Source organism: Camellia sinensis, chromosome 8 (assembly GCF_055761805.1).
Source record: "Camellia sinensis isolate YWXY chromosome 8, ASM5576180v1, whole genome shotgun sequence".
NCBI classification, from domain to species: Eukaryota; Viridiplantae; Streptophyta; class Magnoliopsida; order Ericales; family Theaceae; genus Camellia; species Camellia sinensis.
Window position 1 is genome coordinate 136,252,142 of NC_138968.1, and position 72,089 is coordinate 136,324,230.

A 72,089-nucleotide genomic window follows, 5' to 3' on the forward strand; every position below is an offset into this window, starting at 1 on the left:
TCTGACAATCATAAAAAATAAAAAAAACTAAAAAATAAAATTTAATTTGCCAACCGGTAGCCTTGGATCTTCCGTGGAATGAAGATAGGGAAAGTGGTAATGTTTAGTGGATAAAATTAACTTAAATTGGTAGTTTTTGTATTTTGTCTCATATATCATTTTCATTCATACATTTTTAATTGATTTGATTTAAAATTTTATATTAATTTGATTCAAGTAATAACGTCAATTAGTGCTTTTGAAGTAAAATCGTTAATCATATGATTGAGATTGACTCACTTACTTAAGAAAGTGATAAATATCATTTTGGGTTTATCCATAATTTTATTTGCAATAAAAAATTTTAATTTATCCGTGTCCTGAACCAGGTTTTGGGACATGGATTCTGTCTATATCGGCCTATCTACACAAAATTTGAATTCACAAACAAACACAGAGATTGGTGCAACTCAATTAATCAAAATTTGAATTCACAAACAAACACAAATGCATATAATAACCAAAATTTGAATTCCCAAAACCATAGCCCTAATTACAAATATGAAGAGAATCATATCAAATTGGACAATTAATCATATAAAAAAGTTCAACAACACGAACTTGTAATTTTTATTTCTAATAAAGATTGGCTCCCAACCTATCAATTGAAAATATATAAAAATAAAACTAAATTAACCCAATTACATCTAGTTGCTCTAGTTTATGCAACTGATTTAATCTCTAATATGTACTTCCTATTCTCCTTAAACTAGATTTGCATACTAAATTTCAACATAAAAATAACTTTTCTCTTAATGAAAATCCCATCTAAAACAAGATTAAATAAAAAATAAAAAATATCTTAAACATAAAATTGAAGGGCTCATTAAATTTCTCAATGCTGATGATCCATTGCATTGACCAACTATTAGATTTATTAATGAATTTTTTTCTAAACAAAATCAAATTAAACCTTGTGTTCTAATCAAGGGTCAGGAGTTTGATTTTTTTTTTTAATTTTTTTATTCAACTATATCAAAAACATATACTCAATTAAATTAAAATGCGCTGCATCCTTATTTGTAAACCCTAGCCTTAATTTGTGAAATCAAATTCAATTCAAAACCCTAATCTACCCACAATTTCAATTCATAGAACACTAATCTACCCACATTGGTATGAATTTGAATTCACAAAACTATTCTTGAATTCACAAAACCCCCACATTCAATTCACAAACTATTCTATATACCCACATTCACATTTTCACAAACAAAATCAACATAAAAAAAATTCTAACTGAGAGAGAGAGAGAGAGAGCAGAGATCAACAGAACTGGTTCGGGCTTTGGGAAAAAAAATTAAGTGTATAAAAAGCGTGGTTGCAAATGAGGGGGGGGGGGGTGAGCCATTTTATATGGCTTTTAAAAGCATGGTTACGAACCATGCTTTCTTGTAAAAGCAAATTTTCTTTAAAAGCATGGTTACAAATGCTTTCTATTGAAAGCGTGTTTGCGGCTTTCACTTAAAGATGAAAACGCTAATATAAACAGCGTTTTCTTAATTAAAAATGTGTTTTGTCATCACACTTTTATGATTTTATTCACTTTGTCCGCTTGGGCCAGAAACATGCTGAAAGCGTGTTTTGTAAACACGCTTCAGCTTATTCTGAGAAATTCGGCCAAACTAGGCTTAGTTTTGGAAATAACTTAATAGGTAGGCCTACTTTGGGAAAAGCCTCATCAGAATGAGAGTGTCTTAGCTATGACTTCGCCTTTTATTTACCTTGATCATTATTTTATTTATTTATGTATTATTATTATTATTATTTTCATGGAGTTGGTTATAATTCTTTTATCATCAGATTATTTAGTATAGTTTTTTATTAGAGAAAGTTGTTGAAAAATGCAATTTAAGAAGGCTATAAAGTATCAAGTTCCGTAGATATTTTTTATTGGTGAAAGGTCTATCATTTGTGAAATAGTTTGGTGAGATGTCATTTTGTTAGTTTTGAAAGACATTTTGTTTTTAATTTTACCTATTAATTTATTTGTATACTTTTTTTATCTGTTGACTTACATTGAATATCTATTCAAAAAAATTTCTATTTGTTCAATTTTTTCCCCCTTATCTGTTCAAATATTTGTCCAAATTTTATTATCTATTTAATTTTTTCACTTATTTGTTCAATTTTTTATCTATTTAATTTTAAATTTTTTATCTGTTCAAATTTTTAACATATTTTATGATTATCTGTTTCTTTCATCCTTATCTGATCAACACAAAAATAAAAAATTATCTCTTTCATTTTGATCATCATAGTCATAGTCATCATTATCATCATCATCATCAATAACAGCAACACAACCACAACCACCCTATCTGTTGCAATACTTAGCCAATCCAAACCCTACTTGTCGAATTTTTCTTTATTTGTTAAAATCTCTTTATCTCTCTCCATATCTGTTACAATTTATTTCATCATCATCTTTGTCAATAACTACAAAAAAACAAATAAATAAATAAATAAACATCAAAGATCTGTTTAATGGTATTACAGATCTGTTTCAACATCACCAACAATATTCATCAACAACAACAATAACAAAAGATCAATAACTATCAAAAAAAAAAATGTAAATAGAAAGAGAGAGAGAGAGAGAGAGAGAGAAAGAGAGAGACAATGCCATCTAGAGGCTCACAAGCAACCTAAGAGCCCAATAATGGCTTCACTCGGCTTTTTGCCGACTTCTTCACTTTCCCTCAATGTTCAACACGTCTGACCACTATATTAACAGTTTGCTGGCAGATACAACCAACGAGCCGACGAAGGAGAGCTAGTCGGCGACGTTAGCCTAGATAGAGGTGAGCATGAAGATACTGCCAAAGCTCGAATGTAGATCTACAAAGCAAAAGTGCAGATCTGGAGACGCTGTTCTAAGCGAAGCTAAGGCTGACGATCTGGTGCCGAGACATCGATGACAGTGGTGAAGCCAAAGGAGGCATAAATGACAGCGAAGAAGAATGTCTTTGGTGGTTGTGGTGGTCGTTGAAGCCATCGTCATTAGCTGCAACAACGTCGAACTCTTGGCGGTTAAGATAGGCGTAGAGGTAAAGTCGAGAGAGAAAAGAGGCGAGAGGAGAGAGAAAGGTTTGGGGGAAACATAGATAGAGAGAGAAAGATGAGGAGTGAGAGAGAAAGAGGGGTTTGAAGTAAGGATGAGTAGCAGATATTCCGATCCACCCAAACCGACCGAACCGAACCAATTCGCAGCATTTTAGACAGATACTTGATATCGAGTAGACAGTTGCAGATTGATTTTTTTTCAATCAGCTTAGTTTTGGACAGATGGCGAATTTGAGGTTCTTTTGGACGCAACCGAACCGCCAAACCGCGAGCACCTCTAGTAATTTGTAAAACTTTATGTTTTCAATTTGTTTAGATATTCTGTTTATATTTTCAATTGAAAAAGAGTTTAGATATTCTGTTGTATTTTCAATTTAGAAATCCTTTTATCAAATGGCAAGTGTTGATATTTGGTATTTTTGTGTGGAAAATATAAGGCTTAATTTTGTCATTTTTAAAAAAAAAAACAAATTAAATAGTTTTTGAATAAAAAAAAGTAATGAAATAGTTTTGATAATGCATGGTTTTCTTATATGTATTTATTATTGGTATTTGACAATTTACTTGATAATGTTTTGCTTATGTTGAGTTGGATTGTTATCCCAAAAAAAATAAGTTGTATTATATTCAAAATTTGTAAAAGTTTAATCTACCAAACCGATTCGCATCCATCTGCTCAATTCGCATCCATCAATCCGGTAGACGGATGTGGATTGATTTTTTCTAACCGGCCAATCAGGTGGACGGATGGCGAATTAGAGGTTTTTCGGCCGCAATTGAACTACCCCTAGTTTGAGGTAGAACAAAAGGCGTGGTTTTAAATGTACGGGTAGTTTGGTAATCTTGTCCTTATGGACATAGTGTTTTAGGGGTAATTTTATTTTCACACACTAATTCCATTCAATTCATACACTTAATGAAAATTTTCATTAATATAATTTTGTCCTAGATTAAAAATGTCATAATTCCATCGTCTTCTTCTACTCAAACCCTATTTTTAAAATGCCACAACCATCCTCTATCGCCAACGCCACCTTTCTCATCCGTAATCCCCTCCCGTCGCCTCTTTTCTTATCTACCTGTGATCATTTCTCGTCATGCACCATACACTCCCACAAGTCTCTCCCCACGAATCACTCAATGTTACTGTGGATGTCTAGGATGAAAGGGGATGAGCTAGAAGTGGCGATGGTTGTGGCGATGGATAGTTGAAAGTGGCAGCAACGATAGTAAAAGATAAATGGATGCATGAAAAAAATATATATATATATATATATGTATATATTAGACTCTGTTTGGTATAGTTTTAAAATATGTTTTCAAAATTAAATAAATAAATCAAAAAAACTTTTTATTTCAATATGGTTTCATCTTTTTCAATAATGCTAGGGATCATGAAAAATATATCATGAAATTCATCATGAAGATTTTTCATCCCTTGATTAGTGTGTGATTAGTGTGTAGTGTTTTATTGTATGGGTAATCTAAAGGTCGAGAATCTTTCATAATCATCTTCATGATATTTTCTTCATGATCCCTAACATTATTGCATCTTTTTAGGGGCAAAAAAATTTAAAAATTAAAAAAAAAAATTGGTATTTATTTTTGTCAAATTAATTTATATTTTTCTCATAAAAATTTCAAAAAGTTGATTCAAAAATTTAAACCAAACATAGCCTTAGGTTTTAAAATTGAAAATGAGAGTGATATTAAAATATAAAGATGTGTACTGGGAATTTATATTTTTATAATGTGTGTATTAAAAAAGTATTCATTAAGTGTGTGTACTGAGAGAAATTAATGTGTGAAAATAGAATTACCTTATATTTTTTTAAATTTATTTTACATTTTTTACACATTGATTTAATAAAAATAATTAAGATAATATTGAATATATACTATATATACTTATAAGATTATCAACAATTTTATTGATGGCTTAGTTATTAAAGTGTTTACTTCTTATGTGATTGATTCCATGTTTACACCCTCTCCACAAACTTATTTTTGTCTAGCAATAGAGGAATCAATCACTAGCGATAATATTACATAAACGCAACACTCCTGATTGTAAACAGTATCATATTGCAGGACTTGAAAGGAGAATACCATGAAAAATAATTTAACATGCCAAAATCCAATTTAGAACCAAAAAGTGCATTGGGCTTAGATTCGCCTAATCTAAGTCGAACACGTTTGCCAATTTCTCCAAATAAAAATCATTGCTTCATTTTCGTACCAAAGAAAATCCTTTGCAGATACAAAATGGAAACACTTTCGGACAGTTCCTAGAATGTAAAGGAAAACACATCGAGGCCAAAGAAATATACAGTGGACAGCAAAATGAAGGTAGAATCAGAGTAGGGCACAACACTCACTAATCACAGAAAGCATCTTTTACAAAGATTAGGATCTGGGACAGAGCACATGATGTTGTAGTGTCTATGTTCTTCCGTCATCATCTCTTGTAAGCACTGTGATTTGCCGATTTGCATTTGAATAACAAATCTCAACAGGAAATAACAAAGTTAACCCGCTGAAATTAGAGATGCATCCATGGTAAATCAGCAATTTTGGAGCTTGCACTTCCGGTTGTAGCGTGCAACCAAAAGGATATCTTCAAATAATGCAATTTCACAACTTTGTATTAGGCTTTCATCAACAAATCTGTAATTATAACCAGAAAATAAATAAATAAATCCTTATCCACACTCCCAAACGTTGCCAGGGTACAGTTCTAACAAAAAAGCTCACAATTTTTCACATTGAAGAAACAAGACAAATGATTGCAATTCGTAATGTTTTGAGATTTTAAGCAACTTCCAAATTTCAACTAGTGGTTTCTGTTTCAATCAATTGAGTTTGCAGAAAGGACCAATTTTACAGAGAAGAAAAAAAGCAGAGCATTGTAATCTCAGCTATGGTATTCATTAACAGAAAAGAGACGACATACTAGACAACAACTCTCCTCTACCCCTTTTCTTATATCTTCCATAATCTCCGTCTCCCGCCATTTACAAGAATCAGTGAGGGCATAAACTGTCTTTGTAACTAATACATGATGCTTGAACCGATACAAATGTACCATGTGGCTTATTTATTCTAGCTCAGCACTTAAGCCAAATTATCAGCCACATGTTTTTTTTCCCATTTCAAAATTGCAACGATCCTTGACCTGTATCAGGCAAGGACCTCCAAACTGAATAAAAATCTCACCAGCCTACATATAATTTTGCCAAAATCTATATAATTTTTCTTTGGCCCCTCCAAAATCAAGATAATTTTAGAACCACCCTCCCAAACTTCATAAAAATCTCCTTAACCCCATACAGTTTTTAGTATTTATAAAATAAAGTAGCAATTTGGTCTCCAAAATCTATAATATTCTTATTTTGGCACATCCAAAATCTAAATGATTTTATATTGGCATTCCCCTTTGCAAAAGTTATGAGTTCACCACACTGTGTTGTGTGTGTGAGAGAGAGAGAGAGAAACTTCTTGTGTATTCCTTACATCCTATGAGTTACAACATACAGACAGAATAGTATCACTTAAATTTGGCCAGACTTTCACCTTACCTTCAATTACGAACCCACAAGGTCCCAAAAACACAGGCTTCTCATTTCGTGTATGTACTGGTGGAGTGCCCAGAGGCGGTGCATGCACAGTTATTGGAAGCACCCACTCGCACTTGTCTCTTCCATCCATCAGAAGAGGATGCTCAAATCTGGCATGAAAGAACAAAAAGGAGTTGAGGACAAGAATTGAGTGACAGAATACTCAACTACAGCTAAAACAGTGAGTGCTTACCTATATACCAATCACAAAATAGCATTTCAAATTTTAAAGAAACTCACAATGGTTGAAGTTTTATAAACACTTCGGCTCCGTTTGGCACAACTCTCAAATTATAGTTCCACCCATTGATTTGAGTGTGTTGTTTGTTTTGAGCTTTCAAATTATAATTCTACACCCATTTCTCAAAACTCAATTCAAAACATAATCATTACTTTTCAAAACTCATAACCAAACACATAATTCAAAACTCTTTTCAAAACTCAATTCAAATAAATATTTTAATTTTTTAAATATTTTAAATATTTAAATATTTTAAAAATATTCTAATTTTGTTAAGATTTTAAATATTTTAATATTTAAATATGTTACGATTTTTTTAATTTTTTAATTTTTTGAATATTTTTAAATATTTTAATTTCAAAATATTACGATTTTAATTTTTTAAATTTTAAAATATTTTATAAAAATAAATTCAAACTCTATTTTATAAAAATATTTTTAAATATTTTAATTTTTTTGTTATGTATTTGGTTACGATTTGAGTGTAGAGTTGTGAAAGTAGTATGGAGTTTCGAGTTTGGTTAATGTTATTTCCGTTAATAATAATTTTTTTTAATTGAATTTTAAAAAAAGTTTGGTTATACTCATAAGTTATGAGTGTTGATCAGAATTTTCAATAGTGTGAAAGTAGTGTGTTTTGTTATGAGTTATAACAATTTGAATTAAATTTTGAAAACTCTTTCCAAAACTCGTAACCAAACAAATTTTCTTACTTTACATGTCAAATCAAACTTTCAAAACTCAATTCCACACTCAATTCAACACTCTATTCAAAAATCATAACCAAACAAATTTTCTACACTCAAATCATAATTCCACAACTCACAAACTCAAAATACAACTTATACTCCCAAATCATATTTACAAAACTCTACCAAACGCAACCCTTCATTTTTTTTCTTTTTGAAATTTTGGTAATTCTTACTGGATTACCCAGCTACTAGTGTTCAGGGAACTGGACTAGTTGAGTAGGACAATTTGGATCAGGATCAAACATGTTTGTCCCTGAGAAAGCTTTTGATACTAGGTGAACCATGCAAAAATAAAGAACTTGTGAGTGGAATGTAGTGATGACAAGGTTGATCTTCTGAGTTCAACCCAGTACACAGGAGCTTCATTGGCAAGACTGATCTGTTAGTAGTAGCTCAGCAACCAACCCAAATGCCACAAAAGGGGCATGATTAGACTGTTAGCATATTATATTAGCCGAAAGTGTTTGGCATATTATATTAGCCGAAAGTGAGTAGGGTCTGTAATCATGTTATACCCTCAGGGATCATCTTGTAATTGTTTTCTTTGTAAACCCTAATCTTCATTTATAAATAAGGGGTGATCTTCTATCATACCCTAAGCTGGTTACCCAAGCTTCATGGTATCAGAGCTTCACCTCTAGGGTTAGGGTTCAAAAACGTACCTAGTTGGATCATCTACTGGGTCGATCTTCAGTCACTGTTGTCACGCTGCTTCGTCTTCATCAACCGGTTGGACCATCTGCTTCGTCTTCGTTCTTCGTCTTCGTTCTTCTCCTCTGCTCGTCGATCTCCTCAGCTCCTCAGCTCGTCGTCGTCTTCCTCAGCTCCTCAGCCCCTCTGCTCGTCACTCGTCCAGCTCCTCCAGACGTTCGTCACTCGTCTTCCTCACCCCTCATCGTCGTCGTCACTCGTCGTCCTCACTGTGGTATGATCTCAGACCTAGTGTATATATAAATATATATATATATATTAATATATATATAAAACTAGCCTGATATATATATATATATATTTATATTTATATATAAATCCATGTATATATCCTGATATCAATTTATATATAAAAACAAAAAAAAAGGAAAAAAAAAAAAAACAAAAAAACCGAAAAACAAAAAAAAAAAAAAAAAAAAAAAATGGTTTCTTAAATTTTGTTATATCTTTATAGTGGTCATTGTGCCTGTTATATCATCACCACCTTCCAGGTTTGTGATTGCTACTAGTTTTGTTGCGGGTTCGGTAGCATTGTATCCATGACAGATTCCACCAGTGTGTCCCCTTCTTCTCAAACACCAAAGAGTGAAAGTCCCATTCTACCTACTACCATGACTGAGAACCCCAACCCTAGTCTGAAAATCACCACCTCTCTATTTAATGGTCAAAACTACCTAGCGTTGTCTCAAAGCTTGACTATGTTTTTGAAGAGCAGAGGGAAGATGGGATATGTTGATGGCAGGATACAGGCACCTAGTACCACTGACTCAGGTTATGACCAATGGGAGATTACCAACTCTTTAATTATGAGTTGGCTTATCCATTCGATGGTTCCAGAACTTGGTGAGGGCTACTTATCTATGGAGACTGCCCAGGACGTTTGGGAGGCTGTGGCTGCTACCTATTCCCGCAAAGGGAATTTTTCACAGGCATTTGAGTTGCGCCGCTCTATTGAGAGCTCACTTCAGGGGGAGCAGACTGTTCTTCAGTACTTCATTTTCCTCACCAACGGCTGGAAACGCCTTGACCACCTGGAAGACTATAAGCCCGTTTGCCTTACTGATTCTGTCGGGTACAAGAAGTTCATCTCACGGGAACGGGTCTTTAAATTTTTGGCCGGCCTAAATGTAGAGTATGATCCAGTTAGGGGTCGAGTTCTGAGTATGGATACTCTTCCTTCACTTCAGGAGGCATTTTCTTATGTACAAAATGAGGAGAGTCGCCGGTCTGCTATGATGTCCCCTGTCTCTACTGACCGTTCCGCATTACTGTCTACTCCTCGAGATGGCCTCAGCCTGCCTCATCCGTCTGCTGCTAAAGAGTCTGTATTCTGTGATTATTGCAAGAAGCCGCAGCATACTCGTGAGACGTGTTGGAAGCTTCATGGGACTCCATCTGGGGGTCGCGGTGATCGGTCTGGTTCTCGAGGAGGTCGGTCAGGTCAATCTAGGGGCCGTAGTTCCTATTCCCGGGCTCATCAGTCTAGTGCCGTTGATACCCTTGATTCTAATTCTACTTCTGTTACCCAAGCTTCTGATACTGAGCTGGAGGATGCTTTGCGCCAATTGTTGGACCGCCGATCTTCTACTGCTCTCAGTACCGCTTCCTCGTCCTTTGCCCGCTCAGGTAACTTAGCATCTTCTCCTTGTGCTTTCCTGTGTCATCCATCTTTGCCGTGGATTATTGATTCTGGTGCCTCAGATCATATGTCTGGCTCCTCTGATCTTTTCTCTGTCTATAAGCCCTCTTCAGGTCAGGACAAAGTTAGGATTGCCGATGGAACTGTTTCTTCCATTTCTGGAACAGGTTTAGTCCAAGTCACTCCTACCATACATCTATCTTCTGTTCTCCATGTTCCCAAGTTTTCTGTCAATCTGTTATCCTTAAGTCGTCTTACCCAGGATTTGAATTGTCGTGTGACGTTTTTTCCTGATCATTGTCTTTTTCAGGACCTTGTCACGGGGAGGACGATTGGCAGTGGTAGTGCAGAAAATGGTCTCTACTTCCTAGATCAACCGGACAAACTTGCTTATTCTACCACCACGTCTTCTACTACCTCCGCTGATGTATGGCTATGGCATCGGCGTCTTGGGCATCCCTCATTTCATTTACTTAAGCATTTATTTCCTTCTAGTTTCGCAAATCATCATGTGTCTGACTTTCTTTGTGAGTCTTGTCAACTTGGAAAACAACATAGAGCTTCTTTTGCTCCCAGTTTGAATAAAAGCTTAGTTCCTTTTTCATTAATACATTCTGATGTTTGGGGTCCCTCTCGTGTTCTGTCTGTGAAAGGTCATCGCTGGTTTGTTACATTTATTGATGATTTTTCTCGTGCTACTTGGGTGTATCTCATGAAAGATAAGAGTGAGGTTTTCTCTGTGTTTCGCACTTTTCATAAGATGATTTGTACTCAGTTTGGGGCCACTATCAAAATATTTCGTTCTGATAATGGCGGGGAATACATAGCTTCTGGGTTAGGACAATATTTCTCTACTCATGGCATTATCCATCAGACCTCTTGCACCAATACCCCCCAACAAAATGGGGTAGCCGAACGCAAGAATCGGCATCTTCTTGACATGGCTCAGTGCATGTGTTTTTTTATGAATGTGCCTCGACTCTATTGGGGCGACGCTGTTCTCACCGCTGCCCATCTTATTAATCGTCTCCCTACCCAGGTCTTGGACAAACAGGCTCCGCTTCACGTCCTCCTCGGTTCTCAGTCCTTGTTTTCTATTCCTCCCAAAATATTTGGTTGTGTCTGTTTTGTCCATAATCACTCTCCCTCTCGTGGTAAGTTGGACCCTCGCTCCCTCAAGTGTGTTTTCCTTGGTTACTCTCCTACTCAAAAGGGGTATAAATGTTACCACCCTTCTTCTTGTAAGTGGTTTGTGTCCATGGATGTCACTTTCTTTGAATCCCAGTCCTATTTCTTGTCCTCTCCGGTGTCACCGTCCTCATTTCCGGGGGAGCCTTGGTGTGAAGTGAGCCCTGTGCCTCCTATAGAAGAACCAGTTACTCTTGCACCACCCTCTACTACTGTGCTTCCTATGGTGGAACCAGTTGTTCTTGCACCCCCCTCTACTGGAACTATAGAACCCACTGTCACCAAGAATAAGGACGAGAATGTTTATGTCCGGGACATAGACAGAAAACAAGTTAACTGGATACACGGGACCGTTTCTGCTACTCCACTGCCATCTCCTGCTTCTGATGAGAGTCTAGGTAACTTTGAATCTCGTGAGACCATTGATCTTGATGTTCCTATTGCCAAGAGGAAGGGTGTGAGATCTTGTACTCAACATCCTATCTCACAATTTGTATCATACTCTCATTTGTCATCCTCATATAGAGCGTTTGTGTCCAATATTTCCTCTGTTAGCATTCCTAACCATTTTCAGGATGCTCTTGCTACCTCTGAGTGGAAACTAGCCATGATTGAGGAAATGAAAGCACTTAGGAAGAATGGCACTTGGGAATTGACTGAGTTACCTACGGGCAAACGACCTGTGGGATGTAAATGGGTATATACTGTGAAACACAAAGCAGATGGGTCTATTGAGCGTTACAAGGCAAGACTTGTGGCAAAAGGGTTTACTCAGACATATGGCATTGATTATCAGGAGACCTTCGCACCCGTGGCTAAAATGAATTCAGTCAGAGTACTTCTCTCTCTAGCAGCTAATCAGATTGGCCGCTTTATCAGTTTGATGTCAAGAATGCTTTTCTCCATGGTGACCTCGAAGAAGAAGTATATATGGATATTCCTCCGGGTTTTGAGGATCATCAAACAGAAGGCAAAGTATGCAAACTTCGGAAGTCATTATATGGTCTCAAACAGTCTCCAAGGGCTTGGTTTGAGAGATTCACTCAGGCTATGTTGAAATTTGGCTTCAAACAAAGTCAGGCAGATCACACATTGTTTGTGAAACATTCCTCACGTGGTAAGACTACAGCACTTATTGTTTATGTAGATGACATAGTTCTTACAGGCAATGATAGTGGGGAAATACCTCTGTTGAAGAAATATTTAGCCAACGAGTTTGAAATCAAAGACTTGGGAAGCTTGAAGTATTTTCTGGGAATTGAAGTTGCTCGCTCTAAAGATGGGATATTTATCTCACAGAGAAAATATGTGCTTGACCTGTTGAAGGAAACTGGGATGCTTGGCTGCAAGGCATGTGCCACTCCACTGGAACCAAATCAGAAATTGGGGGATGATGAAGGAGGAGAAGTTGTGGATAGGGGGAGCTATCAACGATTAGTGGGTAAGCTCATTTACCTATCTCACTCCCATCCTGATATTGCTGTTACTGTCAGTGTAGTTAGTCAGTTTATGCATGCTCCTCATCAGATTCACTTTGAGGCTGTCATGAGAATCTTGAGGTATTTGAAGTCTGCTCCTGGTAAGGGTCTGTATTTTTCAAAGTATGATCATCTTCGTGTAGAGGCCTATACAGATGCTGACTGGGCTGGGTCAGTAACTGATAGAAGATCAACTTCAGGGTATTGCACATTTGTTGGCGGCAACCTAGTTACTTGGAGGAGTAAGAAACAGAATGTGGTTGCCAGGTCAAGTGCAGAAGCTGAGTTTAGAGCTATGGCACAAGGTGTGTGTGAACTTTTATGGATCAAATTATTGTTAAGTGATCTAGGTATTGATCAGACGGACTCCATGCGGTTATACTGTGATAATAAGGCCGCCATCAACATCGCTCACAATCCCGTTCAACATGACAGGACAAAACATGTTGAGATTGATCGCCACTTCATTAAGGAGAAACTCACTAGTGGTACCATTTGTACTCCTTTTGTCCAGTCTGGTGAACAACTTGCTGACATTCTCACCAAGGGAATTGGGAATAAACCATTTCATGACATATTAGGCAAGCTGGGCATGAGAGATATCTTCACACCAACTTGAGGGGGAGTGTTAGCATATTATATTAGCCGAAAGTGTTTGGCATATTATATTAGCCGAAAGTGAGTAGGGTCTGTAATCATGTTATACCCTCAGGGATCATCTTGTAATTGTTTTCTTTGTAAACCCTAATCTTCATTTATAAATAAGGGGTGATCTTCTATCATACCCTAAGCTGGTTACCCAAGCTTCATAGACCCTAGGTAGAACCATTTTTTTGGTACATCAGAGGCCGTGGCCGGGGGAGGGGGAAGTCGTGCCTATGATAAAACTCAAACCCTCAACCTCCTAGTAAGGTGCAAGGGTTTTTTGGCTAACTGGGCTAGCCCTAGTTGGTTTAGATAGAAGAAGCTTTAATGTCCTGTATAGTTTTTTTTTTTTTTTTTCTTCCCCCTAAACTTTCCTTGAGGCATTCGGAAGGATGTCTTTTCATTTCTTTGTACTCCTTTATCTCTTAATAGTCGCATTCATATAAATGAACAAAACAAATAATTTTGTCCAATTACCAGAAAACACTAATACCTTAGTGAATTACGTATTGGTATGGATGTTTTGAAACATGGTATACTTTCGTTCCAAAATGGTAAATTTAATGATCCGAATCGATCTCAAAAGTTTTTTTTTAAATATATTTCTTTAAATGTTACCTTAGGAGAAAAAAATCAAATATATGAACTAAAATCTATGGTGAGTTAAGTTTTGACAAGACAAAAATATAAAAAAATGGGTCATAATTTCCATAGAAGTGATTTGCTACATGAAAATAAAAAAATAAAAAAACAATTATTAGACACCTAATAGTTAAAAAAAAATTACTCTAGAAGTGTCTTAAATTCTTAAGTGTAATATATGTAAGTCTACTCCTATCATACCACATTTTAAAGCATGTGGCGTACCACGTTCCCATCCCCATTCCATGTACCAGAACGATTCACGTTTTAGGTAACATAGGTTCAAAAAAAGAAGACAAATGAGAGATTTGACATTTCTCAAACCTCACACAAGGCAAGAGACATCTTAGAGATATTTATGCCCATTTGTATGATCATGCACACATAGTTATAAATCTCATAAGCAGAGGTTTTTCACTTAAGAGCAGGTTCATAGTTTTTTGACTATCAATGGTGTCTTCCGGGCTTAACCCATATCTGTAGATTCTAAATAATTGCAGGTTCATAGTTTTTTGACTATCAATGGTGTCTTAGAAGGCAGAGAAAGAGGAAAGGGGGAGAATAATGACCTGTATGCTGAATCATAACACAAGTTTTATACCATAAAATACATTGTATGTGAATCAGTCAAATATTGGCAATGTAGGACCAAATTGGTCTTCAATACACATTTATTTACAGTTGTTCGGTGTAACTTGTTTGCACCATCCAACCCAAACATCTTAGTTCATAAACTTCTGGCCAGGGGTGTGTTAATATTCTTCAGAGTAAAAACAATTACTAAGAAACTGAACCAACAACAATCGGGCAAAATAAAAGAGAAGTAAAAAGATGAAAAACTAGGAGCTCAACATCTGATATATATATATATATATTTTATAGGAGTAACGATACCAACTAACAGTTAAAGGATAATTCCCCTAATACAAATGCCATCAACATGCAATTATAATCCAAAACATATGAATCTTTGCAACAAATTAATCCTAAAGTGATCTTATTAAATTGCCTTACCTAGTCCAATCCAATTCTTTGGAGTGGTAGAGAATTCTCTTCCCACTGGACAGAGATATGGGGAGTGGAAAATGACATAGACCCATCCATGGGAATTGGAAAAGAGAAAACTCGACTGCACCAAATCTGCAACAACCTCATGGTGGTCGCTATGAACCTACATAATCCTCAAACATGGCACTACACATTATTTACTATATGGATAACACAAAAGAAACTAGCAAGACATACAAAAGAATGGCAGCAATGTATCTGTTGCTGTTCAGAAATATCACAGTAGTTTTGGCATAATTATACTACCATGGAAGCTCACAAGAATACATCTGTCAAGTATTTCACAACTATTTAAATTCCAAACCTACATTCCCAATTTACTTCTAGAAATTGATGAAGGACATGATTCTGATTAAAATACTGGCAAGAAAAGGGTAAATTGGCCGACTACGTGTTGGTTTGAGTTGTTAGATTCATTATCTTTTGGAAAAATCTGATTGATCTTGTGTCTCCTGATTTTCCCAAACATAAAAATAAGAAATTGACAATGCCTATGATCCCCCCATGACGTAAAACATCCTTCTGTCAGCACCTTGAGAACCACTCAAAGCTAGGGATTACAATGGAGCAGGTTTGGACCCAGTCAACTTTTTGTGACCCTTCACTGGGACAAAGACATTGCTTCCTGGACCTTTTTTTCCCCTTTTAATTTCCCATAGATGACACTATTTTCCAGATTTGACTCAAACTCATGAGAGGCCTAAGGCAGGGGAACATGAATCTAAACAGCGTGGAGTGGGTTTGGTTTCCCAACAGGTCATGAAATAGTTATAATTAAACAGTGACATTGCACAGGTAGCATCCTAATGCGTCATAGTCCCCGCTCATAAATACTTGATTTTTTACCTCCTATGCACAATGGTCTGTCATCATAATATGCTTAATATGAGGGCTAATTGTTGCTTTCAGAAAGAAGTTGGCTCCCCACCATAATTTTCAATAACAAAGTTTTGATTAAAATCAGAATTAAATTATATTATGCATAACCAGATAATGTATGAAATGAAATCATTTCATAATAACAGTAACCATCACAGATTTGAGTCAAAAAGTGTACACCATATTAATGGTTGGGGAATGTCTCCGAGAAGGGTGGACAAAACGACAACTTATAGTCTCAGACATTTCGAGGGTTATTGAAAGCTGAAAAACACCACTAATTCTAGTATAATCAATGAGACATCAATAACAATAAACAATGCATTAATAATTGTTAATGATTTCTTCATCATCTAATACATGCAATTACCTCAAGGCATCTCCTAAACCCTTCTTCATGAAAGAAAGTGAGAGTGCCACCTATCTGTTACAAAAAGTAATAAAGAAGAAACTTACATTGAAGAAATAAATGACAGGCACAAAACAGACGGAGTGTTTTTACTGTATCTTTTTTTATTTTATTTATAATTTCGATTGGTACAGAGCGTAATTAGTAATTACCATCTCACTGAAGTAATAAGATGAGTCACAGTTTTTTGGTGAAAATCTAAGCAGAACCTCATCATCCAATCTGATATTGTAAGATCTTCCTCGAACAAAGCTTTCTGCTGCAGGAAATCTTAGCAGCAAATTAGTTTTCAAGGACTAATATATTAACAAGAGTTCATAACAAATCGGACCTAAAAAGAATATATAGAACAACAATTTACATGCTACTGGTTTGACAGTTACAGGGGCAGTTGGTACCCTCAAATCATCCTCCGTTGAAAGCAATTTTGAATGTTTTAGCTGATGACTTGGAGAGACCATGGCTGAAAACTTCCAGGATGACGAAACATCTGTTCACACAAAGATTTCCATCACTAACAAGAGTAGCTTCATTATTCAAAACAGATAAACTTACAAGGTTTTGATCATGCTATGGGACATGTGAAGAAACTACAATGAAAAGTATCCTACCAACCTAATACAAGGGGAAAAGGCAATCACAATTACTATTTCTAAAGTGGAAAAAGTAAAATAAATTCGCTACAACAAAGGAATTTTCTATGCTCCAAGAATAGCTTACCCCCACCAGAATCATATAAGACCTCAGCAGCCAGAGACAGCTGGGAAAGTGGTACGTATGGATATATGCTAGTGTGTTCTTTGAGATAAGAAGCATCTTGATTTGAAGATCTTCCAACAGATGACTGCAAGGATAACGAACTTCCGGAGGCTCTGTGTATATTTTCCTTGGCAGGGTTGTAGGAAGACACAGATGAGATTTCATCTCTTGAGCTATCATAGCCTTCCTCAACTCCATCGTATGATTCATTAGCTCTAGCCTGTAAGGAGGTAGCACAACTTTATCACATACAAGTTCATGCATCCACTTTTCAAATTAGTACAGACAATTTGGTTAGTGAAATATACTATTAGACAGGGCGTTCATATATTGAAATGGACATGTATTCTTAGCAGCTTACCCAATCAGTGTCTCCATCCATCTCTTTCCAGTAGACATCCAAAAGGACAGTTGAAGCAGGAACAATTCCTGGAAATATAGCTTACAAGTTACGCTCATTTAATGTGCATAGAAAAAGATTATATCCATGAGTTACAAGCAAACTTAAACCACATAAAAGTTCAACATGAGTACTTCCACAGGGGCAAGTTCACAACTTCACAGTACAATCTCATAATGTAAATGTAAACAGATACTCAGTATAAGTCATTTATAGTGCCCTAGATTCCAGCTATAAACCTGCTAGTTCAGAGTTTTTTCAAGTTTACAAAGCTAAATAATATTGAACTAAGGCCGCCAAGCTCTAATTCCTACTTTCTGGAGTCTGCTTCAACAATTACATTGTAATCCATCAAGGTTTTACATTATTTTGCTTTCAGCTTTGGCCTGGCATCAACCCTTCATGAATTGTTGCAAATTTCAAAGAGGATAATTGGTGTGGAAAGAGGGTACCTGTCATGTACCTTGAGCAACACTAGTATGTGAGCTGGAGAACCTAGCACATCAGTTAATTTAAATTCAAGCAACTAAGGATAGCCTTACATGATTTCCCATGATTAGGAAAGACTCAGCAAAACTAAGGAATCTGCGCACTCATATTTTCATTGCTGTCAATGGTTTCGTAACAGTTCTAAGATAATAAATTTTCAAAACCATGCGTCAACAATGTTAGTTCCAATCCAAAATAAAAAGCAAGTTTCAAGATGGAAGTTAAACAATTTTACAGTTGACGAAAAAGCAGAACCAAAGGAAAAACTCATCGTCGCTCCAACCTTCAACTGGAACCATTGGTTTTCTGAGTGACCCATATTTGCAATGGAATTCGGGATTCCTACAGAAATTGAACTTCATAAAACTTATATTGAAAACAAAGTTCATGAAACCAAAAAAAAAAATAGCATATGAAAAAAAGAGAAAGCTAGTCTCCAAACATGTGTCATACACCTTACCATTGATCCATGTTCAATGTTAAAGGGAATTTTAGAGAATAGGAGAGGAAAAGAATTAATCTTCCTGTGGGAGAACCGAGTTAGACTCATCCCACCCCAAGAAGCATGAACACAGACACGGACATGCAACATGACACAGACACGCTGACATGCTAATTTTCAAAAAATGCAGAACACGACATGTGGAGGACATGCATAAAATATATAATTTTATATATTTGTTACATGTTATATATATTAATATATCATTCAAAGATAATAAAAAAATACAGTATGACACAATTTCCTATAAATTTATATAGTTTTTGTTTTATTATTATATCTTAAGTTATTTTGTTTAAACTTATAATTGGTTTCACTTGTGTCTAATCGTGTGTTTAAGCAATAGACATGTGTGTCCTCTAAGTGTCCAGAGAGTGTCCAAATCTTTAAAAAATAGAATACGTTTTGAAGAGTGTCAGACACGTGTCGGGAAAGTGTCCAAAGAGTGTTGGTGTCCGACACGGACACAACACAGATGCGTCACCTTGTTGGCACATAAATTTTAACTAAATTTATGACACGTATAGAGCCTATAATAAGAAGGCTGTAGGTAATCACTTCCTAAAAAAGATCAATATGATCCGTTGAAGTACATAAGTAAAACGACGTTGTTTCTCAACAACGTTATTCAAGATGCTCAAATGACACGTGGAGCCTACGAAAGATGACACCTGTAGAGCCTACAGCAAGGACACCACACAGGATGAAACCATCAATCTGGTTATTAAGATATACGATTAATCAGATAGCGCTATTATTCAAAATTCAAATGGCGCTATCATTCAATTTGAAATTCAAATTGAAGATGAAGCATTCCTATCACCTGATGGCCCTCCATAAATATGAGGACCATCACACAAGACGGGGGATCAAAAAATCAGAAGGGAAAGATCAGAGAGAGAGAGAAAGAAATTGAGAGCTAAAGAAGTCGTTACAAAAAAAAAGAAGAGAAGCCTAGAGAACTGAAAAGCCTACACTAATGGCGATGAATAGGTAAAGGGTTCCAAACCCAAGAATTGTATTTTTGTATTCGAAGGTTCAAAACCCATAATAATTTCAATAAAATATTTCTTTTTTTTTAAATTGTCTTTTGTTGTTTATTTTGTTCTTCATTAATCGGAGGTTTCATTTGTATAAAATGTGTAATTAACGATCTGAAATACAGATCGGAAATAAGAACCTGCTATTCAAATAATCAACACTGTTTAGTCAAAAAACTAAACAGTGGACATTTGTAACATAAAATTTTGAAATGTGTTAAAACACTTCATGTTTTAAAATTTGTGTCAACAAATTCTGGCACGCCCAGTGGGACCTTATTTCTCCTCCCATCTTTTGAAGAACAAAAAAAATATATATATATATAGTTGAAACTTACTGACGTATTCTTTTGTTATAGGAATGCTGAAGCAACTGTTAGGAGACAAACCTACACTCCAGTGGTTCTGAAATCACCAAGGTTGGAGATAACACCCATCACCCAAAGGGCTCCGGAGCGAATGCTCTTGGCTGTCCCAAAGGTAGAGCCAACGAAATCCAGGAAAGATGCACTTCTTTCCCCTGCCACCCAAGGGGCTCCGGAGCGAAAGCTCTTGGCTGTCCCGAAGGTAACTAGTGTGACGAAGAAAGTCACACTTCTCCAGAAAGCTGAAAGTTTGAGAAAGATTACTGAAGATTATGTGAAAGCGTCAAAGCAGTACGCAATTGTGAGGGCCACAGCCCGAACGAAGAACTTTCTAATTCAGGCAAAGGAGGCTAATCAGTTTGCAACTACGACTTTTGTTGCAACTTCAACGGGGGCAACAAAAAATGTTGTGGCCCAACTACTCACAAAGGTAGAAGACTCTATTAAAATGGTGTAGTCTGCCCAGAAGAAAGTTTCTGTTGAAAACATGGCCATCATTAGGGCCATTGGGAGGAGGGTAATGACCCAAACTCCTGTTGATGGAAAAAAGACCCCTGTTGTTGAAAAAACAGTTGCTGCCTACGAACCGATAGTTCTGTTCAGAGCACAAAATCGGTCAAACCAAATCTTAGTCAACTCTCAAGAGCCAAAGGAACACTCGTTGGCTCGACAAGGTTTGAATAAGGAACACCCGTTGGCTCGACAGGGTTTAAATAAGGAACACCCGTTGGCCCAACAGAATAAGGAACACTCGTTGGCTCGACAGGGTTCGAATGAGAAACACCCGTTGGCCCGACAGAATAAGGAACACCCGTTGGCCCGACAAGGTTCGAATAAGGAACACCTGTTGGCCCAACGGGATTTGAATCAACATCAATTGACCCGCTCTAAAAATGTAGGGACTGTTTTGAAAATTCATGAGGAATTTACAAAGGCACAAACGGTTCCTTCTATGCCCTTAGGGGCTCGACTTGATATGTCATCCGGTCCAGTTTCGAAAAGACAAAGGCGAAGAAGAAATAAGGCCTTAAAGAAACTGGAACTAAGAACAGTGGCAACAAATGTTATATGAGCTATTGAAAGGGCTCTCTCGAAAGATGAACCCCAAAAACAAATTGAAAGTCCTGTCTTTGTTGGAAAATCTAAGGTGGAGGAGGGTAAGCAACCCTTGGGAAATATTTATACTTTGGTTGAACTATCTATGGAGGGAATAAGAAAAGGGCCTGTAACAAGGTCCATAACCCGTCAGGCTCAAAACAAAGCATCGCAGTCAGATGCTTCAAATATGAGTAATGTTGTGGGGGTTGATAATCCTTTATACGAACAAGATGATTCTATCTCATTTGTTTCAACGAATATTGGAAACAATGAATTGAAAGATATCAACGAAGTCGCAGTTATGATGACTGAGGTTGAGAAAGAAGGTGAAAATTCACAGGTCCAACAAGACCAAGGTCTCAAGGAAAAAGTGGTGGCCCTACAAGAACAACTTGAGAGAAGAGAACAGGAAATGGCTGCTATGTTGGAGCAAATGCAACAGTTACAGGCCCAAATGACAGGACCAGGAAGTGCACCCAAACAAATGACACAACCTGTTGTGGGGACATCCGTAGGCATACAAAGCACACTAGTCCCAGGGGGCAATGGTCCTTGTTACTCCGATCTAACCAGTGGTGGTATGAATCCATTGCTCATGGCCATGATTGATGATATGGTGAGGAGACAAGTAAAGAAAGTCAAAGAAAAAGATGATGAGAACTTTCGAATAATTACAAAACCTTACCCAGCATGGGTAGATGCTGTTCCATTCCCTTCTAGTTTTTCCCAACCAGATTTCAAAATGTTTGATGGAACAGGAGATCCAAGACAACATGTGGCTCATTTTCTTTCAAGGTGCGGGCCAATAGCCCAGAATGAGGCCCAGTGTCTGCAGCTATTTGTTCAATCACTTGAAAGTTCTGCGTTTACTTGGTATGCTAACCTTCCTGAGGGATCAATCCTAAATTGGGATTCCATGGTGAAGGAGTTCCTTAAACAGTTCTGCAACACACAAAGGCGAGTTGGAGTACCAGAACTGATTGAGACCAAGCAACGTGACAATGAGTCTGTTACAAATTTCATTGCAAGATGGCGCGCTTTGACATTTGCTTGTCCTCAAAAGTTTACACAATTAGAGTTAATTCGAATGTGCCTTAACAACTTCCAACATGAGCTCTCTACAGCTCTTATGGCTCAAACTTTTGAAGGATTCAATGATCTATGCACTAAAGCTCATGATATGGAGCTGCATCTAGCTAAACGAAGGAGGCCTAGGGCCGTTGAAAGGGTTGAGTCCTCGACTGCAGCTACAATCGAAACCAGAAAGAAGGGTCCCGTTGTAGTAGGGGCTAAAAAGCCTAAGGAATTTAAAAAGGTGACTATGAAAGAGAGGTTGGAGAAGAAGTATTCTTTCATGGATGATCTGGTCGAAGACTTATTTGAAGATCTGTTGGAGCAAAAGTTGATTGCTCTCCCTGAGGTGAAAAGACCACATGAGGTAGGAAAGACCAATGATCCAAAGTATTGCCCCTACCATCGTTTGATTAGCCATCCGATAAAAGAGTGCTTTGTTCTGAAAGATAAAATTCAAGAACTTTTGGACTCTAAAATTATCGAACTCCCTCCTCAAGAGAAAGCATCTGCTAACCCAATCACTATCGACAATGATAATGAAGGTGAATGGGTTGTTTATCAGTCAAAAAGCATAAAGAAAAAACAAAATGCCACAGTGAAAGCTAAAAGTGTGGTTGATTCAACAATACAAGGGCCAAAAGTTTCCAAAAACAAAAACCAAAAGTTTCCAGGAAACAGAAAAAAAGCCGAAGTAAGTAAGAGACAAGGAAAGAAGAAACCAAAGAAGGAAAAAGGGGAGAAATTGGTCCCTGATGAGCAGTTAGAGCAAGGTCCCCTTGTCCCAGTCACATTGGAGGAATTTCTACCTTCAAAATTTCAATCTGTGGAGTTGCAGACATACTTTGATAAAAGAAGGGAGGAAAAGTTTACTTTGGCCCCTTACCTAACCATCATTGTTTCGAGTGATGACGAGGAAGATGAGGGTGAAGTTGGTTCAAAAGTTAGGGAAGGAGATTGCATTACATCTCCTATCTACATACCTGACTCACCAGAGTATACACCAACTTCTCCACAATACACACCAGCTTCTCCAGAGTATACACCAGAAGCCTTTTCTCCAGAGTATTCGCCAGTACCACCAATGTACTATCAAAGCACTCCAGAATATGTAAGGGGAACAGAACAAAGAGACACTGGGTGTAGGTCCGACTCTGAGCTTGTGAAAAAGGCGAAAAAACGACTACACTTCAAGGATGATGAGGTGAATGGCAGGTGTAAGTCGGATGATGAAGTATGGAAGCATTCAAGTAAACAAGCAAAGTCATCTCAAGTTGAGGATCCTAATAAAGATTGGGAATTTGACTTTTCCCCTGATGGTTCACCATACACATCCCCAGCTAGGACATACGATGGAAAAAGTGTATCAAGTGACCACTTTGACTTTCCTTGTAATGTCATCACTGTGGATGTAAATTTTGAAGAGCGAGAAATACATATCATTCGCAATCCAGGTGATGATGAGAAAGCAAAAATTGAAGCTAGAAGGGAAATGGAACATCATGCAAAAGTAACAATCTCTTTGAAAGATGAGGGTTTTGAAGCCCATCAAAATTTGAGTATTGAAAGAAATCAAATTTCTGGACACCCTTTCCTTAATTGGGTTGAATGGGTTCAGTTCCCACGAGGATATGAAGTACCTCGTTTTCCTTTATATAATGGGATAGGTTGTCCAAGGCGCCATTTGGTTCGTTTCCTTGCACAATGTGGAAACACAGTAAAAAGCCAGGCGTTACTTCTACGGCAGTTCGTTCTTTCTTTGGAAGGATGGGCAGCGGATTGGTACTTCAGCCTGCCACCTAATTCAATCCCAGATTGGGACACCATGGCTGATCGATTCTATAGGACATTTTATAAACCATGGCTAATAGAAGTTGAGATGTCAGAACATTTGGATGACGAAGGTACATCTTCTCAAACATATGATTTCATAGAAGGTACAATTGAGGAGAAGATTGAAACTGCCCTTGACCTTCGAGAGATGGGCACTTATCGCCCAAGGGATTTGTTCCCTTTATGGGTAGAGCAAACACCATTTCCTGAAGGATACGAACTTCCAAATTTTGTCCTATATGAGGGGTATGGAGATCCTCAAAAACATATTAGGCCTTTTTTGAAACAGTGTGGGGAAACAGCTCAAAATGAAGCACTTTGCCTTAACGCAATTCCCCCTTTCCTTAGAGGGGATCACCTTTGACTGGTATTGCTCCCTCGATGGAGTCGTTGTGCCTAGTTGGGAGGCCATGAAGAATGGTTTTGAAGAATCTCAATGCTTTTATAGGCGTGACTCCCGGTACCTAAGAAATGGGAGAAGAATGCAGCTCCAAGAAGATGGAGAAGTGACTGATGATGATGATCACCCTGCAGCTGGACCAGTTAACATGGTCCAAATAAGTGAGGGAATAAAAGAAGTTGAGGTCAACGAAAAGGCGGTTGCTGAAGTATGCCAGACTTATTTGACCTACCGGAGGAAATTACGAAATCCTCAGGAGCCTCAAACGTCGGAAGTTCCACAAGTTTTGCTGGAGGAAGAGCAAGTGAAATATGATGTACTAGCTCATCTAAAGAAAATTCCAGCATTGTTGAGCGTATATGATGCACTAAAAATGTCTCCAGAGCTTCGAAAGTCTTTAATATATGCCCTGTCCAAGCCAGACGATTTCCACAAAGAAATTGAGGGTAGAAATCAAGAGAAGGCAACTACATGCATGACTATGGTAACCTTTGGTGACAAAGACATGTGTGCTGAAATGACAGACCATAATCGGCCTTTGTTTATCACTAGGCTTATCCATGATGTGAAAATTTCTCGAATTCTCGTTGATGGAGGATCTGCGGTGAACCTTTTGCCTCGAAGGGCCTTAAATTTATTAGGGGTTCGAATTTCACAACTTCGCCCAAGTCGTTTGGTCATTCAAGGATTTAATCAGAATGAGCAACGCCCAATGGGGAAAATTGAATTACAAACCAAGTTTGGGGATATTGAAGAAAGCACTGAGTTCTTGGTTATTGATGTAGACACCTCTTACAATGCTTTGCTTGGGAGACTATGGATGCATAATCATCATGCAGTGCCATCAACTTATCACCAATGTATTAAGTACCCGTTGCCTTCACCCAAAAAAGAGGGGATAATTGTGGCTGACAATGATCCATTTGGAGAAGTAGAGGCCTACAATGCTGATGCTCGCTTCTATACAAAGACTTCACAAAGAAAGGGAAAAGATGTGAAAAAGTCTGAAGATACTCCGAATGTCAAAGACGCTCTAGAGTCTACTCCAGTTTCAACAAAAAGAACTTTTCGATATGTGCCAAAGTCCGAAAGGAAACTGGGGGCAAAGGCTCTAGCCCCAATAAATCCAATTTTGGATCTCAAGGGTGAGTTCACATTGCCATTAAGGAGGACAGAATGCACCTATGTGGAGAAATATAATAAGATTGTGGTCCCTTCTAAAGGAAAAGGGTCGAAACCCATCATATTCCACTCACTTGGAGATGTTGAACAGAAAGTGAAAGTTGAACAAGTGCTAGAAGAAAACATCTCGAGTTTTGAGAAGCCTACCTTCAGTGCAGAAATCACACAGATGTTGGTAAAAGTTGGTTTAGATCCTGAAAAAATACCAGGAACAATGACACCCTTTGACTTTGCATTAACACCTTCACAGAGGCAGGCTATCCAGCAAGGCGGTATTATCACCGCCAGGACAGAAGGGTTAGGCTATCAGGGGAATGAGGAAAAATTTCCAGTAAACATGACTATCACTCAAGATGTGTTGGAAGATGTTGACCAAGATGAAGCTCAACCTGCACCAACAGAATATGAAGCAGGAGGCCAAGCCACCGTGGATGACCTTCGTGAAATAAATCTGGGTGATGAAGGAGAAAACAAACCAACCTTCATTAGTGCAAATTTAAAGGAAGAAGAAGCTCGGCAATATATTTCCTTTTTAAGGGAGTATCGTGACATATTTGCATGGAACTACAGTGAGATGGCTGGTCTTAATCCAAAGATTGCAGTCCATAAGCTTGCAATTCACCCTGAGAAACGGCCAGTTAAACAGCCTCAGAGGCGAACTCGACCAGAGCTTACAGCCCAAATTGAAGCCGAAGTCGACAAGCTTATCAATGCAGGATTCATCAAAGAAGTCAACTATCCAACCTGGCTAGCAAACATAGTGCCAGTCAAGAAAAAGAATGGTCAAATCAGGGTTTTCATTGATTTCCGTGATCTCAATGAGGCTTGTCCTAAAGATGACTTTCCTTTGCCCATCACTGAACTTCTTGTAGATGCAACTACTGGGCATGAAACCTTGTCTTTTATGGATGGATACTCAGGATACAATCAAATCCGAATGGCACCTAAAGATGATGAAATGACTGCTATAAGGTAATGCCTTTTGGCCTGAAAAATGCTGGGGCCACGTATCAAAGGGCGATGACTGTAATTTTTGGTGATATGCTCCATGACACCATCGAATGCTATGTTGATGATCTTGTCGTCAAGACAAAGGAAAAGGAAAACCATATGGAAGATTTGAGAAAAATCTTCGAACATTTGAGAAAAATCTTCGAACATTTGAGGAGGTACAAACTCAAGATGAACCCACTAAAATGTGCATTTGGAGTTTCATCAGGAAAATTTCTTGGGTTTGTGGTTCGAAACAAAGGGATTGAAATTGACCCTACCAAGATTAAAGCTATTGCCGAAATGCCTCCTCCACGAAATTTAAGGGAATTGAAGGGGCTACAAGGGAGATTGGCCTATATCAGAAGATTTATTTCTAACTTGGATGGTCGATGTTTGCCGTTCTCAAGATTGATGAAAAAGGGTGTTCCATTTGAATGGGATCAGCAATGCCAAAATGCTTTTAATAGTATTAAGGAGTATCTTTTGAAGCCTCCAGTGCTTATGAGCCCAATAAAAGGAAAACCACTTTTGTTGTACATAACAGCCTTGGATGGTTCGTTAGGGGCATTGTTGGCACAACATAATGAGCATGAGAAAGAAAATGCCTTGTATTACTTGAGTCGTACTTTGGTTGGGGCAGAGGTTAATTACTCCCCTATCGAAAAGACATGTCTTACCTTGGTGTTCGCCTTGCAAAAACTAAAGCACTATGTCTTGGAACACGAAGTCAAGTTGATATCAAGAGCAGACCCCTTGAAATATATACTTTCACGGCCCATACTTTCAGGGAAAATTGCAAAGTGGGCTGTAATTCTCCAACAATTCGCAATTGAATATGTTCCCCAAAGAGCTGTAAAGGGGCAGGTTCTAGCAAATTTTTGGCAGCACATCCTATACCTGATGACTCACCTCTAGTAACTGATTTACCAGATGAAGAGGTTATGCAAGTAGAAATTCAGAAAGGATGGGAGATGTATTTTGATGGAGCTTCAAGGAGTCCAGATGGCAAAAAGCAAGAAAATCCTAAAAACAATAAAGCTGGAATTGGAATTGTGTTTGTGACTCCAGACAATGCTATAATCACCCATTCTTTCGCCTTAAGTGAAGGATGCTCCCATAATGAGGCAGAATATGAAGCTGTAATTGCTGGATTAGAATTGGCATTACAAATTCCTATTGAAGAACTCTCAATGTATGGAGATTCGGAACTGGTGGTAAAGCAACTCCGTGGAGAATACATTGTTAAGAAAACAAGTCTCATCCTGTATCATGAAAGGGCTGATCAATTGCTTTCGCAATTCAAGAAAACACATATTTTTCATGTGAAGAGAAGAACAAATGCTCGAGCTGATTCACTTGCAAGTTTGGCTGCATCACTCACCCTACCAGATAGCAAAACAATTACTATCACGGTAGGTGAAAGAAGGGTGTTACAACCTTTAAAAGAGGTTTCTGACTTGGTTCCAATCTTGGTCGTCACCACAAAAGGAGAAAACGAGGAGGATTGGCGGGAACCATTCATAGCTTACCTCCAACATGGTAGGCTACCTGAAGATAAAGTAAAAAGAATTGAAGTGAGACGCAGGGCTACCAAATTCGTCCTGTGGAAAGATGGAACGTTATACAAAAAGTCTTTGGATGGAATGTTCATGCGGTGTATAGCCAAGGAGCATATTCAAGAGGTAATGGCAGAAATACATGCAGGTGTATGTGGGGCACACCAAAGTGGTCCTAAATTACATATGCAGCTAAAACGGTTGGGATACTATTGGCCGACTATGATTGCAGATTGCATAGATTATGCTCGAAGATGCCAAGTCTGCCAATTCCATGGGAACTTTCTCCACCAACCCCCAGAGCCTTTACATTTGACAACTTGTTCTTGGCCATTTGCAGCATGGGGTATGGACATTATTGGTCCTTTTGTACCTCCATCTTCAGCAGGATATCGATACATCCTAGCTGCAACTGACTATTTTTCAAAATGGGCAGAGGTCGTGGCTTTAAAGGATATAAAAAGCACAGTTGTCTCTGAGTTCATCAGAACCCATATCATTTACAGGTTCGGGATTCCAGAAAGTATCATCATGGATAATGGACAGCCATTCAGGAGTAATGCTTTGAACAAGTTATTTGCCAAGTACAAAATCAAAAACAACCATTCATCAAAATATCATGCACCTGCCAATGGTTTGGCAGAAGCTTTCAACAAGACATTGTGCAAAATTCTTAAGAAGATGGTGGATAAGAACAAAAAAGCTTGGCACGAAAAGTTACAAGAAGCTTTGTGGGCTTATCGAACTTCTCACAGAACTCCTACTCAAGCAACCCCTTATTCGTTGGTTTTTGGAGGAGAAGCAGTGTTACCACTTGAGGTTCGAATACCATCATTACGAGTGGCAATACAAGAGTCCTTAACAGAAGATGAAAGTGCAAGAGTGAGGTTGGCTGAGCTGGAGACCCTGGATGAAAGAAGGTTGTATGCTCAATAGAACTTGGAAATCTACCAACAAAGGATGACAAATGCATTCAATAAAAGAGTGAGGCTTCGTTCCTTTAAAAAGGGAGACTTGGTACTAATGGTTAGAACACCTATAGTAGTCTCACGAAGAACCAAAGGAAAGCTTGAGCCCAAATGGGAAGGACCTTATGTGATTGAGAAGGTTTATTCTAATGGGACCTATTTGTTGATAACGATGGATGGTGACAGAATCATTCCCCCAACCAATACAAGGTTCTTGAAGAGATATTATAGACTTATAGACTGAAATATAAAAATTACACTCTGTCTTCAACAAGGGTGAGGCATCCCTTAAATAGAAAAATAAAAGATAAAAGGAGATAAGGACGAGGACAGGTGGCGTGTCCTAGATGGTTGGAGTCAATCATCCTTATCCTCTACTGATCGTGGGTGACCCAGCACCTTATCTCTTTTGTCCTGTATGGGACGGCTGCTTGGACAGTTGTGACTCTAGCCAACAAAGCATCTTCTTTTGGCCGAAAGTAAATGTCTTGTATTTGTCGTTTTCTGCCGACGCTGCATGATTCGTGCTGTAGTGGAGGACAAAGAATTATTCTTCTTTTCCTTTTCCTTTCCTGTCTTTTTCCTGACTCATCTTTTCAGCAATTAGACCAGTCAAGGAATCCCAAAAATCACCCATGTTTGGCTCATTATCAGTTGGATCTTGGGATTCTCCTGCTAATACTGCAAACTCATTTTCGTCCAAAAGAGGATCGAAATGCTCTTCTTCTGGACCTCCATGGCTACTGGAACCAGACTTCATGCTGGTATCATCTCTGGAAAGTGACTGCAAGAATTGCTCTTTCATAAAGTCCATGCTTTTAACAATTAATTCTTGCTCAGATAATCCTGGAAACTTTTGTCTTAATTCATTTTGAATTTGAACAAAAGGATTTTGAACTAGAGTTGCTGGGAGTAATTTGGGAACGGCATCCCAGCAAGCCTGTGTATGGGTTTTAATGTTCTATAAAATTTCCTGTTGCTGTTTAGGGGTGTCAAGCCCCTTAGTCCACCACTTGGTAAAGAAAACCCTTTTTAAACAGGGGACTTTATTCTAGACATCACACTGGAAATCCCACTTCCAAATCCATGGAATTCCAAAGCGAATAATAAAATGAACTGTAGATTTGGACATGGAAATATCCTTATAAACTGGAATACGACTGTAAGCAATTTGCCATTCATTAAATGCATGGCGAATGGGTTCTGGAAAGGCATTGAGCTGGAGACCAAACTTATCCCATCAAACGAGAAACCAATTTGGGAGATCGTTTTTAAGAACTTCGGAAAGAACACAGAAAAACCAAGAATGGCTCCGTGGAGGATTCTAGTAATAAAATGCTTGGGAAAAAGCATCAATGTAATCCCAATAACTGCAACGAGATTCTTTGTTACGAATCTCAAGAGATCTGGTAACATGAGGGTATTTTTTTTAAGACTGTATTTTTTATTTTAAGAATGTTTTCTCCCCCCCCCCCCCCCCCCCCTTCTCCTAATGTGAGTGTTAATTTATGATGGCTATAATTTATAGAAAAAATGTCTAATTCAAATTCTACCAATAACACACCATCAGCCTTTGATGCTGAACATGATAAGCCACTGTGGAAATATGTGACTAGATTAGAAAAATCTAGTGCAAGAAGGGGGAACTACACTTTTCAATGTAACTTTTGTCGGGCTACATGTAAAGGTTCATACACTAGGGTAAAAGTCCCTTTGATGCAAATTAAAAATCAAGGGATAGAACTGTGTCCAAAAGTAACAAGTAAGGATAAAGCTGAATTTGAGAAACTAATTGTAGAAGCAGAGTTGAAATTGAAAAACTCTAGATTGAAGAAAGTCCCATTACCTCCTCCTAGTTCAAGTGCATCATTAGGTTTATGTTTCAATGAAGCAGACGAGATCTATGGATCAAAAAGGAAGAGGTCAACTGCTATAGGGAGTGGAAGTAGTAACCTTGTTATGAAAACATTTAACATTGGGGCTCGAGAACGATTAAATGGTGAGATAGCTAGAATGTTTTATTCAATAGGCTTGCCATTTCATTTGGCAAGAAATCCTTACTATGTTAGTGCATTTACTTTTGCTGCAAATAACAACATACAAGGATATGTACCGCCTAGGTATAACATGTTGAGAACTACATTGCTTCAAAAAGAAGGGATAAACATTGATATGTTATTAGACCTTATTCGAGGCACATGGAGAGAGAAGGGTGAGTATAGTTAGTGATGGATGGAGTGATTCCAAACGAAGGCCATTAATAAATTTTATGGCTGTTACCAGAGGTAGGCCTATGTTTCTTAAAACGGTTGATTGTTTAGGGGAAACAAAGAACAAGTATTTTATTTCCAACTTGATGAAGGAAGTAATCATGGATGTTGGGCCTAAAAATGTGGTTCAAGTCATTACAGATAATGTCCCAAATTGCAAGGCGGCAGGGCACCTAATTGAAGCGCAATTTCCTCACATCTTTTGGACTCCTTGTGTTGTGCACACCCTCAATCTTGCCTTGAAGAATATTTGTGCTGCCAAGAATGTGGAAAATAATTCAGTTGCATTTGAAAAGTGTAATTGGATTAGTGAGATTGTGGGTGATGTGATGATGATCAAGAATTTTATTTGTAATCATTCCATGAGGTTGGCAATGTAAAATGAGTTTGTGAGTTTGAAGCTTCTTTCATGCTTTGCTTCTTCCATTGTCATGCCTAAGAGGGTCAAGTTGATAAAGCAAGGTATCCAAACAATGATAATTAGTGACAAATGGAGCTGTTATAGGAATGATGATATTGGTAAGGCTAAGTTTGTGAAGGATAAGTTGCTGGATGACTTTTGGTAGGATCAAGTCGACTACATACTTTCCTATACTGCTCCAATTTATGACATGATTAGAGTTTATAACACCGATAGACCATCTCTTCACTTAGTATATGACATGTACAATGATAGAAAAAGTGAAGATGGTGATATATAAGCATGAAGGAAAGCGACTAGAAGAAGAGTCTACATTCTATAATATAGTACATAAGGTTTTAAAAAGCGGCCGCAACCATTACGTAACGCCGTTACGTGACGGTTTTGGTGGTTACCGCCACCCGTTACGGCCGCTTTTGCAGTGTGATTGACATTCACAGGTGTATCGGTCGTAGCGGCTGCCATAGCGGTCGTAATGGAGCCGTAACAACTGTACCGGCCTGTTACGCACCGTTACGTAACAGTTCCGAACTGTTTCTTTCGAAAAAACACACAAAAAAAAGTTGAAAATGGGGGGAAGAGGGAAGATAAAGAGAGAAGATGGAGGAGCAAAAGATAGAGAGAGAGAAGAGGGAAGATGAAGAACATGTTATTGATTTGTTGAAGCTGTAAGACCTATGCTATTCTATTCAGCTGCTATCACTCAACTATTTTGTTTATGTGCATCTGTCTATATATTGTTTGATAATAATAATAATAATAATAATAATAAGTATGGTCATTATCTATTTGGCTTGGTTAAAATATGTATATATATAAATTTAGGCTCTTATTTATTCTCTTACTTTTGTCATTGTTTATCTTATATATAATAGTTAGTGATTGATTTTTTGTATAATATAAAGTCATTAATTATTAAAATAAAATGTAAAAAACTCAATTTATAGTGATTTAAAAATATGAAATATATTGGATCATACTTAAAAATTTACAAAAATTGATCAATATTTATTTTAAACCTAATAAATATGACCATGGAAAAAAAAATATGCATATCGGTAAGTTTTTTTCAAATTGTGCGAAAAATAAAAAAAATTCACGGTTCTGGTTACCACAACCGTTACGCTACAGCCTTTACACCCCGCAACCGCAACCGCAACCGCGCCACCGCCACCGTTACGGCGACCGCAACCGCTTTCAGAACCTTGTGTACATTAGATTCTTGTAGACTGGTGGAACAAGAATAACACACCACTTCATTGCTTGGTACACTCATTGAATCCAAGGTGATTACAACACAATTTACTATTTTTATTAATTTAATTAATATTATTCTTTCACATTTATAATGAGTAGTACATTTTTGTCATTTTAGATATTATAGTGATGTGTGGCTTCATAAGGATCCAAGCTAAGTTTCTCCACATAGGGATGAGGAGGTCTGCCTTGAGATCAAAAAAGTGCTTGAAAAGGTTCTTTGATGATCCAATGGAGAGCACTAGAGCAAATTTGGAGTATGCCAAGTTCTCAACCAAAGAGGGGCCATTTGCTGACATTGATTCCACTGGAGATGTATGTGATATGGATCCTCATAGTTGGTGGGTTGTTTATGGTGCATCTGCACCCACTCTTCAATCTTTGGCTTTAAGGATACTTGTGCAACCTTCTTCTTCGTCATGTGCTGAGAGGAATTGGAGTATACACTCTTTTATCCATTCAATGAGAAGAAACAAGATGACACCCCAACGTGCAAAGGATTTGGTTTTTGTTCATAGCAACCTCTGCTTTTTATCAAGGAGAACCCTACAATACCTTGAAGGAGAGACTAAGTTATGGGATATTGCAGGCGACACATTTGATTCATTTGATGATGTTGGGATGCTTGAGGTTGCAAATCTTTCACTTGATGAACCTGAGATGGAGGTTGGGTTGTTTATAGATGATGGAGGTGCAAACGAAGAAAAAGATGGTGATGATGATGAAGACGTGCAAGAAATTGGATCTACATCTATTTGAAGCTTGAATTAATGTTACTATGTTAGTGTTTGTTAATTTTGATTTAGGATAAATGTAATATGAATCCACGTAACACATAAAAATATAAATAAATAAATTCACCGTGTCCCTTGCTGTGTCCGTGTCCTTGTCCCCATTTTTTTAAAATTGCCTTGTCCCGTGTCTGTATCCGTACTTCATAGGTAACGGCCATTTCAGTGTTACGTAACGGCCGTAGCGGTAATGTAACGGCCATAATGATCCATTACACACCATTACACCATTTTATAATATTTTGAATAACTTCCTTTTCCAAAAAAATAAATAAATAAAAGCTTACAAAAAAAGAACAAATACTCGAGTGATCTAAATCCAAAGAAAAAATCTCATATGAATTCATTTTCTTTATAATTTTTTTTAATTTTTATTTCATTACATTAACATGTAAAATAAAAAAATATGTAAACAGTGGTTGTATTTATTTTTATAATCATTTTATTTAATATTTAATTATAAATATTTTTTATTTTGTTACTGTAATGTGTTGTCTAAAAAATGTCTTTAAAAACTCAAAAATATTTTTTGATTATGGCACAATTTTTATTTTTATAATCATTTCATTTAATAATTGTGAATATTTTTTATTCATTAGTTCAAGTATTGGTCAAAAATAATTTGTAAACATTTAAAATCAATTATTCTTAAAGTTATTAACTATTGAAATAAAATGTAAAAAACTCCTTTTATTTTGATTTCAAAATATGAAATATATTGGATCAAACTTAAAAATTAACAAAAATTGATCAAAATCTATTTTAAATTCTAATAAATGTAATTCTAGAAAAAAAAATTAAAAAAAAAATATGCATAGCGATAAGTTTTCTTCAAATTGTGCAAAAGTAAAAAAAAAAATCACAGTTCCGGTTACCGCAACCGATATGCTACGGCCTTCGGCGCCACCACAACCGTCACGGCGACCGCAATTGCTTTTCGAAACCTTGGTAGTAATACAAAGGCAAAGGTGGTGTGATGATGATTCCTTCATGCAATCTTTTGGGTTATTTGGCCGGAGAGAAAGCAAAGATCTTTGAGGACAACATGGATAATGTAAAACCTTATGTGATAGAGCTTGTTTCTTGTCTTCTTTTTGGGCTTCAGTGTCCTCTCCTTTTAGGGGGATACCATTTTTGTTTGATTTCTAGGGATTGGAGGGCAACGTGTGATTCATAACTTGAGACACTATTTTGTTTCATTTTTTCCCCTTTTCGGAGGACTTCTTGTCCTCCGACTCTCCTACAATTCCTTTCTTCCTCTTTAATGATAATCCTTTTTGTTGCCGTTTAAAAAAAAAAAAAAAAAAAAAAAACACGCTCTATTTGAAGTACGAACTGTCCACTAACCCATTCCCCTTAGCCCTATCAAGCATCCTACTCAAGACATCAACCACTGAGGTTAAAACAAGAGAGGGATAGAGGATCGCCATACCTGAAACCTCTAGATGCCTTAAGAGTGTTACCAGCTTTGCCATCAAACCATTGTCATGAAAAGCATGCCAAAGAAAATGCTTAGGCGAGGCAAAGCTTAAGCGCCTCAAGAGGCCTGAGGCTAGGCAACAAGAAGGCACTCATCTCAAGCTCAATCATGAGGTGCTCAAGGCAATGGCTGTTCTTTTTAATGTTTTGATTTGATCTCAACCATCTATTTTGAGTAGTAATAAAAATGTGATGTTGTATGCACACCAAATCCTAGCTTAAGACCAGGAGTTAAATCTTGTCTTTTTATTTGTTTTTAATTTTTGTTAGTAAAGTTAAGAACTTTTTTTTTTCATCACTTAGACGATACAGCCGATACTTTAGTCATTGCTGGGTACGAATTTTGGCCACTGCTGGAGATGAGATTATTTGCTAAGCAATTAATCAAGTCCTTTGCTTTTTTATGTTTTTAAATGCTAAAAAATGTTTGTGTTTGTCAAATTTCTAATGTTTTTGTTGTGTATTGAAATTTAGAATGTTGAATTTTGTGGGATATTTTATGTTTTCTACGGACATTTCATATTTGGAATGTTGGGTACACATGATCATATGCCTTTTCAAAATCTGCTTTAAAGATGACAGTTTCTTTATTTGCTCCAATACTCCACTTCATTAGCTACTAAGAGCATCCACAGTGGAGCTGTTAACCCTCCACTAGTGTCAGATGTTAATCTTTTGGCCAGCCAAGCTCCATTTTGTTCATACAATGGAGCTGTTAAGGGTAATGTTAGTAGTCAAAGTCAGTGTCAGATGTTGAATAGTGTGTTAGCTGCAGCCAGTGTTTTAACCAGTGAGGGAGAGAGAGGGAAGTGCCGCAGGGTCGTCCGGCCGGATGTCCGGACTCTTCAAGTTAAAAAATAAAAAAAATAAAAAAGGGTGTGACCGGTTGACCAGCTGGACCCTTCTCTCCAGCTGCTGCAAACTATGTACATATATATATATATTGTTTAACACACCCCTTAACACACATTTTAACATATACATTGTATCACCATTATAGCGATCCCGGGTTTACCCTTATTGTATAGTGATCCGGACATGTGTCCGTGGATGTTGGTAGTTGATTATTATTTTGTTTACATCCTTTTTACAACGTATTTGAGTTATAGGATGTGTTGGGCGGATTTGTTTCAGGTTGGTTGAGTTTAGAAACCAAAACTAGTTGCCCAGATTTTTGGCCTGTACGCTCGAGCGGAGGTGTTGGCGCTCGAGCGGGTAATACACCCATCCAGTATTTGTTGTGCAGTGTTGTACGCTCGAGCGTGGAGTTGGCCGCTCGAGCGGATCTGTGTGAGTGGACGCTCGAGCGTAGGGTTGGGAGCTCGAGCGGAGGCCTGGTTCTGCAAAAGTGCTGGGCGAGTGCATTCTGCGCTCGAGCGGGAGGTTGGCCGCTCGAGCGGAAGTCTGTGAGTGGCCGCTCGAGCGGGGTGTTTTACGCTCGAGCGGAGACCTGGGTTAAAGTCCCGAATTTGTGACTCTTCAAATCACTTTTTCACTTTCTCTTCTCTCTTACTTTTCCAAAATCACCATTGTTGAGCCTCTCACTCTAGACTCTACCTTCTCTCTTGGTTTTGATCTAGTAGGAGTGATTTACTCACCTTTGGCCTTTACAAAAAGGTTGTTGATCGTCGAGGGCTTCATTTTAATCTGAAAATCTCGGGTTTTGGAGCACGTTGAGTTTTGTCGTCTTCTCCTTTGGGACTCCGAATTTGAGGTAGGGATATCCTACTCCTCTCTATGGGTTTTGTCTTTAAATTTTGGTATTTTGAGATGTTGGGCTTGGTTTGGTAATTTTGTGAAAGTTTGGGGCTTTTGTGTAATTTTACAAAAGTTGGAGTTTTATTCATAATAAACCTAGATGCATGTTTGGCATGGAGAAATGGAATTGATGTTGAATCATTGATGAAAATGGGACCTAAGGGTTGAAATGGTAATTATGGAAAATGGCCTAATTACATTGTTTAATTAATTAGGATAATTAATTGTGAGAAATGAGGAAATGAAATGTTGATTGAATATCCATTTGTGCATTTATTTTCTGTTTAGAAGTAACTGCTTTGGGCTATCGGTGGAGGATAGTCGTGATTGTTGTAGACAATGCATGATGATTAGGCAAACTGAAACTAATCAATGAAATGTGTCATGGGACTTGACGGTTGATAGAATACATTAACTGTATGTATTGGGTGATTGTATATAGAACCAATGTGTTTATATACGTTATGTGTAGAGGAGGAGATAAGGGATGTACTCCGCGGTTTAGGGGAAGATAGGGGATGTACCTCTAAACCGGTTAGTGAAGGGAGAAGATAGGGGATGAACTCCGTAGATACAGCTCATATGCTTGTCTAAAGAAGTGAAGATAGAGCTTATATGCTTATCTTTGTGATATGTGGATATAGCTTATATGCTTATCTGTGAATGTGGGATATTGTTGTTATACATATCTGTTGAGAATGTGGATATAGCTTTTATGCTTATCTGAATGTGAGATATAGTTTCTATACATATCTGTGGAAATAATGATAGAGCTAGCATGCTTATCTGTTGAAAAAGAAAAAAATGAAAGGTAACTTAGACTCATAAGTTGTATGACATAAATATGTGATTTATGTGGATGTATCAGTATTGACCATCTATCAATTGCTAATATTTTAGTCATTGTCCATGGTTGGTTTAGTGTATTTCTACTGGGCTGTGGCTCACCCTATATGGGAATATCATTTTCAGGTGCAGGAAGCATGCCACCTCCAAGAACATAGCTGGGAGGCTAGTGGCGGACATACTTTTGTCGCTTAACTTTTGATGTATTACATGTAACTTCAAGCCCAGGGCTTAATGTGTAAACGAGTTAGTACTCTTTTGTTGTAACCAAGTGTTAACTTGGAAAGCTGTAAGCCTGTAGGGCATTTTGTTATGATGTTAACATGTAATACTTATGTAATGGAGCTCTAATGAATAAAAGAATGTGGTTAGTTTATATGCAAATGCTTGTCTTATTTGATGGGTTTTATGTTATATATTTGAGGGCGTTACAACCATTCAATCCCTATTCACTCACTAAATTAACAAACTCTTAACACACATTTTTTGGTCCCACTTTTATCACTTTTTGTCATATAACACACATTTTTAACACATCCATTGTGGATGCTCTAAGGCCACATTCAATATCTGGCATCCCTCAAAAAACGCCCCTTGATAAGAAGAAATAGTCCTTCTCAACCCCACCCTCAATCTTCTATACAAGACTTTTGCCAAGATTTTGTAAAGAGAAGTAACCAAAATAATGTGTCTAAAATCACCAATCTTCAAAGAATTATTCTTCTTAGGAATCAAGCAGACAAAGGAAGCATAACAAAATCATTTCTGGGATCATAATAGAAATTAGGAAATATGAAGAAACTAACCAGCTCAGCAAAATCTCTACTCGATTCTCCATGAGAGTTTCCATTCTCCAATCTGAGATATTGTCCGGATAATGTTCATCTAACATAATACAAATAACGAATGGTAGCACCCCTATATGATGGTGGTATAATGCTCGGTAGTAAAGTTCGCACTAGATCTGCACAAACATGAACGCTTTAGGGATCAATTAGCTTAAACAAGAGAAAATTTAGAAGTGATACAACAATGCTCACAAGTCTCATCATAGCAAGACTAACCACCCAACATGCGGCAAGTGAAACAAAATTTAGTAAGTATAAAAAAAATTTAAGGCGGAGCAGCATTATATCTCAAATAAGATCTACATAAAGCAAACTTATGAAATCCAAGAAAATTCAAGCCTAGGATTAATCGTAAGGCCCCTGCACTCCTTTTGAGATGTACCTTCCACTACAATAACACAATTAGCCAAGGTAATAACTTCCCAATCCTTATAAGAAACTTTAAAAAAGAAAAGGCAAACAAAACAGCCAAAGAAGCACAAATAATTCTCTGAAGGATAAAAATGATAAAGGAAATAAAGAAGAAAACTGAAAGAGTCGATATTCAAGCAAATTTTCAAAGTCAGGGTGTAAGAACTACCCAGCAAAGAAGAAAGGAATTGTGTTCTGATTGGACCCGACTTAAAAGCTAGCTTTTCAGCTTTTACACAAAAAAACAAAAAAAAAAGCCCAAAAAAGCCAAGTATGTTTGCCTCCAAAAAGGCTAGATGCTCTTGCTGACCCAATTCCCGGTGCTAACAAATTACCTATATGACTATAATAGGCTCATCTATTCAACACAATTCATGTGTAAGGTTAAGGTAATCATTTTGTCAATTAAAAAACCAAAAGGTCATATGGGTTGCCAAATGCTTGCGTCTTTTTTTGCATTGGCTCTTTTCTGGCATTTTTTTAAGCCAAAAAACTGGCTTTTAAAGCAGTGCCACAAAGGGAAACAAATATCGAGAGTGCACTCTCAAGATTAGTGAATACAATGGTGAAAGAAACATCAAGAGCAAATAATTTATTTTGCTAATCATGAAGGCCAAGGGTTCTATGGGTGATCAAAAAGGCCTATGGCCTAGGTTGGCGACTTCCATTGATTGCACTTGAGAGGGGTGCTCACCTAAGGTAGCCAACTGGCAAAGCCTTTGTCATAATTTGTGGTAATGGGACCTACATTCACGCTAGCCTCGCCCTTCAAGAATATTTATTTATCAAAAAAATAAAGGTCTAAATAAAGTCTAGAGCAGCCTCAGAAGAAAACCATAAAAGTCTTTTTGAACTTGAATCGCAAGTAGTTTGGTCATTTGTAGCATCTCCAACCAAGAAGTGAACCAAGAAATGACCCCATACAGCCATACCCAATTTAGACAAACAAATCCTCTAATATTATATGATATTTGAACAAAAAGACGCTCACATTTGCTAATAAAGAAACATTTCTAACTTCTCACACGAATGGGCGATAAAAATTCTATAATTTTCCTAGATCACATTTAGTTTGTAGTACATTTCTAAATAATTTATAACATCTTATCTAAAAATATTATGCAATATGCAATATATATTTGTTTAAGATGAGTCCCCTTAACAATACCCAACTTTGAATGCATATCCTAATATCCTAAGATTTAGATTTAGGAAGATCTTATGCTTAGACATGCGCTCGCACCCGATACTTGTAAGTTGTACCTGAATCCATGTAACATAGATTAATGGAGAGGGATAGATGAAATAACACCATCTGAGTTTTTCCGTTATTTAAATTAAGCAGAGAGTATTTAAAATAAGCATAGAATAAAAATAGAAACAGAATGTAATAAATCATTGCTCAACTTACATGTTTTAGTGGCCTGAGGGGAAACAATTTGATTGGAAACTATACGTGTCATGGAGCAGTCCATAAAAACATATTCACCTGAAAATGATTTTTATGGTACACACTTAATAAAAAATAAGCAAATATAAGAAAACTGAATCCAACGGAATTCATAGGGTGTACTACTCTTTAGTTCTTGATTTTGATGATGACACACATACACAATAGGGTCTCCCAATCCGAGGGGATGCTTTAGACACTCAAACAAAACAATAAAACTAGTTTCAGCGACCCATAAAGATAACAATGTTAAATGAGTAGACGAGATTCTTCTTCATCTTTTTCTTTTTCATTGTTTTTCCTTCTTCTTCATTGTTTTTCCTTCTTCATTTATTTTATTTTATTTTTTTTTTTTTTTTGACATAAGAAAAATAATGAATGAAATTCTAAGCAACTATGGAATCGTGCGTAGAGGGGGGTCAATAGGCCAATTTGACAAATCAATACCAATTTTAAAATTAGCACGTGATTAATTGATCTCTAATTCAAATATTAATCAATAAACCAATCAATCCATCAATTAAGCAATTAAATTATCATTCTAACAATCTCATCAAGGTGTAAGCAATCAACTTAACGTGGAAAACCTGTAGAAACCCACTTCTACAGGGAGAAAATTATGACGCCAATGTCCAAAAGCAATTTACTAATAAATCAAACGGTTACAAAGCATAATTGAATGATTTACAACCCTTTACCCAAGTTTACCTACAATTGAGTCTACCACAAACTTCAACAAACTTTAACTCCGCTCCAAAATGGCCTTGATGCATCAAGCACCATAGATCCAATAGTATCTAGGAAGCTCCAAGCTCCAATATCCATCACCAATTGAGTCTAGATGAAGAAGTTATGAAGCTTCTATAGAGAGAGAAAGTGGATCTAAAAGCTTCAATAACCATTACTCGCATGCCCACAATGCCAAAAGGCTGTCTTTAAACAATAAGGGGCACAATGGTCATAAAATAGGCCTCCAAACACGCCACCAATGCTCAAGTGTATGTAGGGCAACTAAATGAGCACACCTGCAGTATTTTCAGGTCTCAAACACCTGTGGGGCGCTAAGCGAGCGCATTCATAAAAAGGTAACACACTCAATTGCTGGCACTAAGAGAGCAGACCTTGCAAGATTTTCAGCACTTGAGCACAAGTCGAGCGATAAGCAAGCGAGCAACCAAAAGCCAATGCTTGAGCGCCTGTAAACCACTAACCAAGCGGGCTCTAACAGAAAGCAAAAAAATAAAGGAAATTAAAGCACATCAAAAAAAAAGTCTTACAACAAGTTGGAGGAAGTGGTGTTCAGGGAATCGGATAAGTCTTATATCTGCAAGCAATGGAACCGAAGATTTCTCACTTGCTGAAGAAAATCTGCCATGTGGAGGACTCAATCTCACCAGATCAACTAAAAATCATACCAACCCAAAGCCCCTAAACCACATACTTCTGAGATTTCCTTCACCAGAAATTGCCAAACTATAATATAAATATAGCCTATATGCTATACATTAACTGCCATGTACAAACAGGGTTCAATTCAATCCCTATTTTCAAACAGACATTTTGATATATTTAGTTGCATTCGATAAATAAACAGACATACATACATACATATATATATATATATATAAATTCTCCAAAACAAAATTGAAAATTTATCACACAATTTGCACCATAAATATTTTCTGACGATTATGGCCTATTGACTGTGACCAAATCTAATCTTATTGATTGTGGCTTATCGATTGAAGCCAAATATAATTTTATTGATTGTGGCCTATCAATTGTGACCTGTCGATCATAGCCAAATCTAATCTCATTGATTGTGGCTTACTGATTTTGGTCTGTCAATTCAGACCATGACCATCTTTAAAGATTTACTATGGCCATATTTTATTATCTCTATCATTATCTATTTTTATTATTAGTATTATTATTATTGTTTTTGTTTTTTACTTTATTGCAGAACATGAGCAGTAAACGGAAGTTGCAACTGCAGGTTTTCAAAGATTGGACTGGGATGCAGAAATTGAAATGAATATCCATACCCCATGAAATAAGGAGCCATGGAAGGCATGAAGTGGTTTGAGGAAGTTGTGAAAGTGTGGCACCATGGCTATCATATTGGATGATGATGAAGTAACTGCTGATGCTGATGATGTTTGTGGCAACGTGGCTATAAGAGCGGTTGTTGAGCAGTTGAAGGAAACCATGGACATGAGCCTATAAATTGGCAAGGCACAAACAAGAGAAGGGGATCAACAAATCATCAAACTTATCATAGTTTTTTTTTCCTTTATATTTAGGAGTAGTCTACCTTAATTCCTAGGAGTAGATTATCTTAACTTTTAGGAGTAGCTTTCAACCATTTGTTATCTTGTAAACTTAGAAAATTTCAATAGAAGTTTTTCTGTATTTACTTCACTCTTTCGATAGTTAATTATTCTAAGGAAGTCCTTGTACTTTCAGGCCATGTTTGTTTAGATGGATATGAGCTTGGGATTGGACTAATAGTCCAATAAAATTATTAATCCGATATTTGGTTAAACAATTAAAGTACGGACTAATTATTTTAAACTTGACTATTAGTTAAGATGGGATATATAATCCAATGAATTCGTACTCCTAGGACTATTAGTCATGGGAATGCTAATCCAGTCCGTCCAAACAAACATGGCCTCAAGGCATTAGAATCTTTACACAATCGTCCGATTTTCTATTTGGTTGTTTGCTTAAAATTGTTGTTAAGTCTCTATCGATTAAGACTTAACATAAATTTTACTAACACACGCACATTTATATAAATATAGCATGATTTCACATATAACTGTTCTACTTGAATTATGAGAACACCAGAGAATATACTTGGAAAAAGCAAAAAGACACAAAAGAATGGAACTGAAAACTCAATTGAGGATAGAGACATAATTAAATAACACAAGCAACCTCTTCTTTGGTTCGAATCGGACAATGGCTTCAGCGTGGTGAACCACTGAGTATCCAACTTCTCAATCCCTTTCATTTCGAAGGTCAGCTTTTCGATCAAAGGCGAATATTCAGCGTTACTATCGTTATCATGACTAGTAATCGCATTGTTGGATTGGGACAGAGATGAAACTGAACTTGGAGAACTGTTAGGAATCTCAATAGTGATGAGAACTGGATCGCCCGGCCTGTACACATCTCTCTCTGTATGTAGCTTCAGCGACGGCGGCACCGCCACGGAACCACCTCGATTGCTGACTGAATCGCCTCCGCCACCGAAGAAGGAGAATACGCGTGAAGCTTGCTCTCTCAGCGGTGGCGGCACTGCTCTCTCAGCTCTCGCTCTCTCTCTCTCTCTCTCCCTCCCTCCCTCCCTCCCTCCTGTATTAATCCCAGGAGTTTATCATCCTTAAAAATTAGGGTTAATTATACTTTTACCCCTAAGTATCACCTTTTTATTTATATAGTCCTTAAACTCCCTCATTTTGGTTATGTTTAATAGGGGTGGGCGTGGGTCTGTTGCGGCCACGAAACCTCCAATTCGTCATCCGTTTACTAAATTGACAGATTAGAAAAAATCAATCCGCATTCGTTCGCCAATCCGACGGATGTGGATTGAACGGGTTGACGGTTTGGTGAATGGATGCGAATCGGTTTGGCGGTTTAAAATTTTATAAATTTTTAATATAATTCAACTTATGCACTTCCTCAAAAAAAATAAAAATAAATAAAGTATTACAGTCAATGACTTAAAAAATATTACAATCACTGCATGCCTCAAAAGTTTGAAATTTTTGAATATCACAATCACTGCATGCCTCATCCACATACTACAATCACAGCATGCCTCATCCACATAAAGTATTACAATATGTGGTTATTAAAATATAAAAACAATTCAAACCACCAAAACCATGAATAGAGTCGTATTAGAGATTGTATGTCTCTATATTGTTACATCTATATCAATTTTTGAAAACAAAAACCAACCAGTATATTTCATATTTTCTATTTATTATTTTTAGAGATAGATTTAAAAACAAAAAAAAAATATAGATAAATAATACGTTTATTTTTTTCAATTCAAAAAAGATATTTAAGTTGAAAACTTTTTTTCAAAGAATATTTAAACTCTTTTTTAATTGAAAACACAAACAGAATATTTAAACAAATTGAAAACACAAAATCTTATAAATTACTAGGGGTGCTCGCGGTTTGGCAGTTTGGTTGCGGCCAAAGGAATCTCAAATCCGCCATCCGTCCGCCAGATTAGCGGATTAGAGAAAATCAATCCGCAACCGTCCGCTCATCATTACACATCCGTCCAAAATGCGACGGATCAGTTCGGTTCAATCGATTTTGACGGATTGATATATCCGCTGCTCACTCCTAATGTTAGTCCAAATGATAGATGACAACCAAATTGTTAAGGCAAAAGTGAAAACGTGGCATACACGTGAGATTCAAAATTGCTATACAGGAGATTCAAAATTGCTATACAAGTAAAATAGACTTTTCACTTATATCTCCATTAAAAAAAAAAAATCAATAGGAGGAAACTTATACGTCATACGTATTTGATATAATTAGAAGAAAACAATTGGGATTTATCTAGGGTTTTAAAATTTCACCCAAATCAACTTGATTTAGGTTTGGATTTGTGTGAATCAACAACATTGGAAGGGTTTTGCACCAATGTTTGTATTTATTGAGTTTGATTTCGGATGGATCAACACGATGAAGATGAACACGAACATGGTGAACTCCAAACCTGTACGTATACTTTTCTCTCTCTCTCTCTCTGTGTCATTTTGCGTTTGTATAGTTGATTGTGCATGTTTTTTTGTCAGTTTGCGTTTGTATAGTTGATTGTGCATGGTTTTTTTTTTTTTCAACTTGTGTATTTGGTGTTCCTGTAACTACAAGTAAAATCATTGTTTAAGCATTCTATGTTTTTTTAAGCATTATTTTTTGTTTGTTTTTGGAACAAAAATTAAGAAAGTGCTATTTGTTTTATATAAAATAGTGTTTTATTGGATCAAAGTCTCCAAAGTGATGCTTTTAAGAATTTCTTTGTTGTTTGTTTTTTTATTTGTTTTTGTCAAATACTTAACAGAAAAGTGTTGTAGTTTTATATATAAAAAAAACAAAAAAAAAAAAAAAGTGTATTCTGATGCCACATGACTTTTTATGTATTTTTTCTGGTTTGTTTTTGGAATAGAAGTTATGAAAGTTCTGTTTTGGAACAGATTATTGTTAAAAGACATTGTATTTTTTTATTCCATTGTGGTCCCATGCATTTATGTCATGTCTCTATTAATTTGATGATTTTTTGTCCCATGCATTTATAGATTGTGGGTAGCAATTTTGATGCTTTTGTGGTCCCATACATGTGTAAATTGTCTCTGTTTCTTGGTCTCATGCAAGCACCAATGTTGAGGTTGTTGACTTTGTGGAACATAGGTTTGAAAACTATTTCCATGATGTAAATGTTCATGCTTGGGAATGGGACTGCAACACTAATAAAAAAGGCAATACTTTTGAAGTTAATGTTGATGGGCAAGGTGGTAGAACTCATGAAGGCAGTGTTGAGTGACAAGGAGGTACTAGTCATGAAGTCGATATGGATGGGCAATGGGGTATCACTTATGAAGGTAATGTTGGTGAGCAAAGGGGTAGTAGTTCTAATTTTGAGGCTCAATATGAGGTGTTTGTTGATAGTGATTATAGTATGAATGAGGAACCAGTGCTAGAGATGAACCAACACACTGGAATGCCATCACAAATCACTCAACCAGGAAATTTGTCTCAAACAGAAAGTGAGGATGGAGACTCCTCAGATGCTTGAAGAATCAGATGAGGATGATTGGTGGAAAATGCCCAAGTACAAAGAGTTCAAACCTGTGCCTGGTAGACAAAATCCTATTTTTGAGTTGGAAATGATTTTTAAGAGTAGAGCACAGTTTGTTGAGGCTGTTAGACATTATGCTATATTGAATGGTAAAGACATTAGGTTTAAAAGGAATAAGGGCTGCAAAGTTATGTTAGGGAAAATAGATGATTTCCCATAATTAAATCAATCAATGGAAATAAAAATTAATAAGGAAAAATTAAATCAACAACGACACAAATTTTTTTACGTGGTCCCTCAATGTGAGGTATGTCCATGGGATCGAAATCCGATTCCACTATCAACCAAAAAGTTTCCAAACGATTACAAACGATACACGAATGGTCTCACAAAACCACCCTTAGGTGAATTCCAAATAATCAAGAGGAAAGATATCACCAAATAGATGAACAAAAGACTTCGAAACAGAGTTGTAGAAGACCCAAAATAATACGTCCAAATCAGAATTGAAAATTGAACCAGAGGAAGCAAAGTAGCACTATTACTTGTTTGCCCAAGCAATACACACACAGCCACGCTTTAACAAATTAACCCACTGAATAATGATAAAGAAAGCTATTGCTCCACAAAGCCAAACGGCTGCCCCTTTCAAAGATAAAACAATCCAAAAATATTGTTGTCTCTTCGGCTGTCACGCACTCAAAATAATCACATTAAACCCATCAATATAGACATGCATTGATTTATAAAAGCTCCACATTCATCTATTCATCAGAGTTCCATTACCAAAAGTATTACATGTTAACGACAAAAGCAAATGCCCTAAAGGCTTACAGCTTTCCAAGTTAACACTTGGTTACAACAAAAGAGTACTAACTCAATTACACATTAAGCCTTTGGCTTGAATATACATGTAATACATCAAAAGAATAAAACAACAAAAGTCCGCCTGCCTCTAGCCTCCTAAGCTACGTCCTTGGAGGTGGCATGCTACCTGTACCTGAAAATGATATTCCCATATAGGGTGAGCCACAGCCCAGCAGAGATACACTAAACCAAATATGAACAATGACTAAAAGATTAGCAGTTGATAGATGGCTAACACTGATACTTTCCCTTATCACATTTTACGGTTTCATGACATACAAGTCCATGCTACAATCCATTTTTAATTCTTTTCAAATTCTCAGTTTATAACCCTGGCTCAGAACCTGGCCAAACAACTCATATGAGACAATTACTCACATTAAGCACTTTCCTATTTCATCATAGATAAGCATACTAGCTATATCACACACATCAACAGATAAGTATATAAGCTATATCATCACTTCCACAGATATGCATACAAGCACTATCACACTTCCAATGACAAGCATATGAGCTCTGTCAACACATTACTAGATAAGCATATGAGCTCTATCTATGGAGTCCTCCCCTATCTCCTCCCAACAACATCCAGTTTAGAGGTTCATCCCCTATCTTCCCCTAAACCGTGGAGTACATCCCCTATCTCCTCCCACACACACACAATGCATATAAATAATAATTATACACATCAACACACAATACATAAATTTAATGTATTCTTTCAACCGTCATACTCAATGACATATTCCAGTGATTAGTTTCAGTTTGCCTAATCATCATGCATTGTCTACAACAATCATGACTATCCTCCACCGATAGCCCAAAGCAGTTATTTTTATACAGAAAATAAATGCAACAATGGATATATAATCAACATTTCAACTAGGTGAGTGATAAATAATCCAACTACACCCTTTAATCCCAAGCCTTTCCAAAATCAATTCCTCATTTCTCATAATTAATTATACAAATTAATTAACCAATGTAATTAGGACATATTCCATAATTAATATTTGCAACCCTTAGGTTCCATTTTCATTAATGTTTTAACATTAATTTCACTTTGCCATGCCAAACATGCATCTAGGTTTTATATAGCCAAAACCCCAGCTTTTGTAAAAATTACACTAAGGCCCAAACTCTCTCAAAATTACCAAACCAACCCTAACATCTCAAAATACTAAAATTTAAAGACAAAGCCCATAGTGAGGAGTAGGAGCTTGGATGGAGAAGAGACGCAAGACCAAAGTGCTCCAAAGACCAAGATGCTCGGATCAAAATGACGCCCTCGACGATCCACACAACTTTTACAAAGGCCGAAGAGAAGGAGGACACTCTAACTAGATCAAACCCTAAAGAGAAGGGAGTTTCTAGAGAGAGAGGCTCTCAAAAATGGGTTTTAGAAAAAGTAGGAGAGAGAAAGAAAAGCAAAAAGTGATTTAAAATCACCCAGCGGATAACTCATATACGTATGACCCGTTCGAGCGGAGAACACAACGCTCGAGCGTCAAGAACAAAAATCTGAACACGCTCGAGCGCAATAAGGCTCGCTCGAGCGCCAAGACACAAGAATAAAGCACTTCCGCTCGAGCGCGAAAACCAGTCCGCTCGAGCGCGAAAACCAGTCCGCTCGAGCGTAGATTTCCATCTCCCAGAACTTAAACCCAGAAAGTATTACCCGCTCGAGTGCCACAAAACCCGCTCGAGCGCCACCGCTCGAGCGTAAACAAACCCGCTCGAGCGTAAAAATCACATCTGCAGAAGTTTTGCAGGAACACGAAATACTGGAGGTGTGCAATCCCCGCTCGAGCGCAAGAATACCCGCTCGAGCGGATCGCCTAAAAACTGAACAACAAGGAATTGAAACCAAGGCCTAACCAACCTGTAACAACCCTGCTCAAAACACCCTAAAACTCAATCAAGTGGAATTAAAGGACGACAACAAGATAGATACCACAACCAACTTCACGGAACCGAGTCCGAAACACAACAGAACAGTAAAGGGACAACAGGGATCGCTATATCGACTTTTTATCAAAACCCTAGTTGTTACCAAATAGATTATTAAATACCCATTAGGCTTCCAAAAGTTAGATATAATATGTAGAAAATATATTATAACCAACACCAAACCAAATGAAATATTTTTAATAAACCAATTGGGTCTCATATTCCATTAAGGAGGTATATCTAACAATTCTCCCCCTACCGATTTAGTTGGAGACATCAACCATACCCGCCAAAGTTCGACACTTCAAATGTTTATCCTTCGACAAAGCCTTAGTCAACATATCCGAAATATTATCATCCCTGTAAACCTTTTCAAGTTGTAACAATTTCGAATCTAACACATCACGAATCCAATGGTATCTCACATCAATGAGTTTTGATCTCAAATGAAAAGTAGAATTTTTACTCAACAACACTTTGACTATCACAATAAAGCACATACCTTTCTTGTTTCAAACCCAACTCTTGCAAAAATTGCTTCAACCATAACTCTTCTTTGCAAGCTTCCGTAATAGCAATAAATTCAACTTCGATAGTTGAGAGAGCAACACATTTTTGTAATTTAGATTGCCATGCCACAACTTTCCCTACAAATGTCATCAAATACCCCGAAGTAGATTTTCTAGAATCAACATCACCGACCATGTCAGAATCCATGGACCTATCAAGCATCGGCTTACTATCCCCAAAACACAAACACACCTTCGAAGTCCCTCGAAGATATCTTAGAATTCACTTCACCTCAGCCTAATGTTTTTTACCCGGATTACAGAGAAAACGACGCACCACACCAACGAAGTGAGAAATATCTAGCCTTGTACAAACCATGGCGTACATCAAGGAACCAATCGGTGAAGTATAAGGAATTTTCAGCATCTCTTCCTTATCTTTTTCACTTGTAGGACATTGATTTGAACTAAGCTTGAAGTGCAAGTGGACAACCAACCGGCTTTGCTTTATTCGTGTTGAATCTTTCAAGAACCTTCTCAATGTAGCTTTCTTGAGACAACCAAATCAAGCCCCTTTTTTGTGATTACGAACAATTTTCATACCAAGTATTTACTTTGCCGGTCCCAAATCTTTCATAGCAAACGACTTGCTCAATTCCCATTTCAACCTGTTAATCGTAGTATAATCTTGACCCATAATTAACATGTCATCAACATAAAGCAAAAGAATAATAAATTTGTTTTCCGAAATTTTTTTCACAAACACACAATGGTCTGAAGTGGTTTTAGAAAAACCATTATTCATCATGAAAGAGTCAAATTTTTTGTATCATTGCCGCGGGGCTTGCTTGAGGCCATACAAACTTTTCTTCAATTTGCAAACAAATTTCTCTTACCCTTTCTTTACAAAACCTTCCGATTGGTCCATGTAAATTTCTTCTTCAAGGTCACCTTGAAAAATTATTTTGAGAAACTATTAAGTGAGGAACATGGAGGTACGACAATAAGGGAAGAAATAGCCAGTAATACGATAAATCAAAACTATAGGTTCTATCGCAGGATTAAAAACTTTGAAGTGGAGATTGTACTTAAGAAGATGAAATCAAATTAGGCTTTAGGACCAGATGATATCCCTATTGAAGCTTGGAAGTGTTTGGGTAAAAAGGGGTTGTTTGGTTGACTAGGTTGTTTAGAAAAATTTTGTTGACTAAGAACATGCCAGATGAGTGGAGGAAGAGTATTTTAGTGCCAATCAATAAGAATAAATGTGATATCCAGAATTGCAACAACTATAGAAGAATCAAGCTAATGTGTCATATAATGAAAGTGTGGGAGAGGGTGATAGAACGCAGATTGCGAGATATAACGGAGGTGTCAGAGAATCAATTTGAGTTTATACTTGGCAAGTCAACAATGGAAGCGATCTATCCTTTGAGGAAAGTAATACAAAAGTATAGAGAAAAGAAAAGAGACATTCATCTGGTGTTTATCGACCTTGAGAAAACATATGATAAAGTGTCCCGGGATATAATATGGTAGGTGTTAGCAAAGAAATGACGACAAAAGGTTACTTTGATATAATTAGGGACATGTATGAAGAGGTGGTAACCACTATTAGATCGCATGCTGGAAAGACAAAGGAATTTCCTATCACTGTAGGGTTACACTAAGGATCTACCTTAAGTCCTTATCTTTTTGCTTTAGTTATGGATGAGTTGACAAAAAATATTCAGGATGACGTGCCATGGTGCATGCTTTTTGCAGACGATATAGTGCTAGTGGATGAGACTAGAGGAGTTAATACAAAGTTGGAGATTTGGAGAAAAACTCTTGAATTTAAAGGATTCCGGATAAGTAGAACTAAGATAGAGTACATAGAGTGTAAATTTTGTAACGGTAACAATGAAAGCAGATGAAAAGTGAAGATTGAGAATCAAGAACTGCCTAAGAGTGAACATTTTTGTTATTTAGGGTCAATTATCACAACAGCGGGGGAGATTGATACGGATGTGGCCCATAGGATTAAGGCGGGATGGTGTAAGAGGAGAAGTGCATCCGGGGTACTGTGCGATAAATGAATACCCACTAGACTTAAAGGTAAGTTCTATAAAACGGTTATTAGACCAGCGATGTTGTATGGGACGGAGTGTTGGGCAACCAAGAAACAACATGTAGATAAAATGAGAGTGGCTAAGATGAGAATGCTAAGGTGGATGTGTGCAAGACTAGACAAGACAGAATTAGGAATGAGTGTATTCAGGAATGGGTAGGAGTAGCACCGGTAGAAGATAAGTTGAGAGAAAATCGATTGAGATGGTTTGATCATATTCAACGGAGACCAACAGATGCAATAGTGAAGAGATGTGATACTGTAACGGTAAATGGAAGTGTTAGGGGACAGGGTAGGCTTAGATTAATGTTGGTTAGCGTTGTAAATAGAGATATAGATCTACTTAATTTGACTAACGAAATGGCCTTTGATAGGGCCGCGTGGAGAAGAAGGATTCATGTAGCCGACCTTATTTGATGGGACTTAAGGCTTGGCTTGGTTTGGTTTGGTTTGCAGCCATACCAAGTACAACCCAAATAGAAGACATCTTCACAATCGGCAAGAAAATTTCATTAAAGTCAACACCTTTCTTTTGCCCAAAGCCTTTCACAACAAGGCATGCCTGATACCTTAGATTCTTGCCATCATTCTTCAATTTGAAGATCCACTTATTTTTCAAAATTTTCCTCCCCTTAGGTAATTTCACCAAATCGTAAGTATGGTTTTCAATCGTAAGTATGGTTTTCAAGTAAGGAATTCATTTCCTCTTCCATAGCCTTTTTCCAATCACCTTTCTTTGCATGCTCAATTGTTTCTTGGTAGCTCTCAGGCTCCCCTTGATCGGATATCAATACAAATTTATTGGGATGATACTTTTTAGAAGGTTGCCGGTCCCTTGTAGATTTTCTCAACTCAAGTTGTGGTGGTGGTTCTTGAGTTGGATGCTTTTCTTCAAGTTCGGGCTCAACTTCATCAAGATTAGTATCATCCTCCACATCTTCAATAGGTAGCTGCACATCTCCCCCATTTTCATTATCAACTGAAAATGAAGGAGACGGATCCATGTCAATGAGATCACTAGTTTTTTGCTTTGGTTGATCACTTTTGCCAAAGTCTTCAATTGTTTGGTCTTCAATAAACACAACATCATGGCTTCGAATAACTTTCTTGTCGACCGGATCCCATAATCTATAACCAAATTCATCAAGCCCATAGCCAAGAAAAATGCATTGTCTTGACTTGTTATCGAGCTTGGACCTCTCATCTTTTGGAATGTGAACAAAAGCTCGGCAACCAAGCACTCTCAAGTGCTCATAAGACACATCTTTACCAGTCCAAACTCTTTCGAGAGCATCACCATTCAAAGAATATGAAAGAGACAAATTGATCACGTCAACCGCTATCCTCATTGCCTCATCCCAAAAGGATCTTGACAATTTAGCATATGAAAGCAGACACCTTGTTCTTTTCACAATGGTGCGGTTCATCCTCTTGGCAACACCATTTTGTTGAGGAGTCCCCTTAATTGTCTTTTGGTGCCGAATACCTTGGCTACGACAATATTCATCAAATGGCCCAATGTATTCACTACCATTGTCTGTTCGGATGCACTTCAATTTCTGCTATGTTTCTCTTTCAACCATGGCCTGAAAATGCTTAAACACATCTAAAACTTGATCTTTAGTTTTTAGTGCAAAAGCTCAAACTTTCCTTGAATAATCATCAATGAAAGTAACAAAATAAAGTGTACCACTATATGTTCTATTTTCAAACGACCACAAACATCCAAATGAATCAACTCCAAAACATTTTATTTTCTGGAAGCAACATTTTTATGAAAAGAAACTTTATGTTGTTTACTTGCCAAGCAATGAACACAAGTTTTAAGACGCATACCTTTCAAATTGGGTAAAAGCTCTTTCTTGAACAAAACTTGCAGTCCTTTTTCACTCATGTGCCCAAGCTGCTTGTGTCATAATTCGGTAGAAGTATCATCCTCAAGTGCATTGATAACACCTTTGCAAATTTTTCTTTGCATCGAATAAAGTGTATGAGTCTTCTTGCACTTAGCCACGACCAAAGAACCCTTTGTGAGCTTCTATTTTCCATCACCAAATTTGTTTTTGTAGCCTTCATTATCTGGCTTCCCTTTAGAGATCAAATTGAGGCGAATGTTTGGAACATGCCTCACATCTTTAAACAACAACTTGTAGCCCAAATTTGTTTCCAAGCAAATATTACCCATGCCAACAATCTTGGACAAGCCTTCATTACCCTTTCGAACACACCCATAATCTCCTTTGGTGTAGGTAGTGAAGTAATCAACTTGAGAAGTCACATGAAAAAAAACACCAGAATCAATCACCCAATTGCTCTCTCGGCCCACAAAATTAACACAATCATCTTCACAAACAACCATGAGATCACAATCGATAATAACCGACATTGTGTCTTCTTGCTTCTTATCCACCCTTTTATCATGCCTTTTCTCCTTGTTCTTGAGCTTTTGGCATTCCCGTTTCATGTGCCATTTCTCATGGAAATAATGGCACTCAATGTCTTTCTTTGAAAAAAAATAATCTCTTGATTTGTCATGGCTTTGATTATGATCATGAGGTGTCTTACTCCCCTCCTTGTTTTGCTTCGGCCTCTTATAACAAATGCCTCCAAATGAGAAAAATTCCGATTATTTTCTTCTAGTTTCTTCATTTAACAAGGTACTAGTAACTTGGCTTATATCATGCCTTTTCTCCTTGTTCTTGAGCTTTTGGCATTCCCGTTTCATGTGCCATTTCTCATGGAAATAATGGCACTCAATGTCTTTCTTTGAAAAAGAATAATCTCTTGATTTGTCATGGCTTTGATTATGATCATGAGGAGTCTTACTCCCCTCCTTGTTTTGCTTCGGCCGCTTATAACAAATGCCTCCAAATGAGAAAAAATCCGATTATTTTCTTCTAGTTTCTTCATTTAACCAGGTACTAGTAACTTGGCTTATTGTGACAACTCCATTGGGCGTTGAATTACTAACCGTCACAACCAAAGTCTCCCAACTTTCGGACAAAAAACTAAGTAGCATTAAAGCCTGTAACTTATCATCTCAAACAATTTTCATAGAAGCAAGTTGGTTAACAATACTCTTTATTTCATTCAAATGTTTCGGAATGGGGCTATCTTCTTTATATTTTAAATTAACCAACTTACGAAACAGAATAGCTTTATTTGTGGCTGATTTTCTATCATAAAGACCTAATTTTTTCATAAATCATGTGTCGAAGTTTCAGTAGCAACATGATGAAACACACTGTCTTCAATCCATTGACGGATAACACCAACGACTTTTTAATTAAGCCTCCTCTATTCATCATCTTTCATACCTTTGGGTTTGCCACTATCACCCTCAATAGGCCCATACAAATCTTTACAAAATAATAGGTCTTCCATTTTAGTTTTCCAAGTTACCCAATTGCTTCCATTGAAGCTAGACATACGACCCACATTTCCCTCTATTGATTTACACAAATAAATAAATCCAAATAAACCATAAGCTCTGATACTAGTTGTTAGAGAAAATAGATAATTTTTCACGAGTAAATCAATCAATGGAAATAAAAACTAATATGGAAAAATTAAATCAACGACACAAAATTTTACGTGGTTCCCTCAATGTAAGGTACGTCCACAGGATCGAAATCTAATTCCACTATGGTATCACAAAATCACCCTTAGGAGAATTTCAAATAATCACAAATAATCAAGAGGAAATATCTCACCAAATAGATGAACAAAAATCTTCAAAACAGAGTTGTAGAAGACCCAAAATAATACGTCCAAATCAGAACCGAAAACTAGAACCAGACAAAGCAAAGCAGCACTATTGCTTGTTTGCCCAACCAATGCACACACAACCACGCCTTAACAAATTAACGCACCGAATAATGATAAAAAAAGCTACTGCTCCACAAAGCCAAACGGCTGCCCCTTTGAAAGATAAAACAATCCAAAAATATTGTTGTCTCTTGGGCTTTTTATCAAAACCCTAGTTGTTACCAAACAAATTATTAAATACCAATTGGGCTTCCAAAAGTTATATATAATATATAGAAAATATATTATAATCAACACCAAATCAAATGAAATATTAATAAACCAATTGGGTCTCATACTCCACTAAAGAGGTATACCCAGCAAGTTTGAGCAATTTGTAGACAAGGCTGCCCTTGGACAATAACACTTGTACCACCTGCACTCTTTGCCACTTAAGGGGCAATGCCTAGGAGGCCACCACCATCTGCACTCTCTTCCATTCAAGGGCCAATGGATGTCAATCCATCTACTCAAAAGGATAGCTCCAGTTAAGGGTGGCACATCAAAGAAGAAAGGGTCAACACAGTAAAGTCTATGAAGCACGGACACTGACACGGACACGGACACGGACACGGACACGGATACGGACACGGGACACGGCAATTTTCAAAAAATGGGGACACGGACACGGCAGGGGACACGGCGATTTTTTTATATATATATATATATATATATTTTTATGTGTTATGTAGATTCGTATTACATTCATTCTAAATCAAAATTAACAAACACTAATATAGTACCATTAATTCAATAAATATAAGAGAGGCAAAAGATTCAACATCCAACATCCAACAATAAATATAAGGGGAAAACATCCAACAATATTCTTCACAAAAACACTAAATAAGAGACAAAGAAGAAGAAAAAAAAGAAAAAGAAAAAAAGAAGTAGGCCTTTCAAAACTTCAAGTAGATCCAATTTCTTGCACGTCTTCATCATCATTAGCATCACCACCTTTTTCTTCGTTTGCACCTCCATCATCTGTAAACAACACAACCTCCATCTCAGGTTCATCAAGTGACAGATTTGCAACCTCAAGCATTCCAACATCATCAAATGAATCAAATGTGTCGCCCGCAATATCCCATAACTTGGTCTCTCCTTCATGGTATTGTGGGGTTCTCCTTGATAAAAGACGGAGGTTGCTATGAACAAAAACCAAGTCCTCTGCACGTTGGGGTGTCATCTTGTTTCTTCTCATTGAATGGATAAAAGAGTATATACTCCAATTCCTCTCAGCACATGATGAAGAAGAAGGTTGCACAAGTAGCCTTAAAGCCAAAGATTGAAGAGTGGGTGCAGATGCACCATGAACAACCCACCAACTATGAGGATCCATATCACATCTATCTCCAATGGAATCAATGTCAGCAAATGGCCCCTCTTTTGTTGAGAACTTAGCATACTCCAAATTTGCTTTAGTGCGCTCCATTGGATCATCAAAGAACCTTTTCAAGCACTTTTTTCTCTCAAGACAAACCTCCTCATCCCTATGTGGGGGAACTCGGCTTGGATCCTCATGAAGCCACACATCACTATAATACCTAAAATGAAAAAAAAGTACTACTCATTATAAATGTGAAAGAATAATATTAAACTTAAATTAATAAAAATAGTAAATTGTGTTGTAATCACCTTGGATTCAATGAGTGTGCCAAGCAATGAAGTGGTGTGTTGTTCTTGTTCCACCGGTCTACAAGAATCTGATGTACTACATTATAGAATGTAGACTCATCTTCTAGTCGCTTTCCTTCATGCTTATATATCACCATCTTCACTTTTTCTATCATTGTATCCCACATGTCATATACTAAGTGAAGAGAAGGTCTATCGGTGTCACAAACTCTAATCATGTCATAAATAGGAGCAGTAAAGGAAAGTATGTAGTCAACTTGATCCCACCAAAAGTCATCCAATAACTTATCCTTCACAAACTTGGCCTTGCCAATATCATCATCCCTATAACAACTCCATTTGTCACTGATTACCATTGTTTGGAGACCTTGCTTTATCAACTTGACCCTCTTAAGCATGACAATAGAAGAAGCAAAGCGTGTCTCGGCAACTGAAAGAAGTTTCAAACTCACAAACTCATTGTATATTGCCAACCTCATGGAATGATTACAAATAAAATTCTTGATCATCATCACATCACCCACAATCTCACTAATCCAATTACACTCTTCAAATGCGACTGAATTATTTTCCACATTCTTGGCAGCACAAATATTCTTCAAGGCAAGATTGAGGGTGTGCACAACACAAGGAGTCCAAAAGATGTGAGGAAATTGTGCTTCAATTAGGTGCCCGGCTGCCTTGCAATTTGCGGCATTATCTGTAATGACTTAAACCACATTTTTAGGCCCAACCTCCATAATTACTTCCTTCATCAAGTTGGAAATAAAATATTTGTCCTTTGTTTCCCCTGAACAATCAACCGTTTTAAGAAACATAGGCCCACCTCCGGTAACAGCCATAAAATTTATTAATGGCCTTCGTTGGGAATCACTCCATCCATCACTGACTATACTCACCCCCTTCTCTTTCCATGAGCCTCGAATAGGATCTAACAACCTATCAATGTTTATCCTTTCTTTTTGAAGCAATGTAGTTCTCAACATGTTATACCCAGGTGGTACATACCCTTGTATGTTGTTATTTGCAGCAAAAGTAAATGCACTAACATAGTAAGGATTTCTTGCCAAATGAAATGGCAAGCCTGCTGAATAAAACATTCTAGCTATCTCACTATTTAGTCGTTCTCGAGCCCCAATGTTAAATGCTTTCATAACAGGGTTACTACTACTTCCACTCCCTAAAGCAGTTGACCTCTTCCTTTTTGATCCATATATCTCCTCTGGTTCATTAAAACATAAACCTAATGATGCACTTGAACTAGGAGGAGGCAATGGGACTTTCTTCAACCTAGAGTTTTTCAATTTCAACTCTGCTTCTGCAATTGCTCTCTCAAAATCTGCTTTATCCTTACTTGTTACTTTTGGACACACTTCTATACCCTGATTTTTAATTTGCATCAAATGGGCTTTTACCCTAGTGTATGAACCTTTACGTGTAACCCGACAAAAGTTACATTGAAAAGTATAATTCCCCCCCCCTTTGCACCAGATTTTTCTAATCTAGTCACATATTTCCACAGTGGCTTATCATCTTCAGCATCAAAGGCAGATGGTGTGTTATTGGCAGAATTTGAACTAGACATTTTTCCTATAAATTAACATTAACATTAGAAGGATAAATAAAAAAATAAAAAAAAAAACAAAAAAAAGAGCTTAAATAGAATTTAAATAAAACAGAATTTAAACATATAATTAAAAAAAACAGCCTCATCTAAATAAAGAGTTTAAATAAAAAAAATAGAATTTAAATACAGTTTTATATATATACATATATATAAACATATAATTAAAAAAAAAAGTTCTTACATATATATATATATATAAACATATAAACAAATAAAAATAAAAATAAAAAAGAGTCTTACATATAATATATATATATATAAAAAAAAAGAGGCTTATTAATATATATCAAAATAAAAAAATAAATAAAAAAAGAGTATCAAAATAAAAAATAAATAAAAAAAAGTAATAACATATATAAACGTAAAAAAAAATAAAAAAAATAAAAATAAAACTCAATCTCATCTCATCTCAGTCGAAAGCTGAGAGAGAGAGAGAGAGAGAGCGAAAGAGGAGACAGGCGAAAGAGAGCGAGAGACGGGCTTACCTTCGAAGACGACTGGAGCAGGGACTGAGGGCTGCGATCGATCGACGTTAGAGGGCTGCGATCGACGTCAGAGGGCTTCGATCGACGTCGGAGGCTGCGATCGACGTCGGAGGCTGCGATCGACGTCGGAGGACTGTGATTGAGAGACAGAGCTTCGATCGGGCTTCGACTGAGAGAGAGGGCTTCGACTGAGAGAGAAGGTTAATTTTTCTCCTTTACTCAGTTTCGATTAGGGCCTTTTTTTTTTTTTTTACTTTATAAATATTATACTTTGGCCCCAAATAAATATAAAAAATTCAAAAACGAGCCCCGCCGTGTCCCATGGCGTGTCCAGAAATGGACACGCGTGTCCCTGCCGTGTCCCCTTCCAAAAAAATCATTAAATTAAAGGGACACGCCATCTGGCGTGTCCCGTACGTGTCCACGGCGTGTCCCCGTGTCCTCGGCGTGTCCGCGTGTCGGACACTGCTACGGCATCAATTTTGGAGTGTCCATGCTTCATAGAGTAAAGTTGAAATATTGTGTGGCATTACCTATTTTGTGTGCATTCATGATGTCTTTATATTATCTTGTTTTTGGGATGTAATAACAACAATTAGAGGCAAAACTTGAAAAAAATTATTTAGCTTTAGTTTTAAAGTGTTGTTACTTTCGTGTAATCAACTAGAATATTTTCATGAATGCAGATGACGATTATTTTGTTTAAAATGGGTGGGGTAGCGGTTGGTGGTTCTTGGTTACTTTTGTTGATTAGCTTTTGTGACTTTAATTATTTGGTTGTTGATGTGTTTTTGTTTATGAAATAGGTTCAATGTCATATTAAAGTTCTGGTGTGATTAACTTTTGTGATTTTATTTACTTCGTTGATTTGTTTTTGTTTATGAAACAGATTCATGAGGCAAAGGTTATGGTTAGTCATGTTGGTCATATTGGTTCTTTATTTAGTCTCAGAGCCTTTGGAGACAATGCATCATAACAAGTTCATGGACGAAAGGTATTTAGTCTCTTTCTTTTTTTCAAATCTATAAATCTTCTCCTCTCTCCTTTTTTTCCCCCCTCCCAATACTCTATTCTCCCCCCCCCCTTTTTTTAACCTCTTATCTTCTCTTCTCTCTCTCTTTTTTTTTTCCTAGTATTCTATTCTCCATTTTTTTTTCCAGACCTCTCATCTTCTCTTTCTTTTCTTTTTTTTTTTAACAATACTCAATGAAATTTTCGGGAACCTTCCTTCACTAGAATTTTTTTTAATGCTAATATATAGGTGAAAAGCCTATTTTACCCCTTTACCAGTTTTGAATCTCACCTGCACGTCACATTTTCACCTTTGCCGTTAACAATTTGGATGTCATCTACCATTTGGACTATATAGAACCAAAATGAGATAGTTCGGGGACCAACAAGACAAAATTAATAGTTTAAGGACTACATAAACAAAATGGTGATAGTTTAGGGGTAAAAGGGTAATTAACCCTAAAAATTATTTTGTTGATGTGTTATTTGTTAAATATTTTATTTTAATAAATGTCAAATTTTAATTTATTAAATATTTTATTATGTATATTTAGTTTTCGTTCGACAACTCAATATTTTAATTTAAAAGTCAAAACATCACTAAAAAAATTAAAAAGTTAACAATCTATACCAAAAATTTAAAGATTCCATTTTCGCTTTACTTTTTGCACATTTTTTTTTTATAAAAAACTAAAAAGTCATTCCAAACATAATAATTTTTTTCAAAAAACTAAAAAATTACTAAAAGAGTATTCCCAAACGAAGTTTTAATCTCAATATCATATCACTTAAGTGATTTAGAGAGAGTATATCGTTCTCTCTATTTTGATTTTATAATATAAAAAAAATAAAACTAAAAAAGAGATTTCTAACATGTGATTATTTCTTGTAAGGGAATTGGTATGTCTTGCAAGGCATATATACTTATATTATGTATTTTTTTATTTTAGTTAATACATTTTTGTGTTTAAAATTATGCATTGATGACCTATTAAACAGATCAACATACAGATAAGTCATTAAAATAATAAATTTTATTATATATACATAAGTGTTTTCATAAAAACCTATAATAAACATAAATTTGAGTAAGTTATCTTATAAAAGTTATAAGGAATATAAAATCACGTAAGTTTTCATGAAATCACGTATGTGATCTCAAAAATGCGTAAATAACACAAATATAAATAAGTTATCTCATAAGTTTCGACAATACAAAACAACATAATCTTTCACAAACTCACATAAATGATTTCACAAAAACGTGTAAGTTAACACAAATTTCTTGTAAGTTATCTCATAAAAATTTTAAGCAACACAAAATCACGTAAGTTTTTACGAAATCATGTAAGTGATCTTACAAAAATGCTTAAAATACACAAATCCTAGTAAGACATCTCATAAAAGTTTTGAACAACTCAAAATCACGTAAGTTTTCACAAATTCACGCAAGTGATCTCATAAAAACGCGTAAACTAATACAAATTTTTCATAAGGTATGTAATGCCCCACCTTTCAGGCCGTTAAATATATTAAATCAACCTCAAATATATACAAATTTTGCCCCCCAAAATAATAATTACATAAAAATCTCCAAATTATAATATATACAATTGTCTCTAAAATTAATAATGGTGGTGGAATCCAAAATCTCTATCTCAAATAATCCTTTATAATTTCAATTCTGATCTTCACTAAAATCTGCTCCGCACCTGAAAAATAAATTTATTCGGGAAGTATACAATACGACAGGAATATAAGGCTCGGATACAAAATAAATTAACAGTGATCCAACAATTTATAACATTACACCAACATTAAAGTAATCAAACAACTTACGAAATTGCACAACAATTCAACCCGACATATAATAATTTATCCAGGACCAAATACCCAATCCTACTTAGTACATACATGACTAGTGACTGACCTCATCCACCTCACCCAAGCATAACTGCTTATCCAGGCTATTGGTTCAGAGCATATTGGCAAGGTCCACTCGATCCATGTACAGAGCATTTCCACGTCATTTAATCAAACAAATCATCATTTTTAACACATAACAACTTCACAGAATTTTACCAAATGACCAGAATAATCAACGAATGAACAACAAATAATTTCACAAAATTTATCAATGATTTCAATAATTAAAAGGATTACAAATTGGGGATAATTTAAATGGAAAACTCTTTGCAAAAAGATTTTAAAAAAAAAACATATTATATATCACCCGAATTACCTCAAAATAATTCCTCCACCACCATAAATCTGAATTTGTTCCATAAATCTCCAAATGAATGGCGAATTGAAAATTAGCTCTTCTATTAAATAAAAATGCTGATTCTCATTCTAAATACTCCTAATCTATACTTAAAATTTTGGTTATAAATGGAGAGAGAACAATTTGTGAGAGAGATAGAAAGATCAAATGGAGAGAGATGAAATTGAGAGACCTTTTACAAAAGAAGCAGAAGGAAGAAACAAAGTTGAAGAAGAAGATGAGGAAGTGAGGAAGACTGAGGCTCAATTATAGGAAGTAGGTAAAAGATAAAGGATATTAAAAACATAAAAAGATAATTGAAAGGAGTGAAAAGATAAAAAACAAAATGTGAAATGATGGGGGTTGGTTTGAAAACAAGAAAAGTGAATTGGGTCGGCTGGTTTCGCCGGCCTAATTGTTTGAATTGTTTTTTTCATTTATTTTCCACCGAAAGAATAATAGGAAAGGTGGGGATGAGAGCAAATTTATTTTCAAAAAGAGATGAATAGTAATGAAGTAAATATAAAAGAGATAAAATAAATACAAAGAAATAATTTAAATTAGATCCTTTTGTAATTTCTTTTAGACCCTTACTTTTGAATTATTTATATAAAGACTCTCAACTCCTTTTTTAAATTCAATTTTAATCTTAGAATCGAGAACGGATCCTGATCGGAACCATGCGAACCATAATTGATTCCGATAACTTAGGCATAATTTTCTAATACCCTAATAATAATTAATTAACCCTCTAATCATAGAATAATCGTTCAAAGCCTTAGATTTCCAAATTCTCGTAAAGTTCGTTTGGTTGATCGTTTTTTAATTAGAAAACGAGAAATCTAAACCGAATTATTTTTTCTATCATTAAATTAATTAATTTTACACTTGAAATAGATATCCTGATTCATAAATTAAGCCCATGCCCTCATACTTTATTGATATTGCATAATAGCCTCAAAATTATTTCTTTATATATAAAAATACAATCCATTATAATAATATTTTTCACAAAATATCTACACTATCTAAAGATGAATTTGTACACAAAATGAAAATGAAAAATCCCTCAAAAATCCTAGTCAATTGAAGCATATGGCCATGGAGATTTTGTGTAGTACTTTTGAAACAAATTTCATGAAATCATGGAAAAGTTTTTTGACTAATAATACAAATTGGGACAAACTGATACAAATTGAAACAAATTGCTTAAATCATGAATTTTTTTTTGACTATGGCATAAAGTTATATATATATATAGAGAGAGAGAGAGAGATGTAAATATTTAATTGAACCAAGGACATTTTAGACAATTCGCCACAATTTTTCGATAAATAGAACTAGTCCCCTAGCCTTCTTTGCACATCAAACACATACATACACTAATCTCAGCAAGGAGAATGAGGAGAGAGAGTGCGAGCCTTGAAGAAGGAAGAAAAACAGAGCACGCTTGCACAACATCCTTCCATAGGCATTTAAGTAAGTCACAACACAACCCATTCTTTTATTCTCTTCTAAATACATGGAATTAAATGTTTAGAATATTATTTTAAGATTTTTTACATGGTGTTCTTGTGTTAAAAATGAAAAGAGTTGAGCCTTGTTCCACCCTTATTTGTGTTTCCTCTTAATCGGTGCAAAACTATCTTTTTCTACACTTATCTCACATAATTTCCAAAGGAACACCTTGAGTCTAAAATTCTGAGTTGAATATATATTATTTAGCCTATTTTTATCACAATGGAAGTGAAAATTATCCATGGTTACCCTCTTTTCTTACTTTTTCTTTTATTTTAATCTTTGTGCTCAAAGAGCCGATTTTTACAGCCCGCTTGCAAAAACTATAGAAAAATGTAGAAAAATTGTCTTGACCTCATTTTTATGTCAAAACTTTCCTTAAGTGGTTTAAGAGAAAATTCAATTTTCAAAACGGTCGGCAAATCTAGACAGCGCTGGTGTATTTCTTAAATAACTAAAAATCTAGGAAAGTTATGCCACTTCTGAAAAATGTACTGAAAACTAGATAAAATTCTCTACAAACCATGGAATGTCCAAGTTTGGGAAAAATTTGGAAATGTCTCTTAGATTGTGATCTTTAAAGTGTATCTAATTTGAAAATTTATGTTGTTGGTGATCTCATTTTATTAATTTCATGAATGTGCTTCTTATCACTTGTTTCAGTTTAGTATGACAATTACATATATTGTGGCTATATTTCATTGCAATGGTACTTTGATGGTGCTCATACTTGTATGGAATTGTTGTCTCGATAAATTGTCCTAACATTAACTTAAAACATTTAACACAATGGGAAACTTATTTGGGGTGGTGATTGTGTTTCGATCACTTGAATTGTATTATGAGAAAATGTCGAATTTACATTGAATTGGTTGGCGTGACGTGTTCCTTATTTGAAGTAAAGTCTTGCGCAAACGGTTGTATCGGAACACTTGAATGGATCGGTTATATTCGGACCCTAAGTGTTTATGATGGATAAGGTTGGAGGAGGTTATGGGCAATACCCTTATTTTTACCATCTCTTTTGAGGTCCTCAGTTGGCGTTACGTGGTATGCAACCTTTGGTAGGCATTTGAGGTAAGGTCTGCCAAGCAGCAAAAGAGAGGGCATATCAAATAATCCAAGTCTAATTCTTGTGATTGGGAGGATGAAATCTCTTTAGGAGATTTCTAGATTACTAACATCTAATCTTGTAATCCTTTGTTATTGAATGATTATAATGCTTCATTACTTGCTTATTATAATTGTAATGGTGTATTGGATTGGAAAAAAGGGACGGGTTGTATATGCGTTTACTAAGTATTCAAAGCTCACGACGTTTCATGCCAAGTATTGAAGACTATTAGACCGGTCAAAGGCAAAATTGAAGCATTTGAGGACATATGGCTACCTTAGAAGGCTTTGGTAATAGTTTTGCTAAAGTTCCTTTTGTAACCATGTTTGGGGTGGTTAAGTGTTAGAAACTCTTGATGTAATAATGACATAACTCTTGTAATTAATATTTTGCTTATATATTAATATATATCATTTGTAATATATCCTTATACTTCGTCAACTCATGTAGACTTCGTGTTAATACATTGTTAAGATCTATCAAAAATATAGCTTTACTATCTAAAGTGGTTGGACTTTCAAGGGAAGCTACGTTGACTCCTTTGACATTCCTAAGATCTTACTTGGTTATTGATCAAATGACTCATTACTGACGTTTTCTACGCTTATTACCTTAGAAAAACCCTGTAATTATTTGTTAATGTATTCTTTGATGTTCTCAAAATTTTAGGGCGTCACAATTTCGTATCAGAGTCTACGTTCAACCTTACCCACGCGTTTCAACCTGTGGTTAGAGACTACCTTGCTCCAACTATATTATAATATTAAAACACTATCTATTGAATTAACAAAAAGACATTGAAAAATCAAAATTTTCTCGACCCACCTTAGGACGTCTCTTCGAATTCTAGACGCAACAATATTGACTCATGAGAACACGTTTCACATTCTAAATCATCACGTGTTTCGGCTCTAAATGATTTAACGAACACCTACGAAGAGAAGTGGTTTTAACTCTAAACGGGGCAATGTGTTGTGCATTCTGCTATTTGTATGAGTATTCTATCGATAGTCATACCATCATCTCATATTTGAAACCCTTGTTTGATGTCGTTCACCTTCAAGATTGAGTCTTTATCATGTGGTCTTACTTTATAATTTTCAATTCTACCATTTGCTATATTGAATACCTTGGAGTATTTGTGTAAATTAGTTGCAGTCGCTATATTAAATTTTTTCCTTGGTGATGAAAATTGATATTCGATTTGAAATGCGTCAGGCTAACGTAGTTTTCAAGTCAGATATCTATTTTGGCCACTACTTCCATAACCTTGATCCCATTAAAATTCATCATACAATCCATTCTACAATTTATTCAAATTTCGGTTAAACCTATTTCTGAATCTTGCCTTACAGCATCGTACCAGTGATATTCTAAACCGCGTCCACAATTGTTTTACTTGGTTGTGCTCGCGGTGTTTATAACTGCTCCTACGATGAAAATTTGTGTCCTTTCCATTCCAGCAATGTAACGCCCTCAAAATAATAAAATTAAACCCTCAATTGAGACATTCCTTGACATGCAAAATATCCACATTCTTCTATTAATCAGAGTTTCATTACAATAGTATTACATGTTAACAACAAAAGCAAAATGCCCTACGGGCTTACAGCTTTCCAAGTTAACACTTGGTTACAACAAAAGGATGCTAACTCATCTACACATTAAGCCCTTGGCTTGAATATACATGTAATACATCAAAAGAAACTAAACAGCAAAAATCAGCTCGAATCTAGCCTCCCAAGCTATGTCCTTGGAGGTGGCATGCTACCTGTACCTGAAAATGATGTTCCCATATAGGGTGAGCCACAGCCCAGTAGAAATACACTAAACCAATCATGAACAATGACTAAAAGATTAGCAATTGATAAATGGTCAACACTGATACATCCACATAAATCACATTTTATGTCATACGACTTATGAGTCCAAGTTACTTTTCATTTTCCCTTTTTCAACAGATAAGCATATTAGCTTTATCATCATTTCAACAGGTATGTATAAAAACTATATCCCACATTCACAGATAAGCATATAAGCTATATCCACATTCTCAACAGATATATATATAACAACTATATCCCACATTCACAGACAAGCATATAAGCTGTATCTACACTTCACAAAGATAAGCATATGAGCTCTATCTTCACTTCTCTAGACAAGCATATGAGCTGTATCTACGGAGTTCATCCCCTATCTCCTCCCAACGCTATCCGGTTTAGAGGTACATCCCCCATCTTCCCCTAAACCACGGAGTACATCCCCCATCTCCTCCTCTACACATAACGTATACAAACACATTGGTTCTATATACAATCACCCAATACATACAGTTAATGTATTCTATCAACCGTCAAATTCCATGACACATTCTATTGATTAGTTTTCGTTTGCCTAATCATCATACATTGTCTACAACAATCACGACTATCCTCCACCGATAGCCCAAAACAGTTATCTCTAAACAGAAAATAAATGCACAATGGCTATTCAATCAACATTTCATTTCGGTGAGTGATAATTAATTCAACTACACCCTTTAACCCCATACATTCCCAATCTCAACAATTTCATTTCATTTCCTCATTTCTCACAATTAATTATCCCAATTAATCAAACGATGTAATTAGGTCATTTCCATAATTAACATTACGACCCTTAGGTCCCATTTTCATCAATGATTCAACATTTATTCCATTTCTCTATGCCAAACATGCATCTAGGTTTATTATAAATAAAACCCCAACTTTTGTAAAATAACACAAAAGCCCCAAACTTTCACAAAATTACCAAACCAACCCCAACATCTCAAAATGCCAAAATTTAAAGACAAATCCATAGAGAGGAGTAGGATATCCCTACCTCAAATCCGGAGTCCCAAGAGAGAAGATGACAAAACCCAACGTGCTCCAAAACCCGAAATTTTCATATTAAAATGTAGCTCTCGACGATCAACAACTTTTTTTGTAAAGGCCAAAGGTGAGCAAATCACTCCTACTAGATCAAAACCTAGAGAGAAGGTAGAGTTCTAGAGTGAGAGGCTCAACAATGGTGTTTTTGGAAAAGTAGGAGAGAGAAGAGAAAGTGAAAAAGTGATTTGAAAAGTCAAAACTCGGAACTTAAACCCAGTCGCCCCGCTCGAGCGTCAAACGCCCCGCTCGAGCGTCACTCACAGACTCCCGCTCGAGCGTCAACCATCCCGCTCGAGCGGCGGATACACACTCCCAGAACTTTTACAGAACCAGGTCTCCGCTCGAGCTTCCAACTCCCCGCTCGAGCGGCACTCACACAACCCCGCTCGAGCGGCCAATCCCACGCTCGAGCGTCCAACACTGCACAGGAAATACTGGATGGGTGCAATTCCCGCTCGAGCGCCAAAACCCCCGCTCGAGCGGACAGGTCAAAATCTGGGCAACTAGTTTTGGTTTCTAAACTCAACCAACCTGTAACAAACCTGCCCAACACATCCCATAACTCAACTACAAAGTAAAAAGGATGTAAACAAGATAATAATCAACTACCAACCTCCACGGACACATGTCCAGATCACTGTACAACAAGGGTAAATCCGGGATCGCTATAAGCAAGAGTCAATAGGTGTGTTTAGGTTGGGTTTTCTTTGTTTTTGTTTCATTGAGTTACATTTTGTGTTCTGGTCAATTGTAAGCTCAACATCCAGTTTAAAACTCATTAAAATGCAACCATTCTCAATTTCAATTTCGAAACAAAATGTTTTTCATACTCAAGTGTTGTGTCATTCATGTCATTCAAATTTGCAAAACAAAATTCTATTTATTAAATTTCAAGGATCAAACCCTGATTAGAGTTGTACAAAGAAAGTTGAGACTATAGGTGCACAAATCCCGAGCAAATATTCAAAATACAAAAAAAAATAAAGCATTTAGTGTCCACACCCAAAAATTTCATTTCGATCACTAAAAAAAAATACAAATCTAAAATTTTTTAATATTGAGAACCATAAGTATGCAGCCCAACACAACCGCAATGAGTGCACTAGTAGAAAATAAGTAAAGACAACTGAAAAACAATGCATCATACCAAGTGGTCGCATAGGATGTAGTGGAAAGCAAAATCTCTACTGAATACAACCATAAAAAGAAAAGTACAATTTGTAAAAATAAAATTAGCATCTTAATATATGAACGACGATGGTGGATCAGCAAGGATCGGTGAAGATCAACAGTGGATCGGTCAAGATCGGCGGCGAATTTGGAAAAAATAACGACAATGATGCATAGATCGATAATGGATGGATCAGAGGTGACATGAAATTGTGAGATGACGGCCGGTGTTTGAGAGGAATTGGAGAATGGGAGTGAGAGCGAGGCCGAGAGAGAGAGAGAGAAAGAGAGAGTAGAGAGTGAGGAGAGCAAGAGAGTGAGCAAAGCGAGAGAGAGAGAGAGAGAGAGCAAAATGTGAGTGAGCATAGAGGGAAAGAAAGAAGAAGAAAAAGAAAAGAGAAAAGAGGGGACGCCTGAAGAATTGGAAGAACAAGAAGAAGAAGAAGAAGAAGAAAAGAAAAAAGAAGAGGCGCTCGACGTCTCAGCCAAAAAAAATAAAATAAAATAATAATAATAATAATAATAATAAATAAGTATATATATAAATATACATAACATAATAATAAAATAAAATAAAAATAAATAAATAATTGTTTACATTAGAGTGCGCAGCGGAAATTGTTTTTTTAGGAGTAAGTTATTATTAAATCTCAGAATATATGAGATTACAAATCTCGATAACTATCGTGTCAGACCGCGACCCGTGTTTTATTTCCTGGTTCTAAAAAAAAAACATGATCCAGATCATCAAAGTACGTTGGCAAAAATCTAATTGGGAGCGTGATTGCGAGCAACTTATCCACAATTATTCGTGATGTGTGGAATGACTTAAATTTTGAGGACAATTTGTTTAAGGGGGAATAGATTGTGAGGCCTCGATTTTTGTAATTTTTTTTAGACCCTTATTTTTTAATTATTTATACAGAAACCCTCAACTCCTTATTTAAATTCAATTTTAACCCTAGAACCGACAGTGCGTCCCGATCAAAACCATGTGAACCCTAATCGATCCCGGTAACTTAGGAATAATTTCTAATACCCTAATAATAATTAATTAACCCCCTAATTGTAGAATAATCGCTCAAAGCCCAAGATTTCCACATTCTCATAAGATTTGTTCGGTTGATCATCTTTTAATTAGAAAACGAAAATCGAATTATTTTTCCTATCACTAATTTAATTAAGTTTACACTTGAAACAGATATCCTAATTCATAAATTGACTCCATGCCCTCATACTTTATTAATATTGCACAATAGCCTCTGTTAATCATGTTGTTTAATTTTGATGATGTCTAAAATATTATTTGAAAATTTTGGATTTTTTAATATACATATTCTATATTATTTGACACAAAATATTATCTATTTAAAATATAGGTTGTATGATATATTTGTTATAAATATTATTTAAATAGAAATATTTTGAAAATATTACTATTCACGATTTTGAAAAATTCAGGTGGTTACTATTCACTTTTTGACAAACTTAAAATTGATTAGTTGTATTATTTTGACAAAATTGATTGATTGGTTGGCTAGTCACTATTCACTTTTTGATAAATTTAAAAATTGATTAATTGTATTATTTTAACAAAATTGATTGATTGGTTGGCTGGTCGCTATTCACTTTTTGATAAATTTAAAATTGATTAATTGTATTATTTTGACAAAATTGATTGATTGGTTGAATTATTTTGATAAATGTGATATTGATGAATTATTTCCTTTTGATAGACTCAAATGGGACAATTAGTTATTTTAATTTGAGTGTATTTATAATCTGTTCAACAATTACAAAACTTTTAGAAAGGGTATATATATATTTTTTATCTGATATGAATATTATTTAAAGAGATTTTACTGTGCAATCAAATTTTTTAACTAAAAAAATTATTATCTACAAGTCACTATGTAAATCTGTTTTCACATTATTGTTTTAGAAAAAGATTAGCAGATCACTATTCATTGAAAATGACTTGACCAACATTTTCAAACTTTTATGGTTACTCCACGTGATTGAAAAAAACAAAGTACAAAAAGAGCATCTTGAGCTCATGTCATCCATCGTCAGAAGAGGAGCGTCTCTTCTCTCATCGGGCAGATTTTGGGTATAAATAGAAGTGTTGTGTGTAGAGAAAAATCAAGAACTTGAAGAGAAAAAAATCTGTATGCTCCAAAATTTTGAGTGTACTGTATTCTGCTCTTTCACTTTCAGATTTAAGTATAGTCTTTGTTCTTGCATTTTCATATCTATTCTTTGTGAGAAAATTATTTTAAAAGAGAGTTGAAGTACCTCATATCCATTTTGATTATTTGGTGATGAGAAATTTTTTAAGGGTAAGGCATTTATTGTTAAGTAAGGTTTAAAAGATAAGAGTAAGACCTGTGTAAAATCCACAAGCTTGGTAAAGCTTTGGTGGTGTAGTGATTTGTTTTAATAGTGCAGAAATTCTCAAGGAGATGTTGGAATATAGAATATTGTATATTTAATTTAGGAATTTAATTTTAGGAGTTGATTAGATAATTATTTAATTCCTTTTTTCATGTATCTTATATTGATTATGTATAGAAATGGTCTCACTCAAATTAGAGTAAGCTAATAGTTTACAACTCTCTTCTTGGTATCAAAGCCAAACCCTAGCCACCCGCCCAAACCCTAGACACCCACCACCCTTGTCTTCTGTTGTCGGCAGCCCTAAACTACCT

The 72,089-nt window shown here is 36.3% G+C and overlaps 2 protein-coding genes across 5 annotated transcripts; both read right to left on the reverse strand.

Annotated features, from left to right (window-relative positions):
• Positions 1-5,308: 5,308 nt before the first annotated feature.
• Positions 5,309-43,917, reverse strand: LOC114295677 (uncharacterized). Of its 4 annotated transcripts, none has more exons than XM_082883550.1 (13): positions 43,505-43,917; positions 42,607-42,781; positions 40,523-40,600; positions 38,659-38,816; positions 18,294-18,364; positions 17,495-17,562; positions 17,095-17,353; positions 16,736-16,864; positions 16,527-16,633; positions 16,336-16,389; positions 15,033-15,189; positions 6,684-6,832; positions 5,309-5,772 (listed from the first exon to the last, which is right to left on the reverse strand). In XM_082883550.1, exons 4-12 carry the CDS (start codon positions 38,742-38,744, stop codon positions 6,813-6,815), a joined length of 951 nt encoding a protein of 316 aa, XP_082739676.1. In that variant the 5' UTR covers positions 38,745-38,816; positions 40,523-40,600; positions 42,607-42,781; positions 43,505-43,917; the 3' UTR covers positions 5,309-5,772; positions 6,684-6,812. The 4 variants fall into 4 exon arrangements, with proteins under 4 accessions (XP_082739676.1, XP_082739674.1, XP_082739675.1 ...); XM_082883548.1 differs by lacking the exons at positions 42,607-42,781; positions 43,505-43,917 and adding exons at positions 41,270-41,757; positions 41,839-42,308; XM_082883549.1 differs by lacking the exon at positions 42,607-42,781 and having other exon boundaries at positions 43,505-43,916.
• Positions 43,918-56,426: 12,509 nt separating this feature from the next.
• On the reverse strand, positions 56,427-58,863 carry LOC145798087 (uncharacterized). The gene is made up of 4 exons (XM_082885554.1): positions 58,767-58,863; positions 58,105-58,707; positions 57,279-57,978; positions 56,427-57,187 (listed from the first exon to the last, which is right to left on the reverse strand). Exons 1-4 carry the CDS (start codon positions 58,861-58,863, stop codon positions 56,548-56,550), a joined length of 2,040 nt encoding a protein of 679 aa, XP_082741680.1. The 3' UTR covers positions 56,427-56,547.
• Positions 58,864-72,089: the final 13,226 nt, after the last annotated feature.

What these genes read in the sequence shown, in the direction of transcription:
- LOC114295677 (XM_082883550.1), bottom strand. Translation starts at nt 38,744, where the DNA reads ATGTTAGATGAACATTATCCGGACAATATCTCAGATTGGAGAATGGAA. An exon ending in GTAGAGATTTTGCTGAGCTG is followed by an intron (nt 18,365 to 38,658) that starts GTTAGTTTCTTC and finishes CAATTTCTGTAG; the next exon opens with GAATCCCGAATTCCATTGCA. An exon ending in AAAGAATTGGATTGGACTAG is followed by an intron (nt 6,833 to 15,032) that starts GTAAGGCAATTT and finishes CTTTCATGCCAG; the next exon opens with ATTTGAGCATCCTCTTCTGA.
- LOC145798087 (XM_082885554.1), bottom strand. Translation starts at nt 58,863, where the DNA reads ATGTCTAGTTCAAATTCTGCCAATAACACACCATCTGCCTTTGATGCT. An exon ending in GACTAGATTAGAAAAATCTG is followed by an intron (nt 58,708 to 58,766) that starts GTGCAAAGGGGG and finishes TTACACGTAAAG; the next exon opens with GTTCATACACTAGGGTAAAA. An exon ending in GCACACTCATTGAATCCAAG is followed by an intron (nt 57,188 to 57,278) that starts GTGATTACAACA and finishes TTTTCATTTTAG; the next exon opens with GTATTATAGTGATGTGTGGC.